This window comes from Periplaneta americana, chromosome 5 (genome assembly GCF_040183065.1).
Source record: "Periplaneta americana isolate PAMFEO1 chromosome 5, P.americana_PAMFEO1_priV1, whole genome shotgun sequence".
Taxonomy (NCBI): domain Eukaryota; kingdom Metazoa; phylum Arthropoda; class Insecta; order Blattodea; family Blattidae; genus Periplaneta; species Periplaneta americana.
The window spans coordinates 97,294,047-97,366,135 of NC_091121.1; the positions used below are offsets into that span (position 1 = coordinate 97,294,047).

General features: G+C 37.0%; 1 protein-coding gene across 1 annotated transcript; it reads right to left on the minus strand.

Moving 5' to 3' along the window:
• Positions 1-318: 318 nt before the first annotated feature.
• Positions 319-25,540, minus strand: LOC138700027 (probable cytochrome P450 304a1). The gene is made up of 9 exons (XM_069826318.1): positions 25,386-25,540; positions 17,421-17,669; positions 14,572-14,735; positions 14,222-14,491; positions 12,153-12,270; positions 8,932-9,112; positions 5,685-5,802; positions 5,465-5,606; positions 319-2,196 (listed from the first exon to the last, which is right to left on the minus strand). The coding sequence occupies exons 1-9, from the start codon at positions 25,474-25,476 to the stop codon at positions 2,012-2,014; spliced, it is 1,518 nt and encodes a 505-aa protein (XP_069682419.1). The 5' UTR covers positions 25,477-25,540; the 3' UTR covers positions 319-2,011.
• Between the last annotated feature and the right edge of the window lie 46,549 nt (positions 25,541-72,089).

A 72,089-nucleotide genomic window follows, 5' to 3' on the forward strand; every position in this document is an offset into this window, starting at 1 on the left:
CACAAATGCCAACCACACCTACAGAGACATCAACACAGACATGGAAATACTACACATCCAACCAAAAAGCCAGAAACTAAACACACTAGAACAATATGAAATATACAGAAACACAAAATCACACCCCAATGAAATTCTCAACACACAACTCAATTTCAGAACACACACACTCTTTGACTCCACATTACACATCCTCACAGGAAACAAAGCAAGAGGCGCCAAGACCAACAACGACCAGTTCTGAGGATGACCCATAAATAGGTCGAAACATGTAAGCAAGGTACTTTAGAATTTAAAACAAGAATGTCTTATCATACATATTCCGAAATTATATTTTTATTTTCAGATTCTTGTTGTTTTAACAGATAAAAATTCAAACAACCTTAATAGCGCTGTATAATTTTGACAGAACATGAGTTATAGGCCTACTATGTTCAAGATATCTATAGAGCAAAAGTAAACAACAGAAATTATAAATTAGAAGCGGAATTCACACTGTTCTATTTCAGTCATATTTCTTGATGACAAAATAATTTGGAAATATGTGACATTAAATGTTTATTAATAGATCATAATTGTATGAGGCAGGAACAGCCAAACAGTCGGGTGCAATCTTTTGATCGATTGCGACAATTTTTAAAATAATAAATTATTACAATTAATCAGAATATTAATAATTTATTCATAAGTGCATAATCTATAGTAAGGTTCTAACTAGTTTCTAAGCCCTCATTATGTGCGGATATTGTGTGACTGAAATAGAACCTTGCGAACCGTACTTTTAACATGTAGTTTATTTTGTTTACTTTCGCTTTATAGACTTCTGAGTGTAGTATAGAATTTATCACAACGAAAGTAATTAATCTTTATTAACTGAATTTATTTCTTCACATTATTTCTTATTCTAGGACTAATGTTAATTTAACAAGTATCAATAGAAACAACTTTATTACATTAATGAACGTTGGTAATACTATATTTTTATTTTGGAACAGATTTTTAACAAATTTAACACCCAACTTATGTTTATAGTTTATATCGCACATTGAAAATATTTTTCCATTCATAAAAGTTTTGAAAATAGCATAGTGGAGCAAAAACATTCATTAGAATGTTATTTCGAAAGCACTAAGCCAAATTATTTATAATTTAAAGATACTAAAATTATACTTAAGAGTTAATAATCAACAAAAACACAATTTATCTCGTTTTAACGTAATACACAATGTATAATTAATGTTATCTTTAAAATTGCTCTTTCATTTACCATTCATGAAATTATCACTTATAAGTGCGTTTTAATGAATATCAACGTTCGATAATCTTCTGCATGTCTTGAATCCTTTTTATTGAACAATAAGAAACGAATGATATAGAGTTCAGGGATGATGTACTGTACCTTTAAGAGTAGGTCAAGATTTGAGACGTATACAAAAGACAGAATCTTTTGGACTCATGCTGTTTTCACAAGAAACAAAGTGCTTATCCTAATTGTATGTATCGTAAGTTATTTTCATGAAAATTAGATTCATGTGATTTTATAAATGGTCGATTCAGTCAGATGTAGGTCTAACTCGAATGATATAGTTGAGGGTTCGAGATGAATAGTCTAATCTTAGTAAAACACAACGTAATAGCCCGATGTTTGTCTTGATTTCCTGCGAGCGCTAAAATTATTTTACAATTTTCTTAAGTGAACTAAAAACATACTGAGTCTATATAGTTTTGCCTATTATGAAAATAATGCTGATAGTAAAAGCTGGTATTGAGTGTCATTTGTGAAGTAAATATGGGAATTTGACTGTATATTTTATTACCATTCGAAAGTAGCATATAAAATCTTAAATGTTTGAGAGATTACATTTTTATTGCTACAAATAGATCATTTTATTTAAGCATTGGTGAGAGTACTAAATAGCCGAAAATACCCTGAAACACCTTGAAAAATGCGTATTGATAATGAGTTAGAGTGATGTGATAGCTCGACACTCTTTCTCGATTTTACAGTACATCATGTCCTGGGTTCAAACCGAACAAGAAACGACTTCTTTGTTAATAGGATGCCAGACATGTCAGGTTCCGTAGTGGGTAGCGGTTGTCCTGGTGCGCCTTTCATGGTATAACTCTGCATCAGGGTGGCCAACAGCATGAACATGAAGTGACGTGAGCTGGTTTCTCCAGTACATAGACGCTTTCCTGAAATTTGACATTATAATTTTATTAATCTACAATTACTGTGGTAGATACTGTAAATGGAAATAGAACTCCCTACAAAGAAATGTACGTATATCTGTTTCACATTCTCTACTTCTCCTGTATTTCATTAAGCGATATGGCATGATGAGTGAAGGATGCACTAAAAGGAATGGTGAACGGCAGAAGAGTTCGGGGCAGAAGAAGATATCGGATGTTAGACGACATTAATATATATGGCTCATATGCGGAGACTAAGAGGAAAGCAGAAAATAGGAAAGACTGGAAAATGCTGGGTTTGCAATAAAAGACCTGCCCTTGGGCAGAACACAATAAATGATTTCTTGAGAAGATTAACTTCATGGTGTAGATGAAATTATTGGGGATCATCAGTGTGGTTTTACGCGTAATAGATCGACTATTGATCAGATTTTTTGTAATTGACAGATATTGGAGAAAAAATGGGAGTACATCAGTTATTCATGGATTTTAAAAAGGCATATAACTCGGTTAAGAGAGAAGTTTTATATAATATTCTTATTGAATTCGGTATTCCCAAGAAACTATGAGTAGTTCGATTAATTAAAATGTGTCTCAGTAAAACGTACAGCAGAGTCCGTATAGGTTAGTTTCTGTCAGATGCTTTTCCAATTCACTGCGGTCTAAAGCAAGGAGATGCACTATCACCTTTACTTTTTTAATTAGCTTTAGAATATCGTCGTTGTTCCTGCAATAACTCCTATGTGACATATTTATCGATTTTCATATTTTTGCCCTATTAAATAACTTAAAATAGTGATACAGCAAACAATAAAATCTCCTATATGTAATTATATTTCTTTGTTTCGAAAATGTAAGAATTCACAGTCTCCTATGTACGGCTGCCATAGGATGAATAAATGTGTTTTTTCTTCTTACTGAAAAAAATTTGTATTTTGTACATAGGAGTTATTGCACGAACAACGACGATATGCCATTAAGAAAGTCCAGGATAACAGAGAGGGTTTGGAATTAAACGAATTACATCAGCTACTTGTCTATGCGGATGACGTGAATATATTAGGACAAAATCCACAAACTATTAGGGAAAACACGGGAATTTTACTTGAAGCAAGTAAAGAGATAGGTTTGGAAATATATCCCGAAAATACAAAGTATATGATTATGTCTCGTGATCAGAACATAGTACGAAATGGAAATATAACAATTTGAAATTTAACGTTTGAAGAGGTGGAAAATTTCAGATATCTCGGAGCAACAGTAACAAGTATAAATGACACTCGGGAGGAAATTAAACGCAGAATAAATAAGGGAAATGCCTGTTTTTATCCTGTTGAGAAGATTTTGTCATCCAGTCTGCTCTAAAAAAACTGAACGTTAGAATTTATAAAACAGTTATATTTCCGGTTCTTCTGTATGCTTGTGAAACTTGAACTCTCACTTGAGAGAGGAACAGAGGCTAAGAGCGTTTGAGAAGGAAGTGCTTAGAAAAATATTTGGGTCTAAGAGGGATGAAGTTACAGGAGAATGGAGAAAATTACACAAAGCAGAAATGTATGCATTCTTCACCTGACATAATTAGGAACATTAAATCCAGACGTTTGAAATGAGCAGGGCATGTAGCACATATGTGCGAATCCATAAATGCATATATGTAGAGTGTTAGTTGGGAACCCGGAGGGAAAAATATATTTGGGAATGCCGATGTGTAGATGGAAGGATTATATTAAAATGGATTTGAGAGAGGTGGAATATGATGGTAGGGACTGGATTAATCTTGCTTAGGATAAGGACCGACGGCGGGCTCACGTGAGGGCGGCAAAGAACCTCCGGGTTCCTTAAAAGCCATTTGTAAGTGTTTACAAACACTAAATTGGGGAGGATCTTAGAGATTCTAAATATTGAATTAGAATTTTGAGACTTTAAATATCGAAATCAGAAGAAATTAGAAATTAGTGATTAAAATTGGTACATAAATAAGTTTAAATACCTATATAAATGGAATGGATAGGATCTTAATAATGCAGGGTTAGCCATAGCATTCTGTTTTAGTAATTTTTAACTTATTAGAATATAAGTAATATTACATAGATCTATTTTTCTAATATTGGAATTTTATTTATTTCTTTATTTATTGTCCACATCTGTGGAGTAACGGTTAGCGCGTCTGGCCGCAAAACCAAGTGACCCGGGTTCGATTCCCGGTTGCGGCGAATTACCTGGTTGAGGTTTTTTCCGGTATTTTCCCTCAACCCAATATGAGCAAATGCTGGGTAACTATCGGTGCTGTACCCCAGACTCATTTTACCGGAATTAACTTATTTATATGTTTGTTTTCATATTTTCCGATAATGGTAGCCTATATCTACAATGTGATAAGTTGAGCTATATATAATCATAATTTTTCTTACTGTATGTGCTGTACCTAAAAATATTGTATTCATTGTATGCTTTGTACTGCGCTATTTTACTATTATTATTATTATTATTATTATTATTATTATTATTATTATTACTGTTCATTTTTTATCATTATTATTATTATTATTATTATTATTATTATTATTATCAATAATTGTGTTATTTTTTATACTTTGTATGTCTTATTTATTTTGACCTGCTGTTCACATTTTATTATGCTTTTTCCTCTCTTTCTGTATGTTATATATTATGTCTGATTTCTACTTACTTGTTGTTTACTTTTTATTATTATTATTATCTTATTCAGTTTTGTGTGTAAAATTGTAGTGTATTTTGTAAATTTGTAGTGTTTTTGTAACACAATTTTACTCCTGGTTGAGTGTTAGAGAAGGCCGTATGGCCTTAACTCTGCCAGGTTAAATAAATAATAATAATAATAATAATAATAATAATAATAATAATAATAATAATAATAATAATAATAATAATAATAATAATAATTATTATTATTATTATTATTATTATTATTATTATTATTATTATTATTATTATTATTATTATTATCACCTTCATCTCATTCAGACGCTAAATAACGTAAGATGTTGTTAAAGCGTCGTAAAATAACCTACTAAAATAAAATGTATATTTATTGTAATATGTTATGTATGTATGTATGTATGCATGTATGTATGTATGTATGTATGTATGTATGTATGTATGTATGTATGTATGTATGTATGTATGTATGTATGTATGTATGTATGTATGTATGTTTCCTATGTGACACTAAGTGGATGTCACATAAATGTCCCCAAAAAGCAAGTTACGGAAGCTATCACACAACACGAACCTCCTCCAAACGGGAAGGTGCAGTCCTTTTTAAGAAGATTTCCTTCGTTGTCTAGAAACCTTTCGGGACGGAAAGCCAAGGGGTCGTCCCAGAACTCCGGATCCGTCTGGGAAGCCCAAACGTTGACGAGCAAGGCCGTACCCTGCAGAAAAAAGCCAAAAAGTTACTTTTCTCTAATTTGTTATCTAAATAACTAACAGCGATGAACTTATCTGCTTACCTTAGGAATACTATATCCACCGAGCTCTGTGTCCTCGAGAGCCTTTCGCCCCACACTCAAAGGGAGCACAGGCCGCAGCCTCATCGCCTCGCGTAGCACGGCGTCGATATATGGCAATCTGCAGCAGAAACAGCGAAGACAGAATGTTAACACACAATCAACAATACTGTCGTTACATTAATTTTGAAATTTGCTTAGGACCAGGCCTGGCGGATCCTGGTAGCGCGGCGCCAAGTTACTATTTTTCGTGGCCGGGCGGAGCCTGGGCACTTTTTTGATTTTCATATTATCGTCAAATTTTGCATTTATAAAAATAATAATTTTTATCCATATTTAAAGTCTTTCATCATGAGATCTACACCTGTGTCCACACCTGTGGAGTAACGGTTGGCACGTCTGACCGGCAAACCAGGTGGCCTGGGTTCGAATTCCATTTGGTGCAAGTTACGTGGTTGAGGTTTTTTCCGGAGTTTTCCCTCAACCCAGTAAGAGCAAATGCTAGGTAACTATCGGACTCATTTCATCGGCATTATCACCTTCATTTCATTCAGACGCTAAATAACCTGAGATGTTGATAAAGCGTCGTAAAACAACCCACTAAACAAACAACATTTATAAAACATTGCCTTTTGTTCAGAGACATGGGCATTTACAAAGAAAGACGAGAACTCTTTAAGAAGTTTTGAACGGAAGATTCTGCGTAGAATCTTTGGCCCAGTCAACGATCATCAGGGATGGAGGATACGCTCCAACAGTGAACTTCTTAACCTGATAAGAGGTCAAGATGTTGTAAAACTTATAAAAGCTCAAAGACTGAGATGGCTGGGACATGTAAACAGGATGCCTGAAACACGGACTCCTATTAGAATGTTAAAGGGGAGATTATATAACAGGAGGAGAAAGGGTAGACCAAAGCTGAGGTGGATTGGCGGGGAATCCAAAGATCTTGAAATTATGGGAGTGAGAGGATGGACTAACATGGTAAAGGACAGAGTAAGATGGAAGGCTGTTGTTATGGAGGCCAAAACCCACCTGGGTTGTAGCGCTGATGATGAAACAAACAACATACTCTTTGGATCTAATAATCTCTTTATCTAGATTCGAATTCAAGTACTGTATTTTCTTCTGACATTCCATAGGCATTCCTTTGGAAATTATGATTATGAAGAAGAAGAAGAAGAAGAAGAAGAAGAAAATTACTGCCGGTACTGTCGAAATACCAGAGCCAGGGCACTTTTATTTTTATAAATACACCACTGCTTAGGACAGTGACTTTCGGTTTTTACTGTAAACTCCATCTCTCCTAATTGCTCTTCTAATATGAAAGAAGGTACTTGGTCAGATCGTAATGAAATTTGCGGTGGACAAAGCAACGCAGGAGAGGGGTTTTGTCGCTGTACTTCCGTTTCCCTCTATCATTTCACCAACACTCACCATATTCCCCTCATTTCATCTGTCATCTGCAATAATTAAAAATAGATTGGGGTAGTACGAGTCTCCGGGCCTGAGAGTTATCAAATACTCGTCTTAGGATGTCACCTAGCTGGAGCAGGATGTTCCATCTGTCACTATCATATTCACAAATGCCAACCAGGCCATCTGTCGAACTTAAACATCATCGCATATATAGGACGCACATAGGGCCAATGTAAGTCTAAATAAAAGGATCCGTTCCGGGTCCAGTGCTCGAAAAGTCAAGCCGAACCAACTATCACAAACTCTATCAGTTTGGATCGTGCTTTCATGCAGCGAAGCATATTTTTTTCACATTAAGGAAAAAATCGATAAAAACTGAGAGGTTGTTACTAGAGCTCCTTAGATATATCGACGGTTATTTTATAAGAATCATTACATTAGTGAAGACATTTAAGTATAATAATTTTAACGGACATAATACAAGAAAACAAAGACAAAGAAAATACTGAAAAATCAAAGAATAGCGGTACCAGGACTGTGACCCTTAAAAGAACAAGCTGGAGAAGGAACATTTGAACACTGAAGACGAAACAAATAAATAATTAATAATGAATATAATAATGTTATTATGATTAAAGTAAGAAGATGGTATTGTCGGAAATTAAAATGATGATTATATAATGGAGGCAATGAATATGACGACGACGACGATGATGATGATGATGATGATGATAATCAGAGCTAGGAAGTTGGTACCAAAATTGTTAAGTTGTGTGAGCTTGAACTATACTCGTATCTCTATCGAATGAAATCAATAGAGCATTCCTCAATGTCAATGAACCAACGACAAACATGTATATCCGGGTGGTAGTAAAACATGTGCTCCAATCGTCCACAGCTTTAGAACAAGAAGATAAAAAACGAATAGGCTAATATAAAAAAAAAACAATAATTTGTAATTATAAACTTCGTAACTCCCAAACTAAAATAATTTACCCATACATATAAAAATAACACAGACTACAAAGCATAGCCTACAATTATGATTCTAGCCTCATTATAACAAATAACAATGAATATTTTCATTTTATCAAAATAAATACTCCTTTTATGTTCAGAAAAAAAAACAACATTGTACTCTGAAAATATTCGTTCTACGTCACAAAACGTTACTGGAGCAAATCTGAAATATGATATAGTATATCTTACTATCATCAGGTGAACGGCTACTTTGTGAATGTAAGTGTATCTCATATATGACACATAATATTAAACCCATAATTGTTTTCAAGAAAACTTTTCATTTCTATTGTAATGACAGCTAGGAAGTTCGTATCGTAATTCTGATGTTGAACTTGGACTGTAACGCAACCGAATGCATAGTAGCATGAGACATCAACATTTAAAGGAGAATAATCCGAGAAAAAATAAACGTGTTACACACTCCTGTTTATATAATTATTTAATAATTGATGAGTTTACGTTTTTGAAATCATGCGTGATATTAAAATTACGTAATAGCTCATTTTGTTTAGAAGCTAATATATTAATATAAATCAACAATATTCTTCAAACTATTCACGATTCTACACAGCTCCACAGAATGCCATTATGCGTTGTTTATGTGTCTGTAGCGAGCGGTAGCAGGGCAAGGCGCGGGTGACATCTATATTCCTCGCTGTATTCAACTGAAATCTACTGTTTTGGTACGAGCTTCCTACCTATGATGATGATTATGATGACGATGACGATGGTGATGTTGATGAATACGAAATATATGTGAAGATGATTATGAAGATGTTTACAATGTAATGGAAAAGAAGATTTGTACTTCGCTCTGTCATCCAGGTTGGGTAGGCGGTCTCTTCCCACTACAGCGTCCAGTTGTTGTTGCATCTTCTCTTGTACTTCGGGATGGTTCAGCAAGAAGACTACAACGAAGATCATGGCAGCATTGGGAGTGGTGGAGCCGGGAAGAACGTAGTCCATCATCAGTACTCGAATCTGTTCCTCTGGAATATAATAATACATTGAGAATTACGAAGAAATTCAGCGTAATTTAATTTCAATAGTGTTCGGGTAAAAGGAAGTTATTATTTGTGTGCAAATGGAGTTTTGTTCCCCAGATGAAGACACAAGTTAAATGATACAAGTAAGTGTGCAAAAACGAAATAATACTAGCATATTTTGATGTGTTTTATTTGTGTAGAAAATTATTTTCAACAAGAATCCGAAGATTAATTTTCATTTACTTCAAAACTCATTTTTATGACATCTCTCTTTACCCAAACACCATCGATTTAATATATAGAAAGTGTAAATACAATTATAAATATGTATGGATTTATTACCGTCAGAATTACTTATCAATAATCAAAATTAAACCATTAGATTATTACATGAAATGAAAATGAAAATGAAATTACGGTCATTATGTACCATTTCATGTAATAATCTAATGGTTTAATTTTGATTATTGATAAGTAATTCTGACGGTAATAAATCCATACATATTTGTAATTTTATTATTATACTCATCGGACCCAAGATGCCTTTGAAAGTGTAAATACGATGAGTAAAAAGAATATGTTAGATGTTTAAATTTCAATTATTCTTCCTGCTACTTAAGAGGCACAGCTGAGGAATACATGCAAGAGTGAACTTCTGATTTAATACCAGATCTAAGAAGAATAATTATTATTAATTGGCTGAAGAAGTGAACATAAAAGATAGCTCATGTATTCGAATTCATTTGCAACTGATCCACCATCAATCGGGCGCAAACCCGCAATCATCACGGCCACAGTTCGTTGCTCTACCGTGGCACTATGGCTCCCAAATGTTGATATAGTCTACTACAAAACAGGTAAGTAATAAGAAGTAGCCTATTTCGTAACAGAAACATAAGTCCTGTTTATCACAAAGTTAGGTTTGCAATTTTGTAGCGGGGTGGTGAAGAACACTGCAGCACTATTTACAATATAAGGTGAACAATAAGCATTGAACCTACTCGCTCGGCCCATCCGTCCGCAGCAAGTGAAGGCGATAGTGCCATACTGTCGATTGTAAAGCCTGAATATCACGTCACGTCAGTATGTGATATAATCTCACAGGATAAACGTGTTTTTAAGTGGTGTTATTCAGAGTGTGTGTTTTTTAATTAAGATAATATGGCTGAATTCAACTATTCTATTCCACAGAATGTTTATGTAGGCCTTTGTGTGATTCGCATGTGCTACGGAATCGGTTCGGGCAGTAAGGAAATTATTTAAAGAAAGATTCTCAGACGTTAAAATTCCAAGTCGAAATACGATTTATAAATTGCTAAATAAATTTCTTGAAACAGAAAGTGCTCAAAGTACAAAATCTAGAAAACAACGTACTGTGTTCATAGAAGAAACTCGAGATATCATTGGACATTCTCTAGAAAATTCCCCAAAAAGATCACTTAGGCGTCTTTCGCATTTCTGCACGAATGTTAGGCTATGTTTCAGTTCATCTAAAGAGTGTGGATGTGTCTTGTACGCTTTGTCTTTTTATTGCCATTTTGTTTTCGGACGGAGCATGGTTCCAGCTACGTGGATATGTTAATACATATTTCTCAGAGGGAATTGCGTTGTGTAATGGTTAATTTTATAAGCAGATGTCGGAAATGTATGGAAAACGGAGGCAGGCAGTTCCAGAATATATCCTTGTGAGACATGGGCGGTAAGTTAATTTTGCTTTTTGTGTTTACTAGTAATAACTTATTAGAGAAATCCTCATAGTTAATTTTCTTTTATAGGACCTACTGCACAAACGATTAGGGAAAACACGGAAATTTTACTTGAAGCAAGTAGCGATCGGTTTGGAAGTAAATCCCGAAAAGACAAAGTATATGATTATGTCTCGTGACCAGAATGTTGTACGAAATGGAAATATAAAAATTGGAGATTTATCCTTCGAAGAGGTGGAAAAATTCAAATATCTTGGAGCAACAGTAACAAATATAAATGACACTCGGGAGGAAATTAAACGCAGAATAAATATGGGAAATGCGTGTTATTATTCGGTTGAGAAGCTCTTATCATCCAGTCTGCTGTCGAAAAATCTGAAAGTTAGAATTTATAAAACAGTTATATTACCGGTTGTTCTATATGGTTGTGAAACTTGGACTCACTCTGAGAGAGGAACATAGGTTCAGGGTGTTTGAGAATAAGGTGCTAAGGAAAATATTTGGGGCTAAGCGGGATGAAGTTACAGGAGAATGGAGAAAGTTACGCAACACAGAACTGCACGCATTGTATTCTTCACCTGACATAATTAGGAACATTAAATCCAGACGTTTGAGATGGGCAGGGCATGTAGCACATATGGGCGAATCCAGAAATGCATATAGAGTGTTAGTTGGGAGACCCGAAGGAAAAAGACCTTTAGGGAGGCCGAGACGTAGATGGGAGGATAATATTAAAATGGATTTGAGGGAGGTGGGGTATGATGATAGAGACTGGATTAATCTTGCACAGGATAGGGACCGCTGGCGGGCTTATGTGAGGGCGGCAATGAACCTTCGGGTTCCTTAAAAGCCATTTGTAAGTAAGTAAGGACCTACTGCACTGTGGATTTCCTAACACACGTTTACCGGCGGCGCCATCGGCCTGATCTGCTGCGGACGGACAAACCGAGCGCGGGGATCTAATGCTTATTGTTCACCCAATCTCTCATATACCTATATATTTCCTCTATTAATTTACTCGTAGATTACGAGTGTAATAAAATTCGTCCAAATATTAGGATAATGATTTGTGCATAGACGGAAAGACAGAAGATAGACCACAAACAACTTCTATGAAGGATATTGAAAACTTGTGTTCTACAAAAATAACGTAATCGATATTTTCCGGTATTACAATACTTTACCTGTACTTTTTATGAGAAAAAATGTGTCGAGTTTATAATAATTAAACTACAGTCAGAGATGGAAATTGAGGTCTGACTGTAATGCTGTGGAAGAACATACAGTAAATCGTTGATTAAACATTTCAAACCGTCTTCTGGTTAATAATGTCTCACCAGTGAAAGTTGAAGGTTCTCCTGTTTTCTTGCGTTCGTTCATCTCCTTAATGTAGTTATCTACGAAACTTCTGTTGTAGTCTTCACTGAGAGTTGCCGATTGTTGTGTTACTGCTTTCTGTAAGTAAGACACGAATTTTAATGTGCTGCGTACATTTTAATTTTTATCATTGAGGCATTAACCCATATCTGCCTAGTGTTGCGTTTTCGCAACATTCTGCATTAATTATTGTTCTGAAAAAATGCAAAGAAATGAATTATAAAATTAACTTTTATTTCATTGTTGTGTATACTAGAAGAATCAAAGGAGCCTGCAGCACAATAATTAACTTCCATTTCAGTTTCATGTGGCGGTGCGAAAATTATGAAAATATTCAACAAAAAAAAAAGTTATGGGCATAAATGGGTAAGGAAAATTATTTATTAACAATTAAATAAATAAATAAATGGATGAATAAATATATAAAGAATAAATCATACATAAATAAATTTAACTGCATAAACCTCTACTTACAAATTTATTATCGGTGACGCAACAAAGAAAGTCATGTTATCTGGCCTATTCCGTTGAGTGATTTGTGTAAAATTAAGATCGAATACACAAATTTATGTTTAACCATGATATACCTGTTGGTCTTCGTAGGCCAGTAATCTTATATTTCCTTTATAAAATGTCGTCTCTTTAATGTGGTATCTAATAGATTACGTCCATTTTAGGCTTCACCCTTTCAAAATTCTCTTAATTTTTCTCCTGCGAAACATTGAAAACGTAGTAAGACAAGTGCTGACAAACTTGGGGCTCACATAGGCTGACCAGATTGTTTATGGTCCAGCAGGGGACGTCGGCAATTTCAAGAAAAATCACAACGCTTACCTAGTCACCCTCCATTGAAATGTTGCAGAAAATACACGAAACAGTAGATACAATGATAGAACTTTGCACACCAAATTTGTAATCTTAACTATTTGAATTAAATACATAAACACACATAACTGCTATACATAATTATATCCACCAAGAATTCAATTTCAGTACTGACGCATGCATGGAAGTCTTTCACATAATATTGTACACATTGAACTCTAACACACATTTTGCAAGTACTTGTCTGAAGAATATATCTTTTTAAGGATCTGTTCATTCCCATACAGCCTCACACTAAGTTCCTTACATGAGAAATGAAAGTTTGTTTTCACTTATAACAAAGCTTTAATTGTTTCCATTTTCATTCTTGACTTTTCATCAGTCCAGATTGAGTTCATTGTGAAGAAAAGTCTTCCAATTGATGAATTACTGACTGAAAGACACATGATTAATGACACTATTTTGAGAAGATTTTCAAATGAAATGGAATTTTTTTATGTTGAAAAACATCATACCACTTTTCACCTTTGGTTTGTCACAGAACTCCTCATTTTTTCAACTATTTAAAAATGAACGCTGCGACAGTTCTAATACTTCCGCGCAACGCAAATGAAGAAAAAGATACTATGCTCTTCTCAAAGAGTGCAGAATATCTCATACTGTGCTCGCTGGTTCTTCTGTCTCGTACTGAGAACCGTTCAGAAATGTGCATGAATCGCAGCAGTTTCATCACAATACTTAAATATTTACGTGTAAAATGTTATTGAAACAAAATCAAAACTTCTGGGGACAAAATTAATTTCCGGGGACAAAAACGGAGACATTTACTCCCCGGGACAGCAACTCAAAACCGGGGACTGTCCCCGGAAATTGGGGATGTCTGGTCAGCCTAGGCTGACATAGGTCTTCTTCCTCACAGCCCCAAATTTCCTTGCGAGAACGCGCGATCGCATACCTTTTAATTTTATTTTTTCTCCCATTTCCCACTGACACGAGGAAAAATGCTGAAAAAAATTCTGCGGGTTACAGTTAGGGCACAAATGCAGATATATTATACTATACTTCGGATCTCTGCACATACATCTTATATCAAAATAATATATGAAGTATAGTGTCGAATACTATACTCTCAGGACCTAGGAGAATAAATCAGATCCAATAGCAAAGAGAGAATCGCTACATCATTAAGGAGTTTTGTACTTACATCTATTATTTGGAGTATGTCCTTTGCAGAATCTACGAGGTCCTGGTATCCAAAGTAAGTTGAAATGTATTTGAGCCAGGGTGTCAGACCAACAGCGCCACCTGTGACCTCAATGGACCTTTGATGGCGCATAGCTTTATTATAGAAATACTTCAAGAGTTTGGAATCGCTGACATGGAAACGATCTCCGATGAACATATACCACAGTGTGTTCAGGAACAAGGGGTAGAAGATGTCAGGCACCACCGCGAGACCGTTTGAGAAGAGTTGCTATAAAACACACATCACATAAGTATAAGTTACCAGCGATTAGACTGTTTTCACATTTTCCCAGAATGTAGCAAATTTACCTCATCCTTACGGCGTCCATCTAAAAGATCCACCATGTCCTGTATCTCTTCTGCTATAATATTTTCCATACTGCTGAAACGCCTTCCTAGTCCGTAATCTCTTAAATATCGCAAAGAAAAACGTCGTTGTTCCTCCCACACAGGACCATCAACGAAGAGAACGCCTGCCAAAGCAAAAAAAAAAAAAAAAAAAAGGGAAAGAAGAGTAAAAAGAACGTTTTGATGGTGTGATGATTTTTATTATATCATAATTTGAGATCCTGCAACCCTGGAACATTAAGCCTCGTTATTTTTATTACGCACGATTGGCAATACTGCTTTTTCTCTTATGATTTTTGCGTTACAATTATTTCTTTTTCAGTAGCTTTCTAGCTTTCGAAGAGGTTGGTCAGTGAGTTTGCATTGTTGAAATTGTTACATCAATACATCGTTAGTGAGTGTGTGTCGTAAAATTTACGGAGATTAGTGTTTACGTATCCAGAATTAGAAACAAATTTATTTTTGTAGTAATTTAAGTTCACGGAAGTAAAACGTGTGATACCAAGTTCCGAGAAGCAACTGAATCGTTATTTACGATTGTTTTAGATGCGTATTCTGCGTACAGACGGCCCGAATTTCGGAGAAAAATTTATGACAATGGTTTTTTAAGAAAAGGGTGGCCCTAACATCGATGTTAGTTCTGATGAAGAAGTTGATAATGTAGAGACTGATGATGCAATAGTGACTGATACAGATAGTGAAGATACGCCCGGAATAAATATCGATATGTGTGTAAGATTCTCTTGTAATTGGACAGCGTCGATGTAAACGTGCAAGATTAGAATCTGGCAATTCTAATAATTCCGTATCTGAAAATAAAGAGAACGGTAACATCTCCTCAGGAGAAAACCCAAATATTCTGATACCACTAAAAACATTCTAAGAGGGAAGAACAACCATCATTTGTCTGCAAAACCTGCCAGTCATTCAAGACGTCGCACGGCAAGCAGAAACATAATCCATTTCGTTCAGGCATGTATTGGAAAGGCTAAAGAAGCGAAGACCCCCCTCCCCAAGAAGCCTTTTCTTTGTTTTTCACGGATGATATGATAACACTTTAGTGGTTCATACTAATGAAGAAATAAATAGAAAGAGATCAAAGTTTAAGTCACCAACAAATACACACAACCAAACCTACATGACAGGTGAAAGCCCTCCTTGGAATTTTTGCACTAACAGCAGTTTTGAAAAATAATCATTTATGCGTCAGAATTATTCAATGCAGATTTGTTTTGGTCTAGATACAAAGCAACCATGAGTGCTGATAGGTTTGAATTTTTAGTCGCATGTCTAAGATTTGATGATGCGGAAACTCATCAAACAAGAAGGAAAAGCGATTACTTCGCACCAATACGCGAAATTTGGGATCAATTTATTCACAACTACAAGACGTCGTATAAAGCAGGTCCATTTGTTACCATTGACGAGTAACTCTTAGGTTTTCGAGGACGATGTCTTTTCGCATGTATATCCCAAATAAGCCCAACAAATACGGGATCAAAATAGTAATGGCCTGCAACACAAAAACCAAGTATATGGTCGACGTGTCTCCTTGTCTAGGAAAATGCACAAAGACAGATGGAATGCCTCTTGGGAAATTTTATGTCAAGGAAATGACCAAGACACTTCGAGGATCAAACCGAAACATCACAATAGACAACTGATTTACCTCAGTGAAACATGGAGATGACCTTTTGAGGGAAAAACTCACGCTAGTTGGTACTATTCGCACCAACAAACGAGAAATACCTCCTGAGCAACTATCGATAAAAAGAACAGGAAAGTTGGTACTTCTATGTTTTGCTTTGACCACTAAAAGAACTCTGGTTTCATACGAAGGAAAAGCAAATAAAATAGTTTAAGAAACAAGATATAATAGAGGATTATAATGCTACGGTAACAAATATGGAGTGGACGTACGCGACCAGATGTGCAGCACCTATTCTTGTAGCCGGAAAACGAGGCGATGGCCATTATGTGCGTTTTATGGTATGGTGAATATTGGATTTGTGAATTACTGGGTTATCCATAGTCACAATAATCAGCGCCAATGACCAAACGAATTTGCAAGAAAAAACTTTCTCGTACGCAAACACACCTTCGGGTAATGATACAGAATGTTCTCCCGAAACAGTCTCCTCACAAAGGAAAGAACCGCATACCGTTGGCAAGAAAACGGATTGTTACATGTTTTTCTACAAAAAGAAGAAGGACAACAACATACTGCAAAAAATGTCGCCGTGCAAAGAACATCGAGGAGCCACCGGAGTGGCTCAGTCGGTTAAGGCGCTTGCCTGCCGGTCTGAAGTTGCGCTCGGGCACGGGTTGGGCTGATTACCTGGTTGGATTTTTTTCGAGGTTTTTTCCAACCGTAAGGTGAATACCAGGTAATCTATGGAGAATCCTCGGCCTCATTTCGCCAAATACCATTTCGCTACCACCAATCTCATCGACGCTAAATAGCCTAGTAGTTGATACAGTGTCGTTAAATAACCAACTAAAAAAAAAAACATCGAGGAAATGCCTGCACGAACTATTCTGAGTGAGGCAAAATAAACTGTTGTGAGGAAAGATAAATTGTTATGAGGCAAGTTAGACTGTTGTAAGTTAGCCAAGATAAACTGGTATATGTCAACATAAACTATTGTGAGACGATTATAATGTGTTTTCTCATGGAAATAAACGGTCGTAAATTTTACGAGGCTTAGTGTTAATGTACTAAAGAAATAGGATTAATATTCCAGAGTTAAAAAAGCGCTGTGCAGTCCTTATTTGCATACTGATTTAGATTTTCCCTGCAGAATTTTCACCTATATTTTTTCCATAGGTCCGGTCATTTATTATAGACATCTGAACTCTGCCTTGAAATTCCGGCCGTGTTAGAACTTGTTTCACGTTTTCGTAGTCGCTCACAACCACGGTTGGAAAGGATCCTAAATGAAGACCCAAGATTTTAGTTTTGTACTTCTCAGCCAGTTTCTGGAATCCTTTGTAAGGAAACTTGTAGTTGTTGAATAGCACCCACCAGTAACTTCCCCATAGCGGCAGTGTGGAAGGTCCTGTAAGGAAACGCACATTTAAATTTCTCATTAAATCAAACATACGAAACATATTGTCTAATTGAAAAAAAAAATTATATATTTTTACGAAACACACATTTTAAATGTTGGTCATACCGCTAAGTGATGTTTAACATTTCAAAAGCATTGTGTTAATGTAGCCCCGAAAAGTGTCAAAGTAGCCTCGGTTTACGATACATTCTAAACATGGACGAGCAATAACGTTTGGAAATGTGACAGTGTTAAAAGGGCTTCTGAATCTCATCATACACAGGCGCCTAATGTAAAGAAAACCAGGGCGGAGGTTGTGACACCGGAATATTAAAACTAAGATCCATTTGCTTCTGGCACATTTCTGACATACGAGCTCGTGACATAAGGGGGCTTAATATTTTAGGAGAAAAATTCACTCCGGCGCCGGGGATCGAACCCGAGTCCTTGGTTCTACATACCAAGCGCTCTGACCACTGAGCTACGCCGAATTCAATCCACAGCACCGGATCGAACTTTCCTCCTTCGATGTCTCCCTTTGTGGTCTGACTCCAAGTTAGGCATATATATGTTGACGTGTATCCAATGTCAACTGCCATTATACTAGGGGCGTACTCAGCTGAGTGACTTATTGGCCGGGAATCCGCAGTCATTATGCACTGCTAGCTGAGAGAATAATAACTGCGGATTCCCGCCAATAAGTCACTCAGCTGAGTGCGCCCCTAGTATAATGGCAGTTGACATTGGATACACGTCAACATATATATGCCTAACTTGGAGTCAGGCCACAAAGGGAAATATCGGAGGAAAGTTCGATTCGGTGCTGTGGATTGAATTCGGGGTAGCTCAGTGGTCAGAGCGCTTGGTACGTAGAACCAAGGACCCGGATTCGATCCCTGGCGCCGGAGCGAATTTTTCTCCTAAAATATCAAGTGTCAATATTACAGATAAATTCTGTAGGACAAATTAATATGTCTATAACATAAGGCGGGCTGTTCTCCCACAACACGAGGTCCAATTGTGGAATCAATATGATGTTACTATAAACAACGAACATGGTACAAACAATATGTCGGAAGGGTATCACAATCGCTTGCAAGGCTTTTACACTGCACTGACTCAACTTCAAAAATAAGAGAGAGATATTCGGACCATGATTGCAGAATTATAAATGGGTAAACGAGTGCGGTCACAGTCGAAGATAAATTGTCTACATCTTCAAAGACGAATTAGACTTATAGTTCAGGACTACCCAACCTACAATGTCAGCAATAGATGTCTTGACTACCTGAGAAATCTTGGTTATAATTTCACTTTATTTTAAAATCTAAATCACCACTTTCACAGATCGTAATGGCCTATCATGCAATACATTTCTCCTCATCACTTAATTTGTCTTTCTCTTAGAGAAAATATAAATAAAAGATATCGGGAAAACGTCAGGTGGGAATTCGGATTCAGAAAATCTGATTTCAGGAAAACGATTTTTCGAGAAACTGAATTCGGGAATGTGGATTCGGGAAAATATACGGAACCCTTTGTAGTATACTTTGGATTATTACCTGCAGAAATGATCTACACTTTATCTTTTCGAATTTTTAAATATGGAGAGAACAACTTTAAAGCGCCAATATTTACAGAGTGGAAGTGAAATAACTCTTCAGCTTCGCAGAGCGAATTGTTCATATTGAGTATAACAAAAAAGTTGACACCATATCGGTGGGAAGTTTATAGTTTTCGAATTAAAAATGTTTTTTCCTAAAACTTTAACGTCGTCGTTGTGGATAGTTACTACGCATAGGATCTTGATTTCTCTCAATACCAATAGAGAATGTAGTAAAGAATATTTTTTTTCCTTCGTCGTAGTTCGATAGAATGGACGGTTTTCGTGTAAATTAAGTAAAAATTATTGCAAATTTGTTGTCTGACGAACAAAACTAGACGCGGTAACCCTGATCAGCTGTTCTCGCTCAATATGAGTTGGTTATCAAGGTCGTCTTGTCCCAGTGCCGTTCTACACTTGTTTTTCGACAGGATATTAAATATTGTAGATAGTAAATTCAGTGATTTTGAAAGTGTTAGTTGAAAACAGCAAACATGCATGTCAAAATATTGTAAATAGTAAAGTATATATATTTTTTTGTGAAAATGTCAATTAAGATATTGTAAATAGTGAAGTCAGTGTCTGTGAAAGTGCTAGTTAAAATAGTGTAAATAGTAAAGTTAGTGTTCATGGAAGTGCTAGCTAAAATTACTACGTTTTCATGGAGTATTCAGATCGATTTGAATACAGTTTCCGTATTGAAATTGAATACAATGTCCCCGATCCCTGTTTTCATCCAATTTTCAATACGTATTGAAAACAATCTGAATACGGAGGTTAACAAATACGGAAGCTGAAGTTTCGAAAGTAGTTATGTTGTCATCGACATGTTAGCATGTTGGTCACTCTGTAGCTATAAACATTAATGAGTTTTCTTAATAAGGCGCATGAAAACTTAATATTCTGGCTGTTAATAAAGACTGGTAATACTGGCTTTCAGGAAAATATAAAATATTATATGTATTACAATATGCCTTTTCAACATATGTAATTGAGCTCGCTGTTTGTAAAACATCTGACATCAAACAAATGACGATCGATCACGGGCTTAGTGTACTGAGATCATTTTGAATACGATACGCGTTTTCATGCAAATTTTAATACGATCCAGACGATCCGATCCCACTTTTTAAGTGTATAGCCCTTGAGACTCAGATCGTTTTGAATCCCCGCTTTCATGATATTTTCAATACGGTAATCATTAATCATAGCTGTCTGCCAGCTGATCCGTGACACTGGCAGCGTAATGCAACATTTCGCAAACGGGGTCGATAACGACTGATGAAATTGTTGACAGAGAAGAGGAGATTTTAAATTTGGTGAGAAAAACCAGGGTCGAAGCAGTCCCTTGATTTTGCAGTAAATAGGCTTGGGCATTGCGATGTTGCCAGCGTGCTTAAACTTTCGATGCAATTATTTAATTATCCACAAACTTAATCTCAAAAGGTATAATAGATTTTTTCTTTATTTTCATGTAATCTATCCCTCCTTTCAATGCGGAGGATTATATCGCTTCCACTCTATATATGCTACTTGTGGATAGTTGTGAGAAACTTGTTGCCTACATACAGGTGAACTGCCGTCAAGACTCGGCCCATTACGTTTTTCTGATAGTGTACATAATGTTAGCTCATAGGCCAATAGCATTTTATATCGCACGTCTCCCCTGAAATGAAATTGTTCCTTAACTAACACATCTTTATTTTTCGAGATATACACAGGAATTAGAAGGAACGTATTACTACAATAAATGCCGAGTAAAAATGATTCAAACTTGGAGTTCTTCGATGTTAAACAACTTCGTGACGGCTGATGCTGATTTTAGCTATGTACTATATTTTAAACTTCGTATATTAGAAGCTATGATTTCGTCATAGAAATTAATTGATAATTAAGTTTCAATGTACTTTTAAGTAATATCTGAATATAAGATAAATATTGGTGGAAAAATATAACGTAATAAGTAAGTTACATTCTTCCACTAATATTGTAACAAAAAGATGGAACTCTACGCACATTACATCGCCTTACAACAACGGCGCACTTTGATGAATTGTTAAATGATTACCTTGATGATTAATACTAGGTAGTAATTTAAAAAAAATGATTAAAATTTTAATTTAATTTCAAAATATACCGACTGATTAAAATTCTATTTAAGTAACTGTTATTTAAACTATTAAGCCATGATTTTATACTTACTGTCACTGAAAATATAAAAGAAATAAAATAAAAATAAAGCTTAATAAGTGAGACGAAGTGTTCAGTGGAGAGGCTTTTGATGAAAGTAAAGTAATGAGTGTGTATTCATTAGCCAGGATAAAAAATAGGAATAGCAGCTGTACTAAATCTAGCTATTTCCTTTCTGCTCTTTATTGAATTTCAAATGCAATTAGTGATGAGTTTGAAGCATAATGAATAATTAGCTTGTTTGTATTTTCTATTTGATCTTATCAAATTTCGTATTATTCCGCAGAAAATTTAGTTAAGACTGATAAAGACAATTTCTCTGATTTCTCAGAGTTGATCGTTCAGGTACCTCATCTAAGCGGAAATAAAAACAGCCTCGACTTCTAAATCCCTTGTACGATTATTATCCTTATTTAACAATTAACTTTATCATATCACTTAACATTTCTGTTATTTTGTTCTAGGGAAACGTGTTTTTAACTAAAACTAACAAAATGCTATATGAGGACGACGACGAAACATAAAGGTTCGAACGAAGTACATCTCATTTTCATTGAGAGTGAAACAAACACAAAAAATAAAGAATTGATGAAGATCTTTGCTTGTATGCTTGTTTTGATGTATGCGTACTCGTATAAAATCATTAGAATTTTAACAAAATAGTATATTACGATACAAGTGTGGGAAGTGCATTATAACAAAAATCGAGGTAAAGTTTGAAAAACGAGAGGAGCGAGATTTTTTTATTTCCGAGATTCTGTTATGCATTTCACACGGATGTATTGCATACTATTTTTAGACAATCGTTACCGGTAATTGAAATAAATAAATAAATAAATAAATAAATAAATAAATAAATAAATAAATAAATAAATAAATAAATAAATAAATAAATAAATAAATAAATGAATGAATGAATGAATGAATGAATGAATAAATAAATAAAATATAAATAAATAAATAAACAAGTAAATAAGTAAACGAGTAAATAAGTAAATGAGTAAATAAATGAATAAATAAATAAACAATAAATAAGTAAACAAATATATAAATGAATAAATAAATGAATAAGAAAATAAATAAATAAATAATTAAATAAATAAATAGATTTTAATGTTACATTTATTTTAGATAAAGATCGATTTTGTTTCTTTTGAATTTATATTTTAACGGGATTTTGGATTTTGTTGTTACGAGAGTACTGTTGTTAAGTGTATACAATTTCATTATTGTGTTTTATCTTTCTGCATAATTTGTAATTTTCTGCCCGTTTTGATATTCATCGTAGAATTTATGGCAGAAATGATTGTAGATAACGATTGTGCGGATGCGATGGAATGTAGTGATATAGAAGAGGCGTGGAAAGTAGGTTGTGCTACACTAATACCGGAGAAATCGAAACGAAGGTATGAAGGAGCATATGTATGATTTTACTTTCCGCACAGCGTGCGAGAAAAATTTCATAACACTATTGTTTTTTCTTTGTTGCTACAGTTACAGGGAATCGTGTGGGAATTTAAAGTTCTGTGCCATGGCAACACTAACGGTAAGTAACAAAAAACGCACGATCGTCCAAAAAAGATATTTAAGGTCACTATAAATCTATTTGATCCATGACTGGTATCTAAACTGGTCTTTATTTCATCGTCCTTAGCAACCTAAACAATGACATTATTCAGAGCACTGAATTAAAAGCCTTTAATATTTACTGCTGTGAAATAAAAACTTTTTCCATGACAACCAACACATTAATAATAATAATAATAATAATAATAATAATAATAATAATAATAATAATAATAATAATAACAATAATAATAATAATAATAATAATAATAATAATAATAATAATAATAATAATGATACAGCCCGTGGAGGACCTAGACGGACCAGCAGGCTGCAGGCCTCACGCCCACATGCCGAAGCAGAGGTGGACGATCATCCACCTAAACAATGACATTATTCAGAGCACTGAATTAAAAGCCTTTAATATTTACCGCTGTGAAATAAAAACTTTTTCCATGACAACCAACACATTAATAATAATAATAATAATAATAATAATAATAATAATAATAATAATAACAATAATAATAATAATAATAATAATAATAATAATAATAATGATACAGCCCGTGGAGGACCTAGACGGACCAGCAGGCTGCAGGCCTCACGCCCACATGCCGAAGCAGAGGTGGACGATCATCCAGCCAGAATGGAGGTATCGTGTGATTAGCACGATGATCCCCCCAGCCATTATAGCTGGCATTCGCAACCGGATTTCGCTACCTATCGCAGCTCCCCAAGTGCATCACGATGCTGGTTGGGCACCGGTCCCATACACTGGCCGAAATTCCATGAGAAAACTTCTTCCCCCATGAGGACTCGAACCAGCGCGCATTCCGTAACGCGAGTCCTAGGCAGGATGCCTTAGACCATGACGCCACGGCGTGGGACAACCAAGACATTAACAACCATAAAATCCATACATTCATTCATTTATAACTTCTTCACAAATAACATATTACAAAGAAAAGGCGTACAATTTAAAATTAAATTTAAATACCAGTAATGAAATTCAGATACCAGCAATGGATAAAATATTGTATAGCTCACGAGAGTAAACAGATTTTATACACTCGTGGAAATTATCACCCTCGGTTTCGCCTAGGGCGCTAAACTTTCTACTCGCGCATAAAATCTAATTTTACTCTCTTATACTGTAAATTACTATTAACAACTCAAATGAAATGGTAATAATATTCCCTATAAAAATGAATGGTCCCCTGAACGCCAGCAATCTCCATAAATTAGAAAAATTTCTTTTTAGAGTTAAAATTAGATGGGAAAAGAAAGTCAAAGCTCTAACGGATATGGAATTATAAAATTTAATAACATTTAATGTTGAATAGTCGGACACGATAGGAAACTACGAAGAGTAGTCAATGAAGATAACAGAATAATTTTTAAGAGATTGAGTATAAAAATTAAAAAGTTAAAGTAAGAGTGTTAAATACAAGAGCTATACTTATTATTAGTTTTTCTTATTATTATGATTATAATCATGATTATGATGATGATGATGATGATTATTATTATTATTATTATTATTATTATTATTATTATTATTATGGTGTATAGAGGATACTTATATATATATATATATATATATATATATATATATATATATATATATATATATATGTTTTGTAATATTTGTATATTGAGTGATGGCGGATTAAGAACTGGAACACATCTAATTCCGCAAAGATTGATGAAATAATAAATAAATAAATAAATAAATAAATAAACAAATAAAATAATATTCCCTATCATTTATTAAAGAGAAATAACTGTGAGATCACCTCAGTCTATTGAATTTTAAATTTGTTTAATGTTTTTAACTGCCTACTGAAGGATGCACTGGAAGGAATGGTGAACGGGAGAAGAGTTCGGTGTAGAAGAAGATATCAGATTAAGATATATGGATCATATGAGGAGACAAAGAGGAAGGCAGAAAATAGGAAAGATTGGAGAAAGCTGGGTTTGCAATGAAAGACCTGCCCTTGGGCAGAACATTAAAAACGAAAGAAAAAATGTTTTCTTTGTTATTTCTTCAGTAAGCAGAGCATATGTCTATTGTATTATTATTATTATTATTATTATTACTATTATTACTATTATTTAAAATAACATCTTTCTTCTCGACTTCTACATAATACAATAGCCTATTTTTCATATTTTCATATTTTCATATTGAATACTAAATTCCAAATTTCTCGTCTGCCTAAAGGATTCACAATTCAACGAAACTAATGTTACTATAAATTATTTTAGTTTGGAAACCAGAAACTTTGACCAACGAGTATATTAACTCAAATGATTCGTGTAAATTAATTTTACAATTGTATGAAAAGTCAGAGTTGCATTACCTGGTGGGAAGTTGTGTGGCCGTTGCTTACTGTACCTATACAAGTAGTAGGCTATCAGGCAGAAGAGAATCAGTAACAGAATGGGAGACATTTCGTTGCTGTGTTGGCTGCTTTGCACTACGTTATGAACTGAAGAAAGGCGTCTCAGCGGGCAAATAATTTTCACTCCTCGTAACTGTCATATGACGTCACTTATGACGAGTAGTTGTTGTACATACATTACTGAAAATTCGAAAGCAATATAATGATAAATATAGAAGTGAGATTGTTTAACTGACAGATTCCAATTATTTTCTGTTGCTTTAGATTAGCATGGTATTTTAATCGATAGAATTTGCTGATAAAGAGCAAAGCCTTTCTGAATACAACTCTTATTACAGTATAATATTGTTAAGCAAACGATACGAGTTACATCTCCTTCATACTCAATAGTTTTCGATGTACTCTGGATGACATTTGTTCTAAGAATGATTATTATTTTCACTTTGATAACATGTGAAAATTATCGTTATTGATATGTAATTCTTAAGAGTAAAAATAAAAGGAAATTGATATTTCAGTACGAAATACAAATAACATTCGAAAAACGTAATAATGATGCTGGTAGTTTAAAAATAACAGTAGTAACAGGTGGTAATACTATCAATAGTATTCATTCATTCATCCATTCATTGTGTTCTGCCCAAAGGTAGGCCTTTCACTGCAAACCCAGCTTTCGCCAATCTTTCCTGTTTTCTGCCTTCCTCTTTGTCTCAGTATATTATCTTATACTGTCGTCTATCACCTGATATCTTCTTGTGCCCCGAACTCTTCTCCTGTTCACCATTCCTTCCAGTGCATCCTTCAGTAGGCAGTTTCTTCTCAGTCAGTGATCCAACCAATTCCTTTTCCTCTTCCTGATCAGTTTCAGCATGATTCTTTCTTCACTCATTCTTTCCAACACAACTTCATTTCTTATTCTGTCTGTCCACTTATCCATATTTACATTTCAAATGCTTCTATTCGCTTCTCTTCACTTCATCGTAATGTCCATGTTTCTGCCCCATACAATGCCACACTCCACACAAAGCTCTTCACTTAACAATAGTAATGGTACTAATAACAGTAGTATTAGCACCAGTACGACTACCAGAAGCAGTAGCAGATTGAATAGCAGCATCAATCTAGGGCTAATAGTACTGGCAGTAGTAGCACTACAAGTAGTTGTAGAAGTAATAGCAGTAGTAGTTGTAGTACGGGCAGAAGTGACAGCGGTAGTATTGACAGCTGTAGTTTTAGTATAGTAGTAGTACTGGCAGACGTGGCAGCAGTAGTGACAGTAGTAACGATAGCAGTAGGCCTAGTGGCAGTATTAGTACTGACAATAGCAGTAGTAGTACTAGCATAATATATTTAACGCGATTTTAACTGAATAGGTTGTACAACGTCAAAATTCAAGATAGGTGAGAAATTGATTAATTTTACTTGGAGCTTTCTATCGATGAGAAAGTAAATCTGTCACTTGGAATTCACAGGTTAACTACACTTTCGAAGGAAACCATGCTAAGGGTTTTATGACGTATTAAAATTTATCGCTCTAGGCCAAGTTTGAACCCAAGAACCTCGAATCCAACGATTACTATGACAGACACTATGCTAAGAGGAGATCTTGGCTGAAAATATATGTGCTTGGCATAGGGAGTCCTTCGGAAAAACCGACGGAACTGAGAAACAAAAGAACATGTAATAATAATAATGTATGTATGTATTTATTCACACTGCAATGGGTATATACCCGGTGGCAGTGGTAACTAATTACACTCAATAATGACAATAATAAGCTTGTTAATTAAAAATACACTTAATAATAATACCAATAATTAATACAAATAATTAATACTAACAATAATTTATTATAATAATAATAATAATAATAATAATAATAATAATAATAATAATAATAATAATAATAATAATAATAGGGAATATCCTAAATTAAATGAAGCACACTCACTTAAAATAACATTTAAAATAAATCTAATTTGTATCTTAAATCTAAGTTCGAACTAAAACCCACGAGCATGATATGTTCATATCTGCACAAGTACCTTTCCACATTACACTCATTTCGCTGTCAACTCACTCACTGCACTGGAACTACGACACATTTCACTGATTCTATCCTGATTTCACTAACACTTCAAAAACATTTCACTGTTCAAATACTTTGCACTGCCACTATAAACTATAAAGCTTCCTCGACAGGAACACGTTTCACTGACACAACATAATTCTTCACTGATATAACACTTCAATAACAAAATATCATTTACATCCTTTACATACTGTGTATAATTATCGTCTATTAGTAAAGTCCTTAAGCCTATTTTTAAATACGTTTTTGGTTGTTGGTAAAGCCTTTAGTAAGTTTGCAGGTAAAGCATTCCAGTCCCTGATAGTACGATTGAGAAAAGAAAACTTTCCAGTGTCCGTCCTCTGTCTTCTTTCCCTCAATTTATATGAGTGGTCGTTCCTTGAAGAGTAATTTGGCGGTTGCAACCTATTTTTTATTTCTCTCCAGGCAGGTTCACCTCCGTATGTTTTGAACAGTGCGCATAATCGAGTTCGCGTTCTCCTGTCCTTGAGTGTGTCCCATTTTAATGGTGAATTATTACAACACTTGAGAGCCCGTTTTTTAATCTTTTCCTGTGTCTTAGTATGTTCTAATCTGTAAGAATCCCAACATGCAGCACCATATTCCATTACTGGACGTACTAGTGATTTATATGCAATCTCTTTGGATTTATCAGAGCCTTTTCTTAGTACCCTCATCACAAAGTGTAACGCTCTCCATGCTTTTCCCGCTGTGTCCGTAACGTGTTCACCCCAGCCGAGATCGCTGCTAAATGTTATTCTGAGGTATTTACATTGTTAACTTCCGGAATAGTTTCACACCCTTACGTATACGATGCGACTATTTTATTTCTTTTCCTTGTAAAGCTGATGGCTTTGCTCTTTAGAGAATTTATTTTCATTTTGTTGGCTATTGCCCAATCATTTATTCTATTTAGGTCAGTCTGAAGAAGAGTAGTATCTTCATAACTTTTTATTTCCCTGTATACCATACAATCATCCGCGAATAAGCGAACCCTAGACAAGATATTAACTGGCAGATCATTTACAAAAGCCAGGAATAGAAGAGACCCCAAGACACTCCCCTGTGAGACTCCGGAAGTAATTTCAATTGGGTTCGATAATTCCTCCCCTACCCGTACTCTCTGAGTGCGACAAGTTAAAAACTCCTTGGTCCACTGGAGTACTCTGAAGTCAATCCCCGTTGATTGTAGTTTAACCAACAATATATCGTGTGGGACTACATCGAATGCGCGTGAAAAGTCAATAATCACTGCATCTACTTGGCTACTGGAATCTATTCCGTCTTCTAAATCCTGACATACAGTTACTAATTGACTCTCACATTAATAGCCCCCCTAAAATCCACGCTGGCAGTTATGTAATCAATTTGAGTTATCCCAATGCTGCCTTAGATAAGCTGAAATCAAGTGTTTCATCTATTTGCAAACCACAGAGGTGAGGCTGACCGGTCTGTAATTTTTTGTATCTGAGCGAGACCCTGACTTATAAATTGGAACCACTATTGCATCTTTCCAATCTCGCGGGACAGTACCATTGTTAATTGATATTTCAAATGTACGCACTAGATAGGGAATCATGGCTTCTCCTCCCAATTTCAGTACGTCTCCGGCGATACCATCAGGTCCTACTGATTTATGAGTTTTCAATTTAGAGATCCTTCTCCTTATGTCCCTAGGCTGAGACGGTTCCTCGTATAGGATGAGGAGATTTTCATTAGATTAGTATTTCGTGTTAATATTCTTATATGGATAGGATGCGCGGACGTGTAAGTTAGTTTCAAAATCTGAGACGGAAGTAACAGGTGGAAAGGAAGACCGAACCCAAGCTAGGGGGACAGGAAACATGTGTCCAGGCGTGGAGTTGACTGATGAGGGAATGCATGGACTTTGCCTGCGGGTGGTCAGTAAGATGACGCCAAGCCAGGTTCCAATAGAGATGATCTGGTATATGTCAGAGGATTGTCAGGACGCCGGAAGTAGGGGGATGTTCTAGTTAACGAACAATTTTTGAAGAACGCGTCTTAAGTGACGTAAGTGTAATCATGGCCAATCAGGATTCTTAATAGAGACACGTGATATATAGATAGGAGGGTGAAATTCTATGTTTGGTGGTTGAAAGTAGGGGATAGATTTGGCAGATAGACAGAAGGCAGATAGACAGTGTTCGGAGAAGTTGCACTCCACATATTCTCGGCAAACCTAACTCGGAAGTATAACAATTTACGGACTTAGAATTTTTTAGTGGGTGTAGTAAGAAGTCGTGTGTTGCATTATTATTATAAGTCTGAATTCTTTCCTCTCATCACGTTATCAACTGTCCGTTATATTACTGGTGTTTTATAGTACAAATTATATAATTACGTGAACTCAGAAATTAGTATATCAACTTGCGGGAAGTGAGAGCGAGATATTATACACTTGGACGCGCATTTCTGCTAATCTGAAACGAACACTTAATAATAATAATAAACGTTTTCATAGTTCTTACCAACAACTTCTGGTGTGCGCCTACATCATTTCAACCTACGAGCACGTCTCCCAAACCCCATGTCCCGACCGTTTTGCAGCTGACCTGGGAACCTCATCCTCTACCGAAGTAATCTCGAGGAGGCTGGCGCCCAAATTAATCAGTGTAAATAATTAATTATTAACAACGACGTGCTTCCTCGAGATACTTCAATATACGACTGAGCTGGCAGCCGAGGGCGACGACGACAGTTACAAAATTTGGCGTCCCAACGTCGGGCACGAGATGAGCAGCGAGGCCCGAATGAACAACGAGCTACAAGATGAACACCTGATGGCGTGAGGAATCCACAGGGATCGACGAGACAACATCATGCAGACCCCGAGCAGCTTGCAGTGTCATGCAGTGTCAACGACCGACGGCCACAACACCGTGCAGACCCGAAACAGCTGAGAACAACGTTGGACGGTGGGGGAGACGATCAATCAGGCGTAACCTAGAAGACGTCGATACGTAAGCATAAAGGGTTTCATTTCAATTGTTGTGTCCATATATATGTACATGTGTGTAATTCATTTTGGTAGGGTTTATTTTGTTTTTGAGTTTAAGGGGAATTGTTGAAGATATATTATATATTACATGTTGCTAAGGAGCAAGACTAGAAGTAAAAAAAAAATGGAGACTACAGCAGGGACGAGTACTAGCCAAGATAAAGAAAGTTCGCGAGGTTCGGACAATGCCATGTCGAATAATGTGTTAGAGCGGATATTGGAGCAGATGAATCAGATGAGGAACGAAATGATAGAAACTAGTAATAATTTGAAGAGTGAGATGGGTAATTTGAAGAGTGAGATGGCTGAGAATAGTAGCAGGCTAGAGAGCCATAGTAGCAGGCTAGAGAGCCAGTTCGGTAATTTGAAGAGTGAGATGGGTAATTTGAAGAGTGAGATGGCTGAGAATAGTAGCAGGCTAGAGAGCCAGTTCGGTAATTTGAAGAGTGAGATGGCTGAGAATAGTAGCAGGCTAGAGAGCCAGTTGGTGGAAAGTTCTAAAATAAACCAGGAACAGATTGGACAATTGAAGAATGAGATGATAGAGAATTCCAGGGAGAATAGGGACCAAATAGACAGGTTGGAAAGTAGGTTAGTAGATAGTCTCCAAGAGATAGAGGATAGAGTCAAACAAAGTGTAAATAGAGAGAACGGGGAATTTAGAGAGGCTATTATAGAGGAAATGGATGGTAAGGTCAGGGAAATAAGCCATGTGATCGAGGAAAGACTTAACAGCGTAGGACAGGAAGTGGTGAATCTGAAGGCGTTAATGGATAATAGGGAAAAGGAAGATACGAATAAGGTCATGGAGTTGAGTGAGAGAATTAGTAGACTGCAGGCTAGAATGGAGGAAAATAACGCCCGTGATGAGGAAAATGATAACGCCTCGGAGCCAACGCTACCTGTTTTCACGGATGGGAGCCGGCCCGTCGCTTCGGGAAGTAGTGCGACATCAGGTGTCCACGATGTAGGTAGAGTAGGAGTTAATCAGGCGTCCCGAAGCCACGAAAACGCTCCTCCGTCTCAATCAAGCGATCAGCCGTCTTTAAATCGTCCGAGCTACCCCATCCATGTTATAAACGAGCTAATGTATCCAACGTTTGATGAGGAGGAATTTACAAATCCTCACCAATTCATCGGCGAGTTAGAAAAATATTTCCAGCTGAAAGGGGTACCGGATGAGTTAAAGATGACGATCGTAAAGAAAAGTTTGAGGGGAAGACCCCTGAACTGGGTGTTGGTTGCCCTAGGTGACGATGTCAGCTACGGCGAATTTCGAGAAAAATTTTCGAACAAATATTGGGGCCCAAGGCGACAACAGCAGCTGAGGGCGGAAATCACGCAGGGGCGGTATGACGTAAAAAGAGGATTGTCAAAAATCGATTATTTTCTAGATCTAGTCAGGAAGGGGAAAAGCTTGAATCCGCCCATCCCGGATTCCGAATTAATACATATGGTAATCTCCCACTACCCGGAGAATATTAGGCACAACATGATAGTAGCCAATCCGAGGGATTTCGGGGAAACCATTGATTTGTTGGCGGCCTTCGACTTGTCGGATGCCAGCCATGAATCGTGTAGATTAGGACCCGATAGTAGACTGGAGAAAGAAAATGTCAAAACCGTGACGAAATTGGGGCGGAGGGCAGGAGAAGCCTCCCCACCCCACAGAGGGTACAATAGTACTAACTATAATGACGGTTGGAGCAGGGATCGGCCAAGCAATGCTGGCGGTCGTGGTTTACAACCTTACGATATTGACAGGCAGTATAATGTAAACCGATTTTCTAACAATGTTAGAGGACGGTACTGCAATGATCAAAGGAGTGAAAACGTACAATGTAATGTTAATAGAAACGGCATGAGCCGAGGGAGTGGTCCCGTCAGGCGTGTGAGCCACTTAAGGTGGTGTCGAAATAATGATGGGATTGATAACTACGGGATCCGAGGCCAGCCTCACTGGTTAAGGAATCGGGGATATAGGCAGGGCTACTGGAGGCCTAATTTCTTTGCAGGGGGAGAAAGGCGCAATTGGAGGCGCCCCGGTAGATTCAATGAGAGGAGAAGTATGTCTCCTGATGTAGTTTATCAAGGTGGAAATGACCCAATGGCGTATGACGGAGTCCGCAGACGATCCCATTCTGAAAATGGCGATCAGGTACGTCTTAATAGACAGCCAGGTGACAGTGTGTCAGGTCCTCCGAGAGTGACCGAGAACGTCCGTCCCGGACAGGCTGGGACTTCTCAACAGGGAAACTGAGACCCGGGAATCTTACGGACTCGGAGATTTCTGTGGCGATAGATCGCAAGATCCTGTCTAGAGGGTCCACAAATTTTGTTAATGTGGGGAAACAGCGCGAAATCGCATATCCCAATAACCAAAATCAGAGTGTATACGAACTGCCGCGAGTAGACGCGACAATATACGATGTTAAGTGTAGCGTGCTATTGGATTCCGGTTCCACGAACAACGTTTGCAGTATGGAGTTTTTCTCCCGAATTAAGGAATCAGGGGTTAAGTTGCAAGTGTTGCCATTGTGTTCTTTGTATTGTGCGGGCGCGCTGGGAAAGAAACGTGAAAAAGTTCGTTTTCAAGTCATGTTTGAATTGGATGTTGGTGGAGTGAAGCTAAGTGCGATATTTCTGGTGATACAGCGTCTCACCACAGATGTTATAGTAGGAGTAGAAAGCTTCTACGAGTGGGAGGCCTTGATAGATTTCAGTACGCGTAGTTTGACCGTTAGAAAAGATGTGGAATCGTTGCTTCAGATACCGTTCGGTCCGGATGTTGATAATGGTATGATAGACGAGAGAATGAGCGAGGAAAAAGAGTTACAAGGGGAACTGTTCTTTGTCGAAAATTTAAAAATTTTTGACCATATAATTGTAGAAGTTAATCCGTGTGAGGAGCGTGGTAATTATGAGGACGTCTGTGATTTTCTTGGTAACGATTGTGATGTATGTATGGAACAGGTTGTTTATTCGAAGTATTTAGGTGTCGACGGCGAGGGAAGCGCGACACGCGACCACTTAGGTAGAAGCCCCGTGTTTACAAGCTGTCAATCAGAGGACAGGTTTCGCTCGGTGAAGGAGAAAGTGGACAAGGCGCACGGGTTGAGTGACGGACAAAGAGGTTATTTGACGAAGGTCATTGTGAAGAATATTGACGTATTTTCCGAAAAGCCCGGGTTGTGTAATGTTTACACACACAAAATTCAGGTAGAAGGCGCGGAAGAATTCCGGCATAAATGTAGGCCAATCCCCTTGTCATTAAGAGAGCAGGCCGACCAGGTAATCAGCGACATGTTGAGAGATGGTGTTATAGAGATTTCGGATTCACCTTTTGTTAACGCATTATGTTGGGTTAGGAAACCAAACGGGAGCTTAAGAGTTACATTAGATGCGCGCCGTATAAATTCATTTTCTGTCAGAGACAATTTTAGGACCGAGGCTATAGATACCTTATTGGGTAGAATGGGTGAGTGTACAGTCTTCACTAGCTTGGATCTGACCAGTTCATTCTGGCAGATACCATTAGCACTCGAGTCTCGTAAGTACACAGCGTTCTTACATAACGGTCGAGTATACCAATATACGAGATGCCCGTTTGGTATCGCGAGCTCAGGAGCCGCATTGTTAAGGGCGCTAGATATTGTTTTCGGCGAGACAACGGGAAATCTTCTTGCACAATACGTTGACGACTTCTTGATATACGGCAACGACGTCGATCAGCACATAAAGCACATTGACTATGTTTTGGGTAGGCTGAGAGACGCCGGTATGACTGTAAAACTGGGTAAGACGGATTTCTTTAAACGAGAAACCGACTTTTTGGGATATGTGATCTCCGCGGACGGAATACGTCCTAACAGGGACAGGATCGATAGTATTTTGAAGATACCGTGTCCGCGAAACAAGAAACAGGTCCGCCGGTACCTAGGAATCCTACAATACCAGAATAGGTTCCTAGTCAACTTTGCAAAGCACGTAGCACCATTGCGGGAACTCTTAAAGAAAGAGACGCAATTTAAATGGGGCAAAGAAGAACAAGAAGCATTCGAACGCTCGAAGGCTCTCTTTGCCGAATCTGTCTTATTGGAAAGGCCTAATGGTAGCCTACCATATCAAATTTATACAGACGCGTCTGGACTCGGATACGGCGCCGTCCTGTGTCAAGTAGACGAAAATGATGAAAGACATGTGATCGCCACAGCCTCCAGAGGGCTGTCGAGAACTGAGAGCAACGCCTCCATAACCGAGATGGAAATATCGGCTGTATATTTTGCGTTGCAGAAATTTAGACAGTACGTCTTTAATAAGCCGATTACAGTTTTCACTGACCATGTGAGCTTATCATTCTTGAATCGCTGCAAGCTGACTAATTCTAGGATATCGAGATATGTGCATGAGATCCTGGCGTATGACGTAACCATTACGCACATCCCAGGATCTGAGAATATTTTCGGCGATTGTCTTTCTCGCCTGAATTTCAAGTCGGGACTTCCCGAAACCATTACCGCTCCTAATTATGAAATAGCGGTAATGAAGATGCACGTTACCGGCAACGATAACTCATTAGTTGCAAAATTCAAACGGATCTCGGAATTACAGGACTTAGATCCTGATGTAAAATGCATGAAAGACGGCGCCACAGAGATTTCCTCGGTCACAGACGAGAAAGTGGGGGTGTATAATGGTGTATTGTATAAGCTACATGGCCGGCAGGAACAAAAGTGGAAAGTCTACATTCCTAAGAATCTGGAGGAGAAGCTGATAAAGAGCTTCCACATATCTATGTGTCATTCAGGTTGTGAACGAGTGTCACTCATGATCTCCGACACGTTTTATGTTAAGCAATTGGCAAGAAAGGTAAGAAAGGTGATATCTTGCTGTGAACTATGCCAAAAAGCAAAACCTCTTAACGTGAAGTATGATGTAGTACCACAGGCAATTGTAAGAGAAGCTAAGAATGAGTTGGTGGCGGTAGATGAACATGGACCTATGCCGACATCTTCCTTCGGTTACAAGTACATTTTTGTGACTTATGACGTGTTTACTAAGTTTGTGAAAATATATCCTATGAGATCGATCACAAGTAGATCTTGTGCTAAGAAGTTGATTGAGGACTATATGCCGGCTTATGGGCCGATTAAGTGTATTCTAAGTGATAATGTGTCAGTGCATAAGTCCAAAGTGTTTAGTAAGATGCTGTATGATACTGGGGTGAAGTTGTACAACTGTTCGTCTTATTTTCCTAGTGGTAACCCTTGTGAGAGGGCACTGAGAGATATTTCACTGTACTTAAGGGTATTGTGTCACAAAAATCATAGGGACTGGTTTAAATACTGTAAAGTTATTGAAAGGGTAATGAATCATTCGATCAATCCAACCACCGGCGTGGCCCCGATTACATTGATGTTGGGTCAGGACCCGGAACCTATGATAGAGAGACTGCCAACAGCCATTAGTAGCGATACACCTCCCACTCCTGAACAGCTGTGTAAAAGGGTCATTGAACGGATAAAAGCTAAAACCGAGAAGCGCCTAAGGGGTGTTAAAAGGTACAAGCGTAAATGGGAGCCATCCGTTGGGGATGCGGTCCTTGTCCGAGACGTAAAGTTGTCCTCTATATTGAGGGGACGTTATTCGAGAATGGAACTGTTGTATAAGGGCCCGATGACAATTCAGAAAAAATTGGGTGACCATACATATGAGTTGATGGACCCAAAGAGTAGCAAACTTATTGGGCGATACCACAAACAGCTGTTAAGACCTTTCAAGGTTGCAGCTAGTGTATGAGATAGGATAAATAGGGCCAATTGGTATTTTAAAAGTATTATGTACCTCTTAGTATAATTTTGATTCTGGTTAATGGTTATTATTTCGGTTTTATGGACGTAAATGTGTTGTCAAGGTTTCAGATAATGTATGAAGTATGATATAAAGGGTTAATTGGTATTTTAAAATGTATTGTGTATTGTTTAGCATATTTTTTTATTGTGGTTCATAATTCTTATTTCTATGTTATGAGTTTAAGTATGTATCAAGGAACCGATCATGAATGTGAGTGAGAGAGCGCCATTGTATTCGGATGTGCCCTGAATGTTACGATTGGATGCTGTATATATGTCAGGTAGAAGTCAGTTTAACTGGCGTGTGAGATGTAAGCAGGCGTGAGGTGTGTATATAGATTCATACATGTAAATAGTTGTAAATATGTAATAATTGTAAGTGTAAAGTTGTAAATTGTTTATAAGCATAGCAAAAGGTGTATCCAAGTGTGACTAATTAGGGGACACCGGAGACTAGTAGCGAAGGTATTTTTTTTTTTGGGGCGTCTCATAACAACAAATATTCCCTTGGGAATATTCTTTGTTATGAGAGGGCATTTGAGACGGTTCCTCGTATAGGATGAGGAGATTTTCATTAGATTAGTATTTCGTGTTAATATTCTTATATGGATAGGATGCGCGGACGTGTAAGTTAGTTTCAAAATCTGAGACGGAAGTAACAGGTGGAAAGGAAGACCGAACCCAAGCTAGGGGGACAGGAAACATGTGTCCAGGCGTGGAGTTGACTGATGAGGGAATGCATGGACTTTGCCTGCGGGTGGTCAGTAAGATGACGCCAAGCCAGGTTCCAATAGAGATGATCTGGTATATGTCAGAGGATTGTCAGGACGCCGGAAGTAGGGGGATGTTCTAGTTAACGAACAATTTTTGAAGAACGCGTCTTAAGTGACGTAAGTGTAATCATGGCCAATCAGGATTCTTAATAGAGACACGTGATATATAGATAGGAGGGTGAAATTCTATGTTTGGTGGTTGAAAGTAGGGGATAGATTTGGCAGATAGACAGAAGGCAGATAGACAGTGTTCGGAGAAGTTGCACTCCACATATTCTCGGCAAACCTAACTCGGAAGTATAACAATTTACGGACTTAGAATTTTTTAGTGGGTGTAGTAAGAAGTCGTGTGTTGCATTATTATTATAAGTCTGAATTCTTTCCTCTCATCACGTTATCAACTGTCCGTTATATTACTGGTGTTTTATAGTACAAATTATATAATTACGTGAACTCAGAAATTAGTATATCAACTTGCGGGAAGTGAGAGCGAGATATTATACACTTGGACGCGCATTTCTGCTAATCTGAAACGAACACTTAATAATAATAATAATAAACGTTTTCATAGTTCTTACCAACAACTTCTGGTGTGCGCCTACATCATTTCAACCTACGAGCACGTCTCCCAAACCCCATGTCCCGACCGTTTTGCAGCTGACCTGGGAACCTCATCCTCTACCGAAGTAATCTCGAGGAGGCTGGCGCCCAAATTAATCAGTGTAAATAATTAATTATTAACAACGACGTGCTTCCTCGAGATACTTCAATATACGACTGAGCTGGCAGCCGAGGGCGACGACGACAGTTACAAGGCTTGATAGAAAACTGACCCGTATTTTCCACAGAAGCTAAGTGTGATATTATTGCCCTCATCCCAAAAACAGTGGCATAATAGGAACATAATTTTTCTGCTTTTTCGCTGTCCTGTACGATAAATTGATTGCGGTAATTTTTTTAGGGGGAGGCTCGAATAGTTTTCCTTGCGTCGTCTCTTCACATATTTATAAAATTCCCCCCACCCGTTTTGTTCACCTTTGAAAAGTTGTTTTAGGTAATTTTCCTGCGCTATCTTCTTCGCATTAAGCAGTTCTTTCGATAGTTGTGTGAAATTTGTTTGTTTTGCAAGGCTTTCCTTGCGCTGTCTGTAGGATTTCCTTAGTTTTCTTTTCAGTTTCCGTATGTGTTTATTATAATATTCCGGATCGGGATTGTTTGATAAGCGTTTAACCGGGATAAATTTCTGTATTCCTGTTAATATAATCTGCTTGAACTCCGCCCAGCATTCTTCTACACTACTGCCCTTCACTACCCATAATGAGTACTTTTCTCTAAGATAATTGTGGAAGCCTTCTCTGTCCGCTTTGTTATATTGCAAGATATTTTTGTTCTTTTTTCCGCTTTGCTTGTACTTAGCATTCCATAATATTTCAAGAATTACCGCGTCGTGGTCACTAATACCTGGAATCACTTCAATACCTGCGACTATTTCTGAGGGTCTCAAAAGAAATATGTCTAGTAAGGAATCTCCCCTTGTCGGCCTGTCTACACACGACCCAATCTGCAGGGTCCGATTTGCAGGGCGGTTGGGTCGGACGAATTGGTTCTGCTCTCCACACGACCCAACCTGCAGTAGGCTGATCCGCTTCGTTTTGAAAATATATATCATGGCACGTTCACTTTCCAAGTTTCAAAAAATTGGAATTGCATTGAGTTTGTTGTTACAGAACGACAAATAGGTACTATATGAAAAAAATTTTCAGATCAAAAAAAATATTTAGGCATATATATATATATATATATATATATATATATATATATATTTTTTTTTTTCAAGATTCAAAATGTTGACAGTTCACTGTGCAGTGATGAAGCGTTTCCCTCATAACTTAAAAACTTGTTAACTTTTCATGTTCTCTCTTTTTTTATTTTATTGTTGAAACTCATGTTTACAATATCATGGTCTTTCAACTACAGTCCTAAATGAACAATATTATTTTTATTTTGTGTAATAGAAAATACTGATGTTTGACCACTTTTTAAAATGAATTTATTTTTTATCAGATAATCTATCAACAGTAGAGAAGTGATCTTGCATCATATTGTAGCTATGACATGCATAAATACACACAAAACATTTCATCACAGAATGTTGGATAGTTTTTTAGTTATATGGGAAACGCATTATCACTGCACAGTGAACTGAATTTTGAAAAAATAACAAAGTAAATAATTTTTTTAACCGTAAAAATATTTTTTTTTCATATAGCAGAAGGACAGTTGTCTATGCGGATGACGTGAATTTGTTAGGAGAAAATCCACAAACGATTAGGGAAAACAAGGAAATTTTACTTGAAGCAAGTAAAGAGATAGGTTTGGAAGTAAATCCCGAAAAGACAAAGTATATGATTATGTCCCGTGACGAGAATATTGTACGAAATGGAAATATATAAAAATTGGAAATTTATCTTTTGAAGAAGTAGAAAAATTCAAATACCTGGGAGCAAAAGTAACAAATATAAATGATACTTGGGAGGAAATTAAACACAGAATAAATATGGGAAATGCCTGTTATTATTCGGTTGAGAAGCTTTTATCATCCAGTCTGCTGTCAAAAATCTGAAAGTTAGAATTTATAAAACAGTTATATTACCGGTTGTTCTGTATGGTTGTGAAACGTGGACTCTCACTTTGAGAGAGGAACATAGGTTAAGGGTGTTTGAGAATAAAGTGTTTAGGAAAATATTTGGGGCTAAGAGGGATGAAGTTACAGGAGAATGGAGAAAGTTACACAACTGCATGCATTGTATTCTTCACCTGACATAATTAGGAACATTAAATCCAGACGTTTGAGAAGGGCAGGGCATGTAGCACGTATGGGCGAATCCAGAAATGCATATAGAGTGTTAGTTGGGAGGCAGGAGAGAAAATGTCCTTTGGGGAGGCCGAGACGTAGATGGGAAGATAATATTAAAAGAGATTTGAGGGAGGTGGGATTTGATGATAGAGACGATTTATCTTGCTCAGGATAGAGACCAATGGCGGGCTTAATTGAGGGCGGCAATGACCATCCGGATTCATTAAAAACCAGTAAGTAAGTAAGCAGGACAGTGTTTTATACATATTAATTTTCATTATTTTACAAGATACAGTAATGGAGGGAAAAGAAATGTTTAATATTTCCAAAACTTTAGTGCTGTAAGCTGTACCTAACCTCTTAAAAATAAGAAAACATTTAAACTCTTCTCATATTTTCGACAAAGCATAGGTGTGCATATTGATAACGTTGGTCCTATTGTGTTGGCATGCTGTGCACTACATAATTTGTATTTTTTTCGAGAAGAATTTCTAAAGCCTGATTACGCATATCTCTGTTCAGATAATTTGCGTTTGAAATGTCCCATAAACAAAGCAGATCTTTATACAGTTCAAAAATATCCCTTCAGACTTCTTTCTCCTTTTCCGTCATTTCACGTCACACTCACTGTCACTGCTCTCAGTTCTTCATAAACACCACTGCTGCAAGCTGCAACTGACAAGAAATCAGCCCGATCGTGCTACACACGACCCAACTTGCAGGGTGTTGGAGTGGGGGAGTCGGCAGATTGGGTGGCTGCCCGAACCAACCACCCGACACGAGGTTTGTTGTCCCTGCAAGCCTACACACCACCCGATCGGCAGGGTCTCTGCGAATCGGACCCTGCAGATTGGGTCGTGTGTAGACTTGTATTAAGTTATGTTTCCAGATGAGTGAGTTTACTAATGACTGGGCTTGACTCATCCCTCCCTCTATTGTCCCCTTCCAGTTTACCTGGGGCAAGTTCAGGTCCCCCTCAACGATAACATATTGACCGCGGATTTGTCTATTTTCCAACATATCTCTTATTTTACACAGTACGTTCAAGCCTTCTTTCGGGGCCCTGTATAAACCGATGATGTGTAATATGTTTCGCGAATAATCATCCGCTATGTCTACACCCAACATTTCGAACTCCGAGTCTTTAAAATTTTCAGCGCTCTGCAAACACTCTTTTACACATATAAAAACCCTCCCCCTGTTCCTACACGGTCGCGTCTGTATGTTACATAATCGTTTCTAAATAATAATAATAATAATAATAATAATAATAATAATAATAATAATAATAATAATAATAATAATAGATGTGCAAGAGAAGCTCATAAAATAAGTACCAGAATATTGGTAATATCCAAATTGCCCTAACAATATAAATAGTCTATTTTATACACGACTCAAGGAAACATTGCAATTCGTATATCTACTGTTAACTATAATATACAGGGCTACTACAAAGGCTTTACCCGATTCCATAGGCTTGTATTATGAAAAGTATGAGACATACATTATTGAAAGTTATACCAATAAAAAGAGAAACTCGTCAAGTTTTTGGTCCATCAACTGCTACAGGTGCTCGATGTGACCTCCTCGCGTCCCGCGTCCTCTGTAGTCTTAACTCCTGCCACACCCGCTGGAGCATATCACGACCAACTCTAGCCACTGCCGCACGGATCCGGTTATTAAGTTCTTCAAGATTAACTGGCAAAGGAGGTACATACACTTGATCTTTGACAAACTCCCATAGAAAAAAATCACAGGGAGTCAGATCTGGCGACCGAGGAGACCAACGGAGAACACACCGATCGTTGTTAGAAGCCCGTCCACACCAACGCTGTGGTAGATGCTCATTAAGATACTCACGCACTTCCAGATGGAAATGTGGTGGAGCCCCATCTTGTTGAAATAAAAACGCTGGTTTATCTTCATGTAACTGAGGCATCAACCACTGCGTTAGCATGCCCAGATAAATTTGACCAGTAACCGTGTTTTCAGCAAAAAAAAAAGGGTCCATACACTTTTCGAAATGTAGTAATTATACACCTGGTAGCAGCCCTTTAATGCACCTCATTAAAGTACACCTATTCATTAAAGTTCAGTTGTTCAGCCAATCAGAAATCACCGTTGTAGCATTATAAAAGCGCAAGTATCGATTATTCTCGGATATGCAATCGAAAGACAACTAGCGAAACGTCACGGAGGCTAGAAATCCAATACTGTCGCAGAAGGTTATGTTCTGTTACTATAATAATTAGCGTTAATTGTAAATAATATTCAAATAAATTCAATTTGTCATCTCGTTTTTCAATGTCTAAATCAATTTCCAGGTTATATCAAGATTAATGTTCATGTTACTCTGTAGATTATATCAAGGTCAATGACATTCGTTCCTGGGAAAAAATCAATACTTTCGCGTCTGCGCACATCTCACAATTTAGAAGGCCAGTTCCGCTCCTCACTTAGATAACCATAACATGAATACTTATGAATAATTTCAAGTTAGAAATATGATCGAGCATAAAAAGTCGTATGAAACTTGCGTATAATGGTAATTAAGACGCTCGTATGAAACAAACATACTCGCGTCTTAATTACTACCATTATAGGCTCGTTGCATAATGTACTATATATATATATATATATACTTAATATTTAACTCTTGCGGCGAATTTCGATGAAACCCGGAGGGCCCAATTAGTCAAATCCACTCTCCTCACCTCCACGTAGGTGTCCCCTAGGATCTTTTAAGATGCGAATGAGAGAAAGCAACGGAAAGCTACCGCATTTATCTTTCCCAAGAAAAACTGCAAATATGGTATGATGAGTCTTTCCACGGTAAAAGATTCAGGACGTAAACTATCCCCTCATTCGGATGTCCGGGAGTGGGATGTGGGGAAGGACACATTATGAAGCAACCCAAAAGAGAGAAGAAAATATGATTGAGTAATAATGAAGCTGTGTTGGAAAGAGTGGATGAAGAAAGAATGATGCTGAAACTGATCAGGAAGAGGAAAAGAAATTGGCTGGGTCACTGACTGAGGAGAAACTACCTACTGAAGGATGCACTGGAAGGAATGGTGAACAGGAGAAGAGTTCGAGGCAGAAGAAGATAGCAGATGATTGACGACATTAAGATATATGGGTCATATGAAGAGACAAAGAGGAAGGCAGAAAATTTGAAAGATTGGAGAAAGCTGGGTTTGCAGTAAAAGACCTGTCCTTGGGCAGAACACTGAATGAATGAATGTTTATTTCGTCAATGTAAATGTTTGGAGGATATTTCCTTGAATTTATTCTTATAATAATGTTAATTTATCTCATCGCATTCAATTCAAGGTCCAAATGAAATTTCTGGTGGAAAAAAGAAGGAATTTGTACAGTTTTTCTTAGGATTCTCCTGTTGTCCCTGCCATAATTTTCACACCTCATTTCCAACATCCAATGAGAAAGCGACCACTCTTGACAACTTGCACTGTACCATGACACATCCTCAGTCAGAGAGTATGAGTTTGAATTCTGACCGGCCACGTTATCTGTGAGCAAATGTTTATATCTCTTTGTTTTATTAAACTACTGTTTATGGACTTTGATCTGTGCAAGAATATTAAATGCCTTGTCATTTACTTTCCTGAAGATATAGTATGTTTCACACTCCAAACACTACTTAATGGCTATTATTGATTGTATTAAACATATTTGTATTTATGTTACTATTCTTGAAAAGCTAACACAAGCATTTTCAGTAACTATTATATTTCCTACCAATATCAATACGTATTTATTTCCTTCATGTCTTGGAGTAGCAGAGTTAGATCCTTTTGTCAGTATTCTACTTTGGTGCTAAGAATTCTTTAACATAAGCCATGATAACTGTTCTTAACGTCATTACGAGTACTCACAAGCATTATGGGATGGAATAACATCTCATCTTCGGATTTGACAATAGTTATTTATGCAACTAGTGCGATAAGTGGACTATTATCGCTCGAGTGTGTTTTTGAATAAAGAGCCGTTAACCGCATTTTTAATCACATCCCACTAGTTGCATACAATATTTTATTCACGATCATTTAACAATGTTTATTTTTTGAATAGTGATAGACGTTAACAATGAGGGATTTGAAATTATCAGTGAAAATTCTTCAGAAAATTTGACATCTGGTTTTAGTTTATATACGTAAATGCACGGGATGGGTGAAATATATAAATAAGTACCGCAATTCAATGTTTATGAGTGTTATTTTTTCCGTAAATTGAGAGTTAATTATATGTTAATGTGAATTAAGAGTTGATTACCGCACTCAAAATGATTATATCTTTACCATTGCAAAAATAATTATGAATAAGTAGGCATTGTTAAACGATCTGGATATTGGTATTTAACTCAATTATAATTGCAGAATTTTTTCGTGCGTATCAAATGAGAATATGGTGGTTTATATACATAGTATCCATATAAACGTTTTTGGCCGATCGTGTTTTTCAATAACCTTACCGATGTTATTGGTAGGCCTTGTAATTTAAACTTACAACCTTCGAGCATTATAGAGATGGCGTTCAATACTAATCTATCGGATGAACGTGGCACCAAAATAACAGCTTTCTCAGATCAGCTGATCTCGGGGAAAACATTACACAGTATGGTGTACGTACATGCAATTTATTACAATGATTGCGGATATGACAGCCTATCCTAGAAAGTATTGAGATAAAAAAAAAGTTTTGGTAGATCCCAATTTAAAAGTGTCTTGTTTTAATGGCTTATTTTATAATACAACGTGAAATAATTTAAAGATAAGTCTGCTATAAATGTCTCATGAAAATATGAGATACTTTTACTACATTTTTGTAAGGAAATTGGAGTTAGAAGTTACTGAAAATGTATTAAGTAAGACTGAAACAAAGGAGTTGACACAAGAAAGGACACTATTGTTTTTAAAAAATGTTTAATCATGGCAATTTGTTTACGTCATTTGACAGTACATTGCACTTTTTTTTCGTCTGAAAGTACCCTTCATTTGGGGGGGAGTGAAAACATAGGTTATGTAACTTTTATTGATTTGAAAAAATGTAATAATGTGAGAAAGTTTCTTACAGAAACATTAGGCCTAAATATAATGGCCTTGGTTTTATGATTAACATCTTAAGGGCTCTACCAAACCGTATATTTTAGAAATTATTCGTAAGTTCGGCAAGTTTATTTACTAGTAAAACTAGAATACAGGCCTACCGTGTATTTATATAATATTTTAGTTTACAGATTAATAAAAAAAATACAATTTATGTAATCCCATAAAAAGGAATAGGTCACAAACTAACAACCACTTATACAAAGAGTAAGGGAAAGAACATAGTTTTTCGCTCTTTCGCATAAAATTAATGTTTAAAAAATGTAACGAAAAATGTTAACCCATTATGTTTCAGAGTTATCAAAATTTTCTCGGTAATTGTACGTAGGTAACAATGAAACGTAATGTCTTGTAAGTTAGGCTATAATTAAATCCTCACAATATACCTTATAACTAAATATAAAATTACAATAATAGGTAGGCCTACTGTTAAAATGAAAACTTACAAATGAAGTCATGACACAATAATTATTTATATAAAAACTAGAAGGAAATAATATTTCAACATTATTTCACATAAATTGGATATTTAAACTGGAATTAAAACAATATAAATAACAGTGTAGGCCTAACATTTTTTTTATACATTGTATTCTGATTTTGTTTCAAACCTGGGTAAAACTACTCTTGAATCAATGTCCTTATAAATCATATATGTTTTTTTTTATCCATAATGGAACTGAAAGCTTCAGTCACAAGCTCCGTGCACCTCTCAACTGGCTGAATGTGACAAGAAAATAAAGGAAATCCAACGTCGAAATTTCTGGATCATTGATCAATACTTCGATGCCATTTTCTTAACATACGGTGAAAATTGGTGGTGCTGTAATTCAATTTTCGGCTAAACTAGCGCTGAGGTAGTTCCCTTTGTACCTTGCATATTCGAATCTGTGACAGGTTAGGTTTGGTAATTTAGGCGTTTGTTATGCCTCGCATATACAATCAACTGCGTATCCACAAAAAATCCATTCTAAATTAAACGATTTTCACTTCCGGAATCACGCGAACTACTCAACGCTAGTTTCACCTAGCTAACTGTTTCAGTTCATCCATAGGCGCATAGCCGGGGGGGGGGGAGGCGAGCGGGCGCATTTATATGCCATTACCATTTCTAAAATTTAATAGAACACTGTAGTTACTTTGTTTAAATAACTTGAGACCTACTGAAGATTCGATTTCAAAACTGAAGCAGAAACACGAAACAAACAGGGTAATTTGAAGTAGGCCTAGGTCTATTTGTTTTTCTGTATTTGAATTCGTAAGCGTGATGATGCGCATTCGACAAACACACATCAATCTGCTCTTTCTTTTTTAGATAGGCCTAAATTGCTGGCAGTGAGTAAATCGTACACGTACTGAAGTTTTCCGGAATAAACATAATTAAATAATGTTATCGTGCTTTAATACATTGCAGTGAGGTTATTAATATGCATGAAGTGTAACCACCTACACAATATTATCATTATTTCTCTTTTTTTGTGTCAAAATCAATCCAAAACACTCATATTTTATTCCACTATACATACATCGGCCTTTCCATATTCCATATCGCAGGCACGGATACAAGGGGGGTTCTGGGGGGCTATAGACCCCCCTATCAATTCAAAGACTTTTTTTATTTAAAATGTACAAAGCATTATTTTTTTTATTCATATAACTTATATGATTTCTTCACTCTCTAAACTTAATATTATTTTGCTATTTTCTTTCGCATACAAACTCTCTTTACAGTTCGAGTGAATAGATCAGGTAAGTGGTCGCATTCCTTAGGGGTCGTTACCATGGGGTTTAACAATAGCTCGGACTTCGGAACGGAAATCTAACGGTAACCACCCCTACCACACTGTAGCTAGGCCGCTACCAACACCTTTGTTATCGTACTTTACAATAGCCACTACATTCGACTTCTGAATTGAGACGAGAAGTGATCAGTCCGTACAGGTGAATTATTTAGTGTAACAGTTATAAGAAATTATAAAATGTCGAAACGTAAGTTTCAAACAAATATCTTACAATTCATCAAGAAGCCGTGTGGTGAAGTGAAAGAAAAGTGCAGTACGGATGACAATGATACAACTGATGAAGAAAAGTGTATGCCTGTTAATACCGTAACAGTGGAATCGGTTATGTGCGGTGAATGTGATGACGCTAGTTCGACGACTCATAATGTATTAGATATTGGTTGCTTAGTGGAAAAAGAAATATGCAGCAACGAGATAAAATACAAAGCTCTAACAAATCCGTGGGTTCCAGACGAAAAATATCTATTTCCGAAGACACTAGAATCGGGACAGTCTAGACAATATCAGCGTGCGTGGCTTAAAAGATTTCCATGGCTCTCTTACAGTAAGAAGAATGAAGGTGTGTTCTGTCACGTGTGCGTTTTATTCGGATCTAAAGAGGGAGGGCGAAGCAAAGTGACGTTACAGAATTTAGTTACGAAACCTCTAAGAAAATTCAAAAAGGCCTCTGAAATATTCAGGAGACATTCAGAGAACAGTTATCATAAAACTGCTCTCTTAAAATGTGACAACTTTAAACAAGTGTTTGAAGGTAAGGTAGAGAACGTTCTGGTTCAATTGAATAATGAAGTGTTACAAACAGTGCGCGAAAACAGGATGAAACTTGTCCCAATAGTAAAAACAATTATTTTGTGCGGCCGACAAAATATTCCATTAAGAGGACACAGGGATGATGGTGCGATTGACTTGGAAAGCGAAAATCAAAACGAAGGTAATTTCAGGGAGCTTCTAAAATATCGCGTTGATGCCGGTGATCAGATTCTGCATAGTCATCTTAAAAATGCCCCCAAAAACTCATCTCTAACAAGTAAAACAACGCAAAACGATCTCATAAACTGTTGTGGCACCATTATTGAAAAGAAAATTGTTGAAGAGGTTAACCAAAGTAAATATTTTTCTATCTTAGTAGATGAAACAACCGACATCAGTTCCAATGAGCAACTGTCATTATGTGTGCGATTCGTAGACCGAGAAAAGTGTTACTTGCATGAGGAATTTTTGAGATTCGTAGTGGTGCAAGATCTAAGTGGAGAGGCATTGTCAAAAGTTGTTTTAAGTGAACTGTGGGACTTAGGTCTAGACATTTCGAATCTTCGCGGACAGGGTTGTGACGGCGGTGCTAATATGTCGGGGAAGTTTCGCGGTGTCCAAGCGCGAATTTTAAAAGAGCAGCCTCTCGCATACTATATGCACTGTGCCTCACATTGTCTAAATTTGTCACTTTCAAAATCGTGCTCTGTTCCCAGTGTTAGACAAACTGTAGACACAGTAGCTGAAATAGCAAAATATGTTAGGGAGTCTAGCAAGCGGTCAATCATGATGAAAGAAAAAATTAGTCAAATATGCCCTGAACACAAGAAAACGAAACTAAAGACCTTGTGTGAAACAAGATGGATTGAACGGCATGACGCAGTGTTACAATTTTTAGACATTTTCTCCGCAGTTATATCATTCCTGGAAGATTTTGGATCCTATGGTACAAAGGCACATTTGATGCTTAACTCAATTCTAAAATTCGAATTCATAATTTCATTGCATATTTTAGCAGAAATATTTGGAATAACACTGTGTGTTTCGCGGAAGCTACAGAGCCCAAATCTCGAACTAAGTCAGTGCTACCAGATGGTTGAATGTGTCATGAATACTCTTCAGGCCTGCCGATATAATGACACTTATAATTTTCTTTTTGAGAAGGCTGTTGCATTGGCTCAATCTGTAGACGTAGAAGTAAATGTACCTCGAGTTGCATCCAGACAAATCCATCGCAATAATGTTGCGTCTAAGTCTCCTAAAGATTATTACCGCCTCAGTGTATTTCTTCCTTTTCTTGATCACCTTCTAAGCGATTTGTCAGTACGATTTTCGCCTGCTAGGCACAGTCATGTAATTAAACTCCAATCTTTGATTCCTAACTTTTTACACGATCCTGATAAAAATATCGATGTCATCCTACAAGCTGCAACGATTTATGAACAGGATCTGCCAGGAACTATTCCAGAGCTCAGAGGAGAGCTACATTTGTGGTTTCAATTTTGGAAGGAGCAACAAAAAAAACCAGACACGGCTATAGAAGCTTTGCTGCATACTAGGAATAATTTCTACCCCAATATAAGAGAGCTGCTCACTATATTATGTGTCATGCCAGTGACAACTTGCACCGCGGAACGGTCATTCTCAACACTGAGACGTGTGAAAACCTACCTCAGATCGACGATGAACCAGGACAGACTGAATGGTTTGGTATTGCTCAACATTCATCGTAACATTGACGTAAGTCCGGACAAAGTAATAGAACTTTTCGCAAGAAAACATCCCAGACGACTTCAGCTTCGTTAAACTGTAAGTAACATTTAATCGACTTTCCATTCCAGTCACCATTTCCTTTAGAATTAGAATTAACTGAAGACTTAGAACCTAAGAGTGACAATATGGTTGTGGTTTATTTATTTGTTTTTAATTCCATTCTTCTGTGTTGTGATTATACTACTGTATTCATATGTTAATTGAGGGGTTGGGTGCAAGAAAGGCACTTCTCTCAAATGCAAGTTTTGAGAAAATTGATGTTGAAAATTCAAACCGTAATAATGTTATCTATGCACGCCTTTACATTTTGAGTACCGGTACTCCTGACCTCTATGATCACAGTACTAAACTACAACTTTGTGATCATATGCTTAACAGATCAGTCTCGCTTCAACCACGGCAGAGTAAGGTCGAGGTTACGGGAGCGGTTATCTAGTGAGTTCGTGTACGCGGAGTGTGTGTATACTGTAGACTAGTGTTGCATTACACCGGAGTATTTTCGTGCAGTGTTTACATTCTACGAATACTTTCGCGTGTTTTTTAGTTTTTTTTCTTCTTCTTCTTCGTAGTAAAGAAAAGTGACAACAGGAAAACCAAACATGTCTACAATTCGACGTCTAAATACAATTAAAGTACAATTTGACAGTAGTGCTACTCGTCCTATGGCAATGGATGTACATCTTTGGATACAACAAACTCTCAAATTAAACACAGAACAGGTAGAAATGTTGCAATTAAATATACAAGAAAAATCATTATATATAAAAGTGATATCGCCCACGATATACGAAAAACTGATACACAAACATGAAGGTACAACGGATTTCAAATATAATAATGGTGAACAAACGCAAGTGAAAGTAAGCAAGGCAGATGTTCCATCCGTAACTGTCCGAGTGTTTAATTTACCCCCGGAGGTGCCGAGTTCATTAATTCAAACAGTGTTAAACACGTATGGTGTAGTTCATTCAGTGCGACAAGAACAGTGGAGCACAGCTTATCCTTTCCCAGTTAACAATGGCGTTCGTGCGGTAAAAATGGAAATCAAGAAGCATATTCCAGGATCGATAGCCATTGCTGGATATAACGCACACATCACGTATGTGGGACAACCAATTTTGTGCTATGTGTGCCATGAGCCCAATCATAAAAAAGAAGACTGCCCTCAGAGGAAAACTACCTTTAATGTTAATGTTAAACCAAGACAACTGTTATTAAGTGACATTATTTCGGGAACAGTCGTTCAGCAACGCGAGGAGCAAACGACGGAACGGCCCACGCAACGTGACGCACCTGTAGAAGAGGAAACCGACACCGCATCAGAGACTGAGGCAACAAAAACAGTGACTACCGAAGATGAACAAAATATCATGGACACCACAGAGTATACAGCAAATGATGCAGCTGATCGTGCACAGGATATGGAACAACTTGCAGTTATCGCCGATGACGTGGAAATAACGAATATTTCATCTGGAATAAAAACACCTCTGCATCTTGGGGAATCCACACTCGATCTCGAAGAAAACAAAATAGGGCAACCTTTCGAAACTACCGAAACACCATCTAAGAAACTTAAACCTATGGCGCAAAATGAGTTTACACGGGACCCACGTCTGAGAAGTCGCGAAGATGGGGCGGCGTCTGGCAGCAGCTCCAGCGAAAAGAACACATCAATCACGTATCCTAGCAATAAGGTCAAGAACAGTCCACGACCTCACCCCTACGCAATCTACGGTCGCACCAAAGACGGCAGTAAGAAGGACGGTCCTGATGGAAAATCTCTTCCGAAGGAGGATAAAAACGTTAGGGCTGGAGAATCCCTTAACGACGGTTAGCCATAAATAATTTTGGGACGTAGAATATGTAGACGGGGATATCCATATCGTACGGCAAGTCAGTACTTGTACTACTTTATTTAATTCAATATATGGTGCTACTACGAAATTATGCAACATTAAACATAAATTGTTTACAAAGTAAAAATAAACAGTCGTTACTCAATGCATTCATAAGACAAAATAGCATAGATATTCTATTGTTGCAGGAAGTGAATACCGAAAACTTTGATTTCATAGGACCGCAGTACGATTATGTTGTTAACACTGGTGATGAAAATCGTGGTACGGCAGTTATTTATCGTTGTGGACTTACGGTTGATGCCATCGAAAAACATCCAAGCGGACGAGTGATAGCCATGAAGATTAATAACATTCAGGTGCTCAATGTATATCTCCCTTCTGGAACTAATCATCGCCAAGAGAGAGAAAGTTTTCTAAGTAAGGAACTCCCTTTCTTCCTTCGTCACAGATATGACTGTCTATTGATAGGTGGGGACTGGAACTGCGTGCTTCACGCGAAAGATCAAACGGGGCAGTATAATCCATCTCCGGTTTTAGCAAACCTAACACAAGACTTACATTTAGTAGATACGTGGGAGCTTCTCCATGGTAATAGAGTCGAATATACTTTTCGCCGACAAAATGGAGCATCGCGATTAGATCGTTTCTATATCACTCGAACACACAGTAAATGTATTTACCGTATACAAGTTTTTCCAACGCCATTTTCTGACCATGACTGTGTCCTCCTCTCACTTCAGACTGATATTACTCTTCCCATATATGGTAAGGGCTCTTGGAAACTGAACAACACTTTACTACACATTCCTGAAATTAGTGAACAATTTTCTCAACATTTTGAAAAATTAATAAGCAAAGCCAACAAGTCCAAACTCAACATCATGCAAAAGTGGGTAAACATTATAAAACCTGGAATAAAAACTTATTTTCAACAAGCAGGTATCATTCGAGCCGAAGCAAATAGAGACACACTGAATTTTTATTATCAGTTGTTAAATGAATTGTATGCGGTACAACAGGCGGGTGGTAATAAGTGGCAAGAAATTCTGAACATCAAATCGACTATTTGTGCTCTTCAACAAAAATTCATGGACGGTGTAAAGATACGTGCGAGAACGCCAACAGTAAGCGAAGATGAAAGATGCGCCCTATACCATCTTGTAAAGGAAAAACGCAACGCTAGGACTAAATATATATCCCACCTCCAAACAACGGAAGGAACACAATTAACATCTAACTCAGATTGTATTAAAGAAATTGAAACCTTCTTCAGAGCCCTTTATTCTGCATCTCCCACATCTGCAACGGAAACAGACACTTTACTTAAGCACGTGAATAGACACTTGAATCTGCAGCAGCAACACGATCTTCAGCTACCAATTACAGAAGAAGAAATTCTTAGGGCAATAGAAACTGCACCCAAGAATTCTGCCCCTGGACCTGATGGACTTACATATCAATTGTACAAAATGCAATGGAATTTAATTAAAGACACATTAGTGGACTTGTTCAATTACATTTTTGATAGTGGGATTGTAGTTGAGGGGTTCAGTGATGGGATTGTAATACTTCTCCCGAAGGTTACAAATCCACGTACAGTGTCGGAATATCGTCCAATTACACTCTTGAACACAGATTATAAGTTATTTATGAAGATACTAGCGTGCAGAGTAAAAACAACTTTTCGGGATATTATTGAAATAGGCCAAACTTGCAGTGTACCAGACAAATCAATAATTCACAACCTTGCCACCATTCGTGATTCAATTTTATATTATGAAGAATTCCCGGATGAAAAAGCAGCACTGTTATCAATAGATTTTAATAAGGCCTTTGATAGAATGAACCATCTCTATCTACAACGAGTTATGAAACACTTCTGTATACCAGAAAAATTTGTTAATGCTATAAGTAGCTTGTATGATAGTGCATACTCCAAAATTCAAGTGAACTGTTTCTTTACGAAACGTATCCCAATTGCATCATCGGTACGACAAGGATGCCCTCTATCAATGTGCCTATTCGCTATTGGTATAGAACCACTTATTAGAATGTCACATAACATCTTACAAGCTGGAAGAGCCACGTGCAACATGTTCACGATCCGGGCTTATGCAGACGATGTTGTAATCCTACTCCGAGATGAAGACGAGTGTACAAAATTACCACAGATTCTACACACATATAGTATGGCATCCTGTGCACAAATAAATGTACAAAAGTCATCATTAGTACCATTAGGCAACTGGGCTGCTACACACACTGTTAATCATATCCCTATAAAAAGAAAAGCAAAGATTTTAGGATTGACAGTATGTGCATCCTTCAAAGAAATGGTTGACATCAATTGGTCCATTACGTCTGCAAGAACTCGAGCAACAATGTTTCAGCATATACATAGAAACCTCAATCTCCTTGAGAGGATATGGCACATAAACGTATTTTGCCTGTCCAAATTGTGGTATCTAGCACAGATTTTGCCTCTTCCTTCCAAATACTCCACAGTGCTAGACAGAGCAATCAGCTTCTATGTCTGGAAAGGATATTTTTACAAGCTTCCGAAAACGCAGTTGCATCTATCAATAACGAAAGGAGGTTTACAGCTGACGGCAATAAAAGAGAAAAGTCAGGCCCTTTTGACACGGAATATTCTTCGCGCGAAACACGATGAAAGCGATCCCATGGACAACAAATTCTGGCAAGACCACATTCCACTACTATGCAGTAAAACTACCACCTTACCGCACACGCTGAAAATGATTTGGGAAATAATAGAGTCATATCCACCAACAACAGTCACGAATGAAAAGAATCAAAACACCAAGACTATCTACACTTACCTCATGAAGAAAGCCGTGCAAACGCCACGTATCGTGGAAAAGTTGCCAAACCAAAAATGGGGAAATATATGGCGCAATTTGCATATGGCAAACATCCCGACTGCATGGAAGACAACAGTATATTGCTATCTCAACCAGATTATACCGACTGAAGAAAAGAGACATCGCCATAATTTAACAGACTCCCCGGCATGCAAAAAGTGTGGGTGGTTAGACACACTGAAACATCGTGTCACAAATTGTGGTGCTGCGAAAACCATATGGGAAGGAGCAAAAGCTTTACTAGTAAAAGTATGGCCAGATTCGCAACTACATGATTGGTTCCAAACATTATTGGTATTAGACCCACCAACAAAACAAAACAAATTTGTAACGCTATGGCTTGCTTCAGGATTCCTGCACTACCAGTTGACAAAGTCCTTGCACAAAATGGAAGAATTCCTACATATGTTGAAAGAAGAGGCAGCCAAGTTGGAAATGAAGGACGACAAATCATCCCAAATTTTAAAAGAACTCAAACTATTACAACTGAATAGCTCACTCAATTTAGTTTAATTCAGGAATTACAAACGTGTTCCCCTTGTTGTTTTGTTCTCTAACCATTGCATGCTCGCTCATTGGTAATATTAAACCAACACTGAACAATATTTAGTGTACATTTTACCTCAACTTATATTCAGTATTTAAATGTATGTAAATATGTTGTTATTAGTGAAATAAGGAGAATTTTGAGGTAATAGATTAACTTAATTTCAGTTATTCTCAGTTTAAAAAATAATGTAAGTTTATAACTTATTCATTCAACATCACAGGTTCTCGTAATGTAGCTATAATGATAAGCCAGGAATTACTGTATGATTTTATGTAATTTTAATTTTACAGTTAATAGCATAGAACTTTAATTCTGTTAACTATTGAAACTATATGGTGTATTTTGACTATGAAGATGAATTAGAGTGAAAAGTTCAAGCCATGAAGTTAACTGAGGTTATTGACGATAAGTTTCAAAATAATTATACTATCAGATTGCGTTGGGCATCTAGGATAGCAATGTAGTATGCTCTTGCAACACAGTTTAAGAATGTAAAAGAGTAATTATGAACTTGTAGGAATTAAGTTTCACATAATGTGAAACTGTTTCAGTTTACATAATGTTTGAGATAATGTTGTAAGAAAGATAAGATATAATTGATATTATGTTTAGTGTCAAATTTCTGATCTTTCTAAGACGATTAGATATGTAAAATTGAGTTTGAAGAGAGAACATTGATTTACTGTTGTCTCGGGATTCACTTTTCAATGGTGTGTTGAGAATTTTTTACAGGGTATATAAGAGCAAAAATTTAATTTTCAGAATGCTTGTTACCATAATGCCTTTTGTAGAACTGTTTTGCAGAATGACATCTATATCTGGGGTTAAGTTACCTCTAAAATAATTTTATGAAGTCTTTGTTCTGTATCTGTTTTAATAAAAATAAAAAAAGGGTGAAAAAAAAATCCAGCGCAGTGGCGGACTTCATTGCGTTATATTATACATCATGCTTCTATTTTAAGAGTCACTTAGTTTTAAATAAAAATGTACTCTTTTATTTTGGAATCAACGTTGAAATATAGGCTAATTTATGTTGTAAAAAAAAAATTAATCTGCTTACTCTGTATTACGTACTCTTCACTTGTTCCACACTCAAAGTTACAGTGCTAGTGTAAGATCTATGGAATACAATAAATTAATTGAAAAAAAAAAAAAACAGATCAGAGAACACAATAAAGCGTTTTACTCAAAAAGGGCACATCCTCTAAAATGCCCTTCTTGCACCTAGCCCCTCAATTACTATTAGCCCCCCCCCCCTATTATTAAATTGTAGATCCGCGCCTGCCATATCGCGTCTGCCCTAGATCAGCTGATCGAACTCTGGTGCCACTACCCAGCAAGCCTTGCCCCTTCTATCTAATGTTCGAAGTTTACAACCAAGGCGTTTGTAATATATTACAAACTCTTTGTTTACAACATACGTGCGGTAACTAAATAAATCAAATCAACTTTTATTTATGTGTTATGAGGGAATAACTAATGTATTATTATACCTGTACTCTTTCTAAATTAATTTATTGGGGTGGAGATTTTTAAGAAAACAGGAATTAATGTGGGTACGACGTAAGCGTGAAATCCATTTCTGACGACTTCCGGTTGTTGCTCTGAGCGCCACTCGTGGGGTCGTGGCTGAACGCGAAAACATCCATGGAGTAAAATAGTATTCAGACATTAACCTATACCGGTATGCAATTTACACTGATGTTTATTTAATGTGTCACCTACAGACATTTTCTATATGCTATTTATTTATACTGGTGTATAATTAATGTGTCACCTGTCTACTTCTATGAAGACAAAACTAAACTTTCTATAATTTATTTTATTACAACATTTTCACAATCGCCATCGAATAGTAACAAATGAATAACACCTATCGACAAATACGAATAATAACAAATGAATTATACCTATCGACAAATAAACGGCGATCACACATGAAAATGTTAGCGTCCAAAACAAACTATTTATTTAAAATAAGATGATTAATAATAATTTATTTCTTATTAAGGTCGGCCAAAAAAATAGTATGCAATACATGTGTTAAGTGCAGAACAGAATCTCGGAAATAGAGAAGACTGAACTTCGCCTCGTCTTCTCTAACTTTTCCTCGATTCTGTTATAATGCACTTACCACGCTTGTATCACTATATAGCAGCCGTGGCGAAAACGTGTTCGTGCGCCGAGCCACTGTGTAATCTGCAACGTGCATAGCACCTATGGAGGGAGGCGGACTCCCGAAGGGGAAGTGAAGGAACTGTCTGACTTATTAACGGATTTTTATTTTCCTTACGTCGAGCACTTAAATATAATTTTATGCAGTACAAGGCTACAAACTAGGCCTAATGTTCAGCACGTGTAAGGAAGAAAGAAATGAATAAGAAAATACAGGACACATTATCGCAACCTAAAATTAACTGTCTTCAAAATGTCTCTGAGACAGAGTTTCAATATCAGGAATTATGTCACTTACTGCCAGTCGTAGTTGATCACGAAGGTATTTGATTCTGTCTGTCGTGATCTAAATTTGGTTTTTACTATTTTTATTGTTGAAAATAATTTTTTACCAACGCAAGTTGTTGCGAACATGGCTTCAGAAGAGCAAGCGAAAGAACGAAGCTTCGGATATTTACTTTTTGGCAAAGTTCAACATTTGTCAAGTCCTTACATCTAGCTTTCATTTAATATCACATTGTAAATCTGTGAGTTTAAATTGAAGATCTAAGCGCATTATTAGTACATCTGCTGAAAAAGGATCGACTTACAGAGATGATAATGATAATGATGATGATGATAATAATAATAATAATAATAACAACAACAACAACAACACTTAATCTTTTAATGTTTCATCTGTAACATGTAGTATAATGCCATTTTATGTTATACAACCGTTTTCCTCATAATACTTGTGAATGAATCATAACATTTAATATTCTCATCATATTGACAGCAAAAAAATTCGTCCTCCCATCCTACTTGAAGCTTTAGATTTTGTAGAGGTACATGGTTTCGAGAGAGACATTGCGACGATACGCCACTCGCAGGTCAGAGACAAATACAAATGGAACGGAGTTTGACTCCACTGAGAGAGAGGGTGGGGGTTGTGGGAGGTAGGAAGCAAGATAAATGCAAAGTTATCATTGCGAGTCACAATGTGCTCGTGAGTCACATTTTCGCCACGACTGCTATATAGTATTACTAATTTTAATTCAGATATAACTCCCAATAAAATCAGCATACATTGCATTCACTTCTAAATCATATAATAATTGTAAGAGAATTGGAATTACCTCTCTACATAACACAGAGAAAGTATGGAAAAATCCTTTACCATCTTCTTTCAACATTCTGTGACGTTCGCTGAAATGTATGGTCTGATCGTTAAAGAATGTTGTTGCCTTCATTCCTGACATTTTTCCGGAGCTCAGCAAATTTAGTTGGGTGATTTCCATATACTCACTTTTCCTTTAATTTGCACCAAGGGAAAAGTCTGAAGAGAGTAGGCAGGATGTTTTTGAAATTATACTGTCAGTGAACAAGCTGTTATGTGCTGCATGGACTTGTATCTACGGCTTGTTCTCTGGCTGATAAACTACTACTTGTATAGGTACAGTAAGCAACGGCCACACAACTTTCCACCAGGTAATGCAACTGAATCGTAAATTACAGAATCTTCACATGTGCATTTGAGTAAATTTTTGAGAAGATACAAAAAAATAATTATCTTCAAAAGCGTTTAGTATTTTGAGGTGACTATTTTTACATTGAAGCATAATAATAAGTTCTAGTGTTTGACATAAACTTTAATTTTTTATTTATATTATTTTCTGAAAAAAAAAAATATACATGGCTTGGACATATGGGCTTTCTGCAATTCACGACTATTAACAATCACTTTATTATTTGAAACAATTTTTAGGCGAAGAAGACTCAGAAGGACATTTTTTTTTTCGTCTTATACACAACTTCCAATATATACTTAAGACAAGAAATTGAAAACAAGAATACACAAACACAAAAAATTGCAAAATTATGTGAATAGCAAATTTAATTTCCCAAATTCCTTTAAACCTATAAAAAAGAACAAATTGAAATTTTTTAGTTTCTAAAAATTTTCACATAACCTGGACTTGTGGTGTTTCTGCAATTTCCTGTAATTCACCATAAATTATTGCAGCTGTGGGCACTAAACGTGTGAGGTTTGTGCACCACTTGAAAATCCTATGTATGAATATTACAACCATATGGAAAGCTGAATTTGAGAAAAATGATAAATTGAGGGGTTCTGCAATTAACGATTCAACTGTGATTTTTCATAAAATTGCAAATTTAATTTACCTACAGTAAGATCACTTGATTTAATACGAGTATACTCATTTATCAAAGATTAAGGTTTCCAATGTAAAATAATTAGGCCTAATTAATTTATTATTGCGATGTACCAAAGTACATATGATATTTCCGTCAAGGAATTCTGCGTTATCATATGATGAAGGATCGGTGGAGCTGAGAAAAATTCTCTCCGGCACCGGGATTCGAACGCGGGTTTTCAGCTCTACGTACTGACGCTCTATCCACTAAGCCACACCGGATTCCGATTCCGAAGCCGGATTGAATCCTCTCAGTTTAAGGTCCACCTCTTAGTTTCCCTTTAGTGGCCAACTCTCATGCACTGTGTCACAGATGTGTGACAGAGGCGCAATGTCCAACATACTAATGTGCAGAGGTGCACTCATTACGAGTGACTAAGTGGCCGGGATCCGACGGAATGAACGCCGTCTTAAATCACTAAGTGATTATATATGCATATCATATTATTGCGATGTACCGAAGTGCATATGATATTTCCGTGCAGGAATTCTGCTTTATCGTATGATGAAGAATTTTAATTTTTCGTTCCGAATACACTCTTTATCCGGGTAGTCCCTTGGATTCGCGAGCCCTGGAGCGTAAATGAAGCGTGGGGTCTTTTAGACAGATGAGAAATTGGAATTCCGTACCTGATATGAATAATACTGTATTATGTAGAAATCGAGGATAAAGAGTTCTGAATAATAATAATAATAATAATAATAATAATAATAATAATAATAATAATAATAATAATGAAATATGGGTTACGCTCTGCTCACTGAAGAAATAACATGAAAAAATATGAAACATCAAATTTAAAATTGGACAGTCTGGATCTCACGGATTTTTTTTCTTTAGTACATGGTAAGACATATTAGCATTTCATTTCAGTTATTAAATGGCTTGGCTTTTCAAGAACCGTTACCCGGGATGGACCCTTGAACTTAGGTTTGCTTTGATCCATTATGCGCCCTATAATGCAATGATAGTCCAAATGCGACAGGTGGTCTGGATGACATTTTTGAACATGATGCTGACCGAAGGACCATCTTACCTCAGTTCTGACAGAGGCAGGGTCCATCCACAGACGAATGCTTGATAAGCCCCACAGCCCTGAGCTCCATACCCTTCCTATGTCAGCATCGGAAACCTATACTCACCCAACACTTCACACCAATCTATTCTTAACTATTTGAGATGATAGATGAAATGAAAGGAAGGTTGTGGAATTACACAGGGAAACAGGAATACCACAGCCTAGTATATACAGTCACGAAGCTTGAGTTGTGAGGGTGCTAGGAACAATAGACTACGAAGGTACTATTTCGCATTGACTGTAATGAGGCGATATTAGCGATCCTAGTGGTCAGCAACTATCTATGGATGCATATTTACTACATATTGATCTTCGTGACTGTATATACTAGACTGTGGGAATACCCCGAGCAAAACCCTCTTCAACATCATCTTCTCCACCCTTAATTTCATTACGACCAGGCCGGGGATCGAAATCGTGACTCCTGAATGGAAGACCAGTACTCTACACCAGTCATTAACACGGCTAATGTAAATGTTATTTGGCTGAAATTTTGTTCCGCTAAAGGAAAATGATTAAATAAAATCTGAGCAAGAAACACAAATTCACAAATTTCATAAATAAATTTGATATTTCACGTTATTTATGAGGCTCAATATGTGTAAGTTGGACGACGCGTATGATGAAGTTACTAAAACCGTCATCAGTGTCGAAAAAGACTTTGTTTTGATCATAGATTGTTAAAAAATGAATCGAATAACACAAAAAATATTTCAATACTTCATAATTTATGTGCAAGTAGTGAGAAACCCAGGTTCGCCACAAACATGTGAAGCACTCTGAGATGTGTCAGTAAAACAAAAAGCTAACTAAAGAAATATACTACTGAACAGTCCTATATTTTATTGTACTGTTTCAGACAATGCTAATAACATGGGTAAAATGAATAAAACTCACGGCATGTAATTTTATTTAGAACCCTCTCATTCAGGACAGGGATCTCTTGCTTACCGTAAATATGCGACACCTTTACTTAGCTCCCTGAGGAAGTCACGCTGAAGATTTTATTGTTCTTTAAAATCCTAGGCACTCGACTGGACTGGAATAGGCAAACCTTAGAGCCAACGGCTAGCATGACATTCATTACATTAAAGAGGACGAGATGGTGAAGAACCCAATCCTTGATTTGACAAGACTAGTATACCAATAATGATATCAGTCTCCAGTTTTAGAATCTGTAATGATACTGCTTACATAATAAAAAACTAAATCGACGTTTTCTTACTCTGTTCTTGAAAATGTATGGCCGATTAGGGCAGCCTTTGTTTCTAATCTGTTATTTTATCAGTACTTAATACGTGTCACTTGTAGAACATCTTTAAATTTTAACTAATCGTCTCTCTTATAAAAACTTAAGAACGAGATGGGAAATTGAACTTCGACATCACTCAACTTCAAAGTATTTCAGATAATGCCAGTTGCACAATATTGACTGTTTCTTACCGCATCTTGAAAGCGCTCTGCGAATTGCGAGTAATTTAAGCTAACTATAAAGTAGCCCTAGAGTATCAACGGAATCTTGGCATTTGTGGATTACACATCCTTTCTCTGTTAGTCTCAAAAGAATCTAGAGAGAAATGTTTCTGCTGTGCCCATTATTTGGATGTATCTACTGTACTGTATATGCAAAGATGTATGTTTAAAAAAGTATGTTAAAAATGTGTAATATTTTGGGGGCTGGTGGTACGCATCACATCAAGAAAAATGTCCAATAAACACGAGCCCTAAAATTAATAGTTTTTACAAAACGTACTTTAAAATTCGTATGTTGATGTCAGGTGGATAGGACACACATTCTACTCCGTAGATTAATGGTTCTCATTATCGGCGTTTCTTAGCAAACCAATTGCCCGTCTTGCCATACCATCAAAGACTACAAAATAAATGTGGTTTATGCATGACGGAGAACGAACCCATTTCCAAGATAGAGTTAGACGACACGTAACACGGGTATTTAATCTTCGATGGATTGGCCGGGGAGGTCCTGTATCATGGCCTCCTCGTTCTCCAGATCTTAATCCCTTGGACTTTTGGTTTTGTGGACACTTAAGACCTCGGTGTATGCAACACCCATTGAAGACATTCGAACGCTATAGGAGCGTGTCATCAACGCCTGTCAGCACGTCAGAGACCAAACACAGGTGTTTGAAAGACTGTGTGGTTCTTTCCCTAAGACGTCGAGCAGAAGGACATGTTATGATGAATGGAAGTCACATCAAGCACTTTCTATGAACAAGTAAGTTATAGTATCTCGGAAGATATTAACTTCAGGACCTATGTTTATTAGACTTTTTTACTTATCTTGATAAGTTCTACCATCTCTTAAACTATTAGACACTTTTTTAATACACTGTTGTATAATGCACTACTGTAATACTTTGAGTTAGATTCCTTGGTTTAGTTAATGTCTCTTAAATAGTTGGGAAATGCTTTTCTAACAGGCACTTTTACTTAAGTTACCTCCATGAAATTATTTCACGTATTCCTCTTCAAAGAGTTGCATGTAGGCCTGCAAATGTTCGTTTTGTCGCAGTATAGCCTATTATTTCCGTCCGTCATTCCGTAGAGCATGGAATAAAGAAAACCACCTATCATTTAAACGTTCAAGCAATTACAGGAATTCTACGAATCTCCTGCCATCTTATCTTTCTAAAAAAAAGAAGCACTTCTTAAAGAGTGATGATTAATTTTCAGACACTAGATAAAAGACATGCAATATGAATATAACAATAATTTTGATGCGATATTTCAGACTTTCTCTAGTTCAAGAAGCTTCGAAGTAAAATAAAACATGAATTACATTCTTGAACTCTGAAGTGAAGCATCACATATATTGAGTACCTAATGCGAAAGTTGAAACATTTCATGTAGTGCTTATTTAAGCTAGATATCATTTGTATTCCATCCTGAAATAGAGAACACAACAAGGTAGAAAGCGACTGTACCAACACATTCACACAAATGTTGTCTTGAACGTATTTCTTGTACATAAATCTCATAAATCCACTTAGGATTGAACTCTGGTGATTTCACATACCAGTTTTGCTCCTGGGCTTTATAAGAATTCATTTCAATTGTACTATACTGCAACTAACAGTCAAATAAACTTAATTTCAGGATATTTTATTATTGTGAAATGGTATAGACGTTTCATTCTTATGAAGTCATCAAGAGAAAACATCCCTAAGTAATATAAAAAAATTCTTTATTCGTAATAAATCTCGACAAAATAGATTCGAAAATTTAATAAAATTAAGTAACAGATCATAGGTTGAGAATTTTATTCTACAGATGTACATGAACATTAAAGTACAAGATCGAACTTCTGTAGAAGAATATGCTGTAAACATGTTTTTATCTATTTTACTAGCTTGCCCTTGTCAGTCATATTTGATTCAAAATATAATCCGGGCCACTGTGTTATGAGAAAAAAACTCATGAAATCTCCATTCTCAATTAAACGCACTCGAGAATGTAGAATTTAATTACACTTTCATGAACAATACAGACCTATGTAATTACCTAATGAAAATTTGAAAATTTAGGGAAGCATGCCATAGGGACCGGCAATTCTCACTTATATGGCGGTGGCCTTGTTCCATCCTGATCTTTTAAACAGTGAATATACATATACCGGGTCATCCAATTATCGTCTTACCAGAGCTGCGGCAGGGATTGTGCCGGCCGATAAACTATCTCTTTCCGCCGGCCGGGCAATACATGCGTCCGTGGTTCAGCGGTTACTTGTTATGCCAGAGTGACTGCCTAATAAATTCCAATGCACTTTAAAAGTTATGTACTTACCCATGACAGTAAAGAAGATTCTGGAACTACCTGCCTCCATTTTTCACACATTTCTGGCATCTGCTTAGAAAACTATTAATTGTTTTCTAAAAAAAATTGGGCCTATTATTTTCTCACCGGAAACTCCCCAACACAATCATAATTTCTGGTCATGAAGGAGTTCCTCATGGAACAGATTGGGTATTTCGGAACTCCAATATGGGCAGTTTTGCGAATTAACATAGCTACGTAAGTGAAACTACGCTTCATCTGAAAACAAAATGAGGTTAGGATAAATTTTCCCTATCATGCACTTTAATCCATTCACAAAATATAATCGGAAATGCAGCATCACCCGGTTTGTTCTTGCACCACAGTACATTTACAGGATTTTAACTTAAGTAACTTCGTAGCTCTTTGTACAGAAACGTAAGAAATTCCCGTTTGCTGAGAAAGACGGCTAAGAGGTATCCAATGTTATCAAGAGTTTATTCTGCGGGCACTGTACGTCGCCTTCTTCGCGTCTTATCTTGAACATTTTCGTTTCCCGAAATTTATTAACTAATTTATTAATCATCTGAGACGGTTCCTCGTATAGGATAAGGAGATTTTCATTAGATTAGTATTTCGTGTTAATATTCTCATATGGATAGGATGCGCGGACGTGTAAGTTAGTTTCAAAATCTGAGACGGAAGTAACAGGTGGACAGGAAGACCGAAAGGAAGCTAGGCGGACAGGAAACATGTGTCCAGGCGTGGAGTTGACTGATGAGGGAATGTATGGACTTTGCCTGCGGGTGGTCAGTAAGATGACGCCAAGCCAGGTTCCAAGAGAAATGATCTGGTATATGTCAGAGAATTGGCAGGACGCCGGAAGTAGGGGGATGTTCTAGTTAACGAACAATTTTTGAAGAACGCGTCTTAAGTGACGTAAGTGTAATCATGGCCAATCAGGATTCTTAATAGAGACACGTGATATATAGATAGGAGGGCGAAATTCTATGTTTGGTGGTTGAAAGTAGGGGATAGATTTGGCAGATAGACAGAAGGCAGATAGACAGTGTTCGGAGAGGTCACACTCCACATATTCTCGGCAAACCTAACTCGGAAGTATAACAATTTACGGACTTAGAATTTTTTTAGTGGGTGTAATAAGAAGTCGTGTGTTGCATTATTATTATAAGTCTGAATTCTTTCCTCTCATCACGTTATCAACTGTCCGTTATATTACTGGTGTTTTATAGTACAAAATATATAATTACGTGAACTCAGAAATTAGTATACCAACTTGTAGGAAGTGAGAGCGAGATATTATACACTTGGACGCGCATTTCTGCTAATCTGAAACGAACACTTAATAGTAATAATAAACGCTTTCATAGTTCTTACCAACAACTTCTGGTGTGCGCCTACATCATTTCAACCTACGAGCACGTCTCCCAAACCCCATGTCCCGACCGTTTTGCAGCTGACCTGGGAATCTCATACCTCTACCGGAGTAATCTCGAGGAGGCTGGCGCCCAAATTAATCAGTGTATATAATTAATTATTGACATCGACGAGCTTCCTCGAGATACTTTCCATATTTCGGAGCTGGCAGCCGAGGGCAAGGAAAGGCGTCGCAGACATGGCGACCCCAACGACGACCGACCCGCATCAAATTTGGCGTCCCAACGTCGGGCACGAGATGAGCAGCGAGGCCCGAATGAACAACGAGCTACAAGATGAACACCTGATGGCGTGAGGAGTCCACAGGGATCGACGCGACAACATCATGCAGACCCCGAGCAGCTTGCAGTGTCATGCAGTGTCAACGACCGACGGCCACAACACCGTGCAGACCCGAAACAGCTGAGAACAACGTTGGACGGTGGGGGAGACGATCAACCAGGCGTAACCTAGAAGACGTCGATACGTAAGCATAAAGGGTTTCATTTCAATTGTTGTATCCATATATATGTACATGTGTGTAATTCATTTTGGTAGGGTTTATTTTGTTTTTGAGTTTAAGGGGAATTGTTGAAGATATATTATATATTACATGTTGCTAAGGAGCCAGACTAGAAGTAAAAAAAAAATGGAGACTACAGCAGGGGCGAGTACTAGCCAAGATAAAGAAAGTTCGCGAGGTTCGGACAATGCCATGTCGAATAATGTGTTAGAGCGGATATTGGAGCAGATGAATCAGATGAGGAACGAAATGATAGAAACTAGTAATAAATTGAAGAGTGAGATGGCTGAGAATAGTAGCAGGCAGTTCGGTAATTTGAAGAGTGAGATGGCTGAGAATAGTAGCAGGCTAGAGAGCCAGTTCGGTAATTTGAAGAGTAAGATGGGCAATTTGAAGAGTGAGATGGCTGAGAATAGTAGCAGGCAGTTCGGTAATTTGAAGAGTGAGATGGCTGAGAATAGTAGCAGGCTAGAGAGCCAGTTCGGTAATTTGAAGAGTGAGATGGGTAATTTGAAGAGTAAGATGGCTGAGAATAGTAGCAGGCTAGAGAGCCAGTTCGTTAATTTGAGAAATGAAGTAGCCGAGAATTATAGGAAATTGGAGTCTATGCTGGTCTGGAATTGTAGTGAATTGAATAATAAGATAGCCGAGAATAGTAATGAAGTGGAAAGTAAATTAATTGAGAATACTAATGGATTGAATAATAAGGTAGCCGAGAATAGTAATGAAGTGGAAAGTAAATTGATTGAGGATATTAGTGAATTGAATAATAAGGTAGCCGAGAATAGTAATGAAGTGGAAAGTAAATTGATTGAGGATACTAGTGAATTGAATAATAAGATAGCCGAGAATAGTAATGAAGTGGAAAGTAAATTAATTGAGAATACTAATGGATTGAATAATAAGGTAGCCGAGAGTAGTAATGAAGTGGGAAGTAAATTAATTGTGGATATTAGTGAATTGAATAATAAGGTAGCCGAGAATAGTAATGAAGTGGAAAGAAAATTAATTGTGGATACTAGTGAATTGAATAATGAGGTAGCCGAGAATAGTAATGAAGTGGAAAGTAAATTAATTGAGGATATTGGTGAATTGAATAATAAGAGAGCCGAGAATAGTAATGAAGTGGAAAGTAAATTAATTGAGGATACTAGTGAATTGAATAATAAGATAGCCGAGAATAGTAATGAAGTGGAAAGTAAATTGATTGAGGATACTAGTGAATTGAATAATAAGGTAGCCGAGAATAGTAATGAAGTGGAAAGTAAATTAATTGAGGATACTAGTGAACTGGATAATAAGATAACTGAGAATAGTAATGATGTGGGCAGTAAATTAGCTGTGGATATGGATAAATTGGGAGATAATCTAGATGGGAATTGTAATGAATTGGATAATAAGATAGCTGAGAATTGTAATGAAGTGGAAATTAAATTAGCTGTGAATATTAATGAGTTGAAAGAGAAACTAGATGAAAATAGTAGTGAACTGAAAGATAAGTTAGCTGAGAATATTAGTGAATCGAGTAATGAACTAGCTGAGAATAGTAACGAAGTGGAATTTAAATTAGCTGTGAATATCAATGAGTTGAAAGAGAGACTAGATGAAAATAGTACTGAACTGAAAGATAAGTTAGCTGAGATTATTAATGGATTGAATAATACGATAGCAGGAAATAGTAATGAAGTGGAGAGTAAATTAGCTAAGGATATTAATGAGAATACTGAGGAATTGAATATTAAAGTAGCCGAAAATAATAATGAGCTGGAAAGTAAATTAACTATGGATATTAATGGATTGGACGATAATCTCGATGAGAATAGTAATGAATTGGAGTATAGGTTAACCGAGAATAGTATCAGGCTAGAGAGCCAGGTGTTAGAAAGTTATGGAGCATTCAAGGAGCAAGTAAATAGAGTAATCGAAAAGTTTGATGAGTTTGGGAGCGTGAAAGAGGATGTGAAAACCTTCACAAACATGGGGCGGAGGGCAGAAGAAGCCTTCCCACCCCACAGAGGGTACAAAAGCAATGACCATAATGACGGTTGGAGCAGGGATCGGCCACACAGTACTGGCGGTCATGGTTTACAACCTTACCATAAAGACAGGCTGTATTTTGTGAACCGATTTTCTAACAATGGTACAAAGCGGTACTGCAACGATCAAAGGAGTGAATATAGGAAGGGCTATTGGAGGCCTCATTTTTCTGCAGGAGGAGAAAAAGTTAAGTGGAAGCATGCTGGTAGATTTAATGTGAGGAGTAGTGTGTCTCCACGTGTAAACTGTCAATTTAAGAATGTCACAATGACATATGAGGAAGGCCGCAGACGATCCCATTCGGAGAATGACGATCCGATTCATGATAGACATCCAGGCGACGTACCAGGTTAATAGACGAGAATTTGTGTGAGGTTGAAAATAATATGATTTTAATTATAAGAAAAATAAGAATGTGTTTGTTTTGTGCATGTAGTATTTGAGCGGTATAAGCAACTAGAACCAAGAACTAATGTCAGTGCTGAAAATTTTAACCTTGGGAAAATTTTTGTTACTTTTGTTTTCTTTTTGCCACCTTCAGAATTAGTTGAAAATTTTGTTGCTTTTGTTTTCTTTTTGCCACCTTCAGAATTAGTTGTTTTTGTGTGTTTTCTTATAAGATCATGCGATAAGTAGTATTCCCTGTGGCAGTAATTTAAAGATGATATTAATAAGAATTAATAATGATCAATAATAATGATAGAATATATTTTTTTTAATTAACTTCATATATGTTCATTTATCAGTAGAGGTTGAATGATTCGATTTGAATATGTATCCATTTTTTTAGAATCAATATTAAGTGCCAGACCATCATTTTTAGTTCGAGACATAAAGTTGTCCTCTATATTGAGGGGACGTTATTCGAGATGTGTATTCAAGGTTGTAACTATGTACGAGATATGATAAATAGCGTCAGTTAGTATTTCAGAAGTATTATGTACCTCTTAGTATAATTTTGATTCTGGTTAATGGTTATTATTTCAATTTTATGAATGTAAATGTGTTTTCAAGGCTGAAGCTAATGTGTGAAGTATAATATAAAGGGATAATTGGTATTTTAAAATGTATTATGTATTATTTAGCGTATATTTTTTTATTGTGGTTCATAATTCTTATTTCTATGTTATAAGTATAAGTATGTATCAGGGAACCGATCATGAATGTGAGTGAGAGAGCGCCATTGTATTCGGATGTGCCCTGAATGTTACGATTGGATGCTGTATATATGTCAGGTAGAGTCAGTTAAACTGGCGTGTGAGGTGTAAGCAGGCGTGAGGTGTGTATATAAATTCATACATGTGAATAGTTGTAAATATGTAATAATTGTAAGTGTAAATTTGTACATTGTTTATAAGCATAGCAAAAGGTGTATCCAAGTGTGACTAATTAGGGGACACCGGAGACTAGTAGCGAAGGTATTATTTTGGGGCGTCTCATAACAACAAATATTCCCTTGGGAATATTCTTTGTTATGAGAGGGCATTTGAGACGGTTCCTCGTATAGGATAAGGAGATTTTCATTAGATTAGTATTTCGTGTTAATATTCTCATATGGATAGGATGCGCGGACGTGTAAGTTAGTTTCAAAATCTGAGACGGAAGTAACAGGTGGACAGGAAGACCGAAAGGAAGCTAGGCGGACAGGAAACATGTGTCCAGGCGTGGAGTTGACTGATGAGGGAATGTATGGACTTTGCCTGCGGGTGGTCAGTAAGATGACGCCAAGCCAGGTTCCAAGAGAAATGATCTGGTATATGTCAGAGAATTGGCAGGACGCCGGAAGTAGGGGGATGTTCTAGTTAACGAACAATTTTTGAAGAACGCGTCTTAAGTGACGTAAGTGTAATCATGGCCAATCAGGATTCTTAATAGAGACACGTGATATATAGATAGGAGGGCGAAATTCTATGTTTGGTGGTTGAAAGTAGGGGATAGATTTGGCAGATAGACAGAAGGCAGATAGACAGTGTTCGGAGAGGTCACACTCCACATATTCTCGGCAAACCTAACTCGGAAGTATAACAATTTACGGACTTAGAATTTTTTTAGTGGGTGTAATAAGAAGTCGTGTGTTGCATTATTATTATAAGTCTGAATTCTTTCCTCTCATCACGTTATCAACTGTCCGTTATATTACTGGTGTTTTATAGTACAAAATATATAATTACGTGAACTCAGAAATTAGTATACCAACTTGTAGGAAGTGAGAGCGAGATATTATACACTTGGACGCGCATTTCTGCTAATCTGAAACGAACACTTAATAGTAATAATAAACGCTTTCATAGTTCTTACCAACAACTTCTGGTGTGCGCCTACATCATTTCAACCTACGAGCACGTCTCCCAAACCCCATGTCCCGACCGTTTTGCAGCTGACCTGGGAATCTCATACCTCTACCGGAGTAATCTCGAGGAGGCTGGCGCCCAAATTAATCAGTGTATATAATTAATTATTGACATCGACGAGCTTCCTCGAGATACTTTCCATATTTCGGAGCTGGCAGCCGAGGGCAAGGAAAGGCGTCGCAGACATGGCGACCCCAACGACGACCGACCCGCATCACATCTCACGACTTGGAACTCGATTACCTGGGAATTTCTTTTGAATTAATCTCCTGACAGCAAGATCGGATTCTGTACGGATATATTAATCGTAAATAAACACCCGACGTGGAATAGAATAATTATACCTATTATTTGTCATTTATTCTTAGCAGACTGTACACGTGTATTTGCTTGCACTGTTCAAACAACGCTGTGTCGCGTGAGAGTAAGGTCAAAACCAGTGAAGCCCGTCCGGCCGTAGGCGTTGCCTTTTCGACTGAGGTAGTTCCGCCGCAGCTCTGATCAAAAGAAAATTGGATGACCCAGTAGTATTGGTTCGAAACATTTCCTAATCGTTATCATCTCATCATCATTTTTTACTTTCAAGGACGTAATCTTTAGTAACTTGCGTCTATACCAGTGACGTGGCGTGAGTATTACCGATCATTAATCAATACAACTTAGCCTGATCACAACATTAGAACTTAATTTAGACTTACCGGTACTGTGATATTGTAGACTACTTGTATTGAAGTTCGATTCTGCGATTCTTCTGTAAGAAGAGATCTATGACAGAGTCATTGAACGTCGGTCCTTTGTTCATGTTCAAGAGAAGAGATTTTCCTATCGACATTATGGATAGTCCAGAAAGTCTATTCTGCTCTTGAGTATTCCGCTGGTAAGACTGTATACGTCACAGAGCTGAAAATGACCTTTCTGCTGAAGCACTTGTCGCGGGAATTGTTAAAATTAAATTACAGAGTTCGGTAACTTCCGGTAGAGCTTCTGTGAGACCAATGGCACGCAAGTACAAACCTAACTCATACACAAACTTGTTAGCACATTCGGGAGAAGAATATATGTACGAAAGTTCATTTTTCAACCGCATCATATGAATAACTCACAGTTTTGCATAAAGATCCGAAAGGGTTTTTCCGGAAACACTTCTGCGAAGTTCGTATACCTCTCAGAATTAAGCAACGCTAGGAATTCCAGTTTGTCAATGTCTGAAAATTTGGCTATCATTTGGCATTTTAATGTGTCAATGATTTCATAGAATAGTCGCCGAAATAAGTTTATTCTCTTCGTCAGTGTGATCACGTCTCACTTTCTTCGAGCGCGGCGTCTCCAAATTTTCACACGATCTTACCATCTTAGACCAAATAGTTTCAAAACTGCCACGAAAATTTGTGAGATCGTCTACGAAATCACCTATTTTCTGTTTGCAGTAGCCCACATCATATATTTTCTTCCGCAAAATGCCGAAATTTTAGCTTTCGGAAGAACTGCAGAAAAAACCTCTAGCAAAAATTCAAAGTTAAAGCTTTGAAGACTCTGGTAGTAATCTGCTGCACACGCTCGTGTTTCACTATCCCAATCGTCACAGTCTTCCATCATCGACTTAAAAATCCCAAATAATTCATCTTTGAAATTGAAGATAACATCAACCATCCTTGATTTGTAATTTCAACTTGTATTAGAAGTCGTAGGGACTCGTTTTCTGACTTGTCGATCTTGTTCTTTTTGATGATTTCGTGAAAAATGAAGA

Excerpts from the sequence above, each read along its gene's own strand:
- LOC138700027 (XM_069826318.1), bottom strand. The coding sequence starts at position 25,476 with ATGTCTCCCATTCTGTTACTGATTCTCTTCTGCCTGATAGCCTACTAC. Across the intron at positions 17,670-25,385 it reads GCCACACAACTTCCCACCAG|GACCTTCCACACTGCCGCTA; the intron begins GTAATGCAACTC and ends GTTTCCTTACAG. Across the intron at positions 12,271-14,221 it reads ACATACTCCAAATAATAGAT|AAAGCAGTAACACAACAATC; the intron begins GTAAGTACAAAA and ends TCTTACTTACAG.